The sequence below is a fragment of the Manacus vitellinus genome, unplaced genomic scaffold, assembly GCF_001715985.3.
Source record: "Manacus vitellinus isolate BGI_N305 unplaced genomic scaffold, ASM171598v3 scaffold_32_pilon, whole genome shotgun sequence".
NCBI lineage: Eukaryota > Metazoa > Chordata > Aves > Passeriformes > Pipridae > Manacus > Manacus vitellinus.
The window spans coordinates 6,735,913-6,806,494 of record NW_021940460.1 but is presented as its reverse complement, the minus strand read 5'-3'; the positions used below and the strand labels follow the sequence as shown (position 1 = coordinate 6,806,494).

The 70,582-nt window shown below is 42.3% G+C and overlaps 3 protein-coding genes and 1 long non-coding RNA gene across 4 annotated transcripts; 2 read left to right on the top strand and 2 right to left on the bottom strand.

Moving 5' to 3' along the window:
- Positions 1-34,085: 34,085 nt before the first annotated feature.
- On the bottom strand, positions 34,086-44,342 carry LOC103763766 (solute carrier family 13 member 2). The gene is made up of 12 exons (XM_025895553.2): positions 44,158-44,342; positions 43,001-43,129; positions 42,484-42,620; positions 41,287-41,442; positions 40,286-40,522; positions 39,939-40,061; positions 38,759-38,977; positions 38,579-38,661; positions 37,892-38,013; positions 36,213-36,374; positions 35,131-35,268; positions 34,086-34,392 (listed from the first exon to the last, which is right to left on the bottom strand). Exons 1-12 carry the CDS (start codon positions 44,257-44,259, stop codon positions 34,261-34,263), a joined length of 1,740 nt encoding a protein of 579 aa, XP_025751338.2. The 5' UTR covers positions 44,260-44,342; the 3' UTR covers positions 34,086-34,260.
- A 1,628-nt stretch (positions 44,343-45,970) lies between these two features.
- LOC108640418 lies at positions 45,971-62,438 on the top strand. The gene is made up of 4 exons (XR_003915943.1): positions 45,971-46,074; positions 47,492-47,604; positions 54,642-54,947; positions 60,964-62,438. It is a non-coding gene; the product is annotated as an uncharacterized LOC108640418 (long non-coding RNA).
- On the bottom strand, positions 48,387-56,635 carry LOC103763648 (solute carrier family 13 member 2). Its single transcript, XM_018076813.2, has 11 exons — positions 56,323-56,635; positions 55,848-55,984; positions 54,555-54,790; positions 53,576-53,756; positions 53,239-53,361; positions 52,185-52,406; positions 52,000-52,085; positions 51,313-51,434; positions 50,891-51,052; positions 49,817-49,954; positions 48,387-49,060 (listed from the first exon to the last, which is right to left on the bottom strand). Exons 1-11 carry the CDS (start codon positions 56,530-56,532, stop codon positions 48,929-48,931), a joined length of 1,749 nt encoding a protein of 582 aa, XP_017932302.1. The 5' UTR covers positions 56,533-56,635; the 3' UTR covers positions 48,387-48,928.
- A 71-nt stretch (positions 62,439-62,509) lies between the features above and the next one.
- On the top strand, positions 62,510-67,744 carry SLC46A1 (solute carrier family 46 member 1). The gene is made up of 5 exons (XM_029961277.1): positions 62,510-62,780; positions 63,133-64,071; positions 64,461-64,544; positions 65,558-65,714; positions 66,261-67,744. Exons 1-5 carry the CDS (start codon positions 62,510-62,512, stop codon positions 66,331-66,333), a joined length of 1,524 nt encoding a protein of 507 aa, XP_029817137.1. The 3' UTR covers positions 66,334-67,744.
- The last annotated feature ends 2,838 nt before the right edge of the window (positions 67,745-70,582 follow it).

Below are 70,582 nucleotides of genomic sequence, written 5' to 3'. Positions count from 1 at the left end.
GTTATCATGGAAGGTTTTGCTGGCTCATGGTTGGTGGCAGCTATTGTTGCACTGTTGATCTCTAATATCCTTGTCACTAAGGCTTGCCCTATTTTTGGGAGACATTTTCAGGAGCAAGATTTTAATCTGCACAGCCCAGCACTAAACTCTGGTTTAGCCACATGAATTTCTTACTGCTTCCTTGCTTCTCTTTACAGGATGTATTGGACCTTGATTACAGGATACTTGAGTAACTTTACAGATCTTCTAAGGATTGTAATTTCTTCTCTTCTAAATTTAAATCTGGTGGTGAGTTTGTTTAATTCAACTATGCTATTTTTGCTTTCTTATTCAAGGGATCTGAGCTCAATTCTCTCATGGTTAGCTAGTGGTAACTGCCCATATTTCACTACCTCTTGAAATAACTTTTGCATATTTAGTGGAAAATAAGGTTAATTCATCAGGGCCGTGATAATCTCAAGTATGAGTGAAGAAAATTTGCGACCATGAGACCCTTTCTGCATCCAGTTACATGGGATGTGTTTGCTACCTGCTTAATAGCAGCTGTCAGGGAAGAAAGAGGGTTTGGATTCAGCTGGATTACAGCTTTCCTGATGTTACAGCTCCATGTGAATCAATTTCTATGGAATAGTTATTCTGAGAGGGATATAAATAACCTGATTGTTACAACACTGAATGAGCTTATGTGTATGTAATTGGTTTTCAGAACTCCATAGAAGTGTAGATTTGACTCTAGATCTGGGAGGGGAATAATTCCATATGAGTTTGGGTTTGAGACTTCTTGTGTGATCTGGCACTTGACTAGAATGATGATGAGCTTAATTAAATACATTTAACCGGGATAAGTTGTCTAGTGGGGCACTTCAGGGTTTAGGATTAACTCTAATTTCCTATATTTTTCTCACCAGGGGTTTGAGAGAAAGTGAACTGGTTGATGGCATTCACACGTAGCAGTAAAAGATTGTGTGTTAAGACAGATATTGCAGAAGGGAATTGGGCATTATGAAATGGCAAAAGACATAATGGCAATTGGAAAAATGATGGAGAAGGAGCCTGGATCTAGCAATTCTCTGAGAAATTGTAGCATGATAGACAGTGTGGTGGCCTGCAGTATCATGGGCCATAAAGAAGTCTACCAAAATTTCAGGTCACCTACATTGAGGTACTGAATTCCTGTAAGAGGATGCCATTTTTAATGATATCACTCCTGAATTGTCAGGGTTTATTTCTATTCATTAAGGGCTACCTGCAAGCAAAGGCTGAATACCAGGTGATCACTGTGTACTCTATGGACTGAGGGTAATTGCCACCATGTCCAAGTGTCCTCTCCAACAGCAGTGGTTGGGAACTCTGGAACATCCAGGTGCCTCCCGAATGAGAAGGTGGAGAGAGTGTTTGCAGCAGGTGTTTAATCTGCTGTAGGAACACATTTATAAAATACCACAACTATCCGTATAAACAAACTGTTTCCAAAAATAAGAAAGGCATTTGTTCTAAGTCTGTTGTATGGAAAAAAACCACCACTTTTAGGAGCAGAATCAAGACATTTTCTGCATGGCTGAAGATAGTAAAATATAGAAGTGATATTCCTCTCACTGTGTTCTTTGGACCAGGCTCCCATCCTTACATTAATATTCTAACTTTTCTTCCTTACTTATATTTTATCCTGCATCTGTTACTTTTGACACCAACTGTGAGGATACAGGAGCACATTTGTCCCTGGAGAGGATTTTGTGATTTGTTAAATCTTTCTAGTATTTTCCTCTTTTCTGGCCTGATACTTAGTCATTTCTCATCCTGAAGCCATTCCAGACCTTTTGTTATACCTGAGCCCTTCCTTGAAGGATTTCTAGTTCTGCTAAAACCTTCCTTGGATAGGAAGACAAAACTAGATGTAGGTACACATGATGTTTGCACAGCAGATGCTCTCCAAGTACATGGCAATTCACTCAAAATAGAGGCAAGCAGATCATAGGTCAGCTGCATTCTAGGTCCTATTAATTGTGATTATGTATTTTAACTCTAAAGTATTAATTTTTGCAGAAATAGAAAATATGGCAAAAATGCATGCAGTGGGGCTGACATAACAATGCTATAAGAACTTCCATATTTCTTGTAGACTGCACAGACCCATCATTTGGGAAACCCTAGACAGAGAAAAGTCCCTCACAGGCATTGAACCTGTATAATTAGCTCAGCAAAAAGGGAACTCAGCACTGAACAGAAACCAAACATGGAAAAATTGAGCTGAGGTGAACGAGCTCATCACATGGACTTGGCTTTCCCCACACCTCTTCCTCATCATCCTAAACACTAATACATCTTTCCAACTCCACCAGTTAACCTAATAAAAAAGATGTTAGCTCTCCCTACCAGCTTTGCAACTCTGCCAGTGTTTTCAAACCCAATCCTTTGCATACTCTGTCCTGCTTTCTGGATGAATGGTTGTGCCGCTTCCTGAAGGAGGAGTATGAAATTTCATTGCTTTACAGCAGACATCTAAGCATGAAGTCAGACACGGTTCCAAGGGTTGGAGCAGTTAATATGATAGAGAAACTGTGTGATTCTGTCATGAATAACCAACTTGGCTGGCAGGTCAAACCAGCAGAGGAGATAACGGCGTAGCGCGTTCGCGGGCCGATCGCGGCAAGTGTGTAACTGAATTCTTCGTGCTGAATTCAGAGCAGAGTTTTACTCTGGGCCTGGGGAATGGCAATGAGTAGATGCAACAAGTGTAGCAGAGCTAGCGATACAATCATGTGACTTATCAAAAAAAAAAATCATAGGAAGAAGTAAAGATAAAACAGCTCTAGCCATTAAATTGAACGGTAGGTAAGGAGATTGCTCCTTTGGCTCAGAAATTCATTAGCTGCAGGTTGCTGAAAGCTAGGAGGATGTACTAGGGATCCCAGTATCACTTGTTCACTAGATTCTGGTATCACTAGAATCACTTTGTTCTTCTCCAGGTATCCTTCACAGTCCCTGCACCTGTGCTTCACTCTTACCTTTTTTTTCTAACCATGTTTCACATCAGTATTTGTTAACTTCAGTGTCCCTTTCTCCTATAATTATGTGTGCTGTCTCCTATGTATTTCTTTATCCATCCTCTTTCCTTTCCTCTCACTGCAATGACAGTTCACGTCACTTTACTTTCTTCTATCACACTATAAGCTCTTTTGATATATTCCAATGTATCTCTTTCCCTTATATGGCTATTCTGGTTCCTGGTTTCCAAAGCAGTCTACGGGCCATTCACAATATTTTCTACATCCATGATATTTTCTATAAGATATCTTTTTTTTTTTTTTTTTTTTTTTTAGAGTCCACCATGAAATTTGAATGGAAAGGCAAATATCAGTTGTTTTTAAAGACAGGTGCTAAAAGGTGGGATCGGTTAATGTTTCAAAAAATGTGAGAACCACTGAATGATATAATAAATAATGTGGGTCAGGGATGGTCAGCTACTCCATAGCCAAAATGTAACATATTGTGGCCCTGTTCCTTGCTGCTTGTGTTACTGTAATAATAGATGATTAATAATAAGCTGTTCCCATGAGTTACCTATTGATAGCTCTAGGGCTGTATGCATATGTGTACCCTATTAATGCTCTCTGGGGAACATCCTGTAGGGGGAACGTGGGGGACACACGGCGTAGGTCTTCTGGGAGCCTCGTAATTTGCTTTACGTTCCTTTTCTCTCTGGGTGAGTCATGCTCATCTCCCTGTGACTTGAGAGTTCATCTTGGGATCTCATGCCATCTTTCTGTCTTTATGAGAAGGTGTGGATGATGATCCACCCTAATGGTTTCTGTTGCTGGCTGTGGCAGCATGTTTTATGACGGGTGTGGTACATTCCCATTTTCTCTGTTGTGCATGTACAGCCCCACCCGTGGCCACTCCCACCCTCCCACTGGGAATCGCCCACAGTAAGCTCTGTAATTACCTTTATTTGATCTGAGGAATGGATTTGGGAATCTTATTTGCACAGTCGTAAGCTGAGTATGTTAAAAAAAAAAAACCAACAACAAACCAACCAAAAAAAAAAAACCCAAAAAACCCTTTGAGTGGCTGATTCACCGAGCAGGGATGTGTTAAATGCAGAAACAGCAGAGACACCAAAAACCAAGCTCAGGGGCTGTTTAACTGAAGGGTTTTTTTAGTTTTTCTTTGGAAATGTCAGGCTACAATTTGTGTAGACAGGGAGAATTTCACCTGTTGTCACCTGTTTTGAGTTCTTAATGTTAGCAGGCAGAGCTGCCCTAAGTTACAGTTTTCATTTGAACACATTCTGTTAGTTTTAAGTGGAATTAAACTGAATCAGTGCAAACTACATTTTGTTTTCCATATTTACTCTGGGCTATACAGTGTAGTTTGCACAGCCTCTCAATGAAGAAAAGACATTGTATGCAGTCAGTAGTGCAGCACTAGTTCAAGCATTTGTTTTCTGGGGAAACCTTTGAAAAGGAAGAAGAAAAAAGAAAAAACCAACATGAAAACCCCAAGACTAAAGTTCCTACTCTGACTTCATAAGATCAAAGGTCTTTCAGCATCCACCTAACAACTAGTAGCTAATCCAGCTGGCTCACAGAAGCACAGCTGATGTGGAGTGATGTATTCTGCTGACACCTATTCCTAGGCATGCATGAGAAATGGTGCATATAAAGTAGGAAAGATGGAGGAACAGGTCATGGAGAATGATATTTATTCCTCACCTTCCAGTCCTAGCAATAACCTTTCTGTCCACAAAACTACAGTGTTGTTTCTCTGCCTGCAGTGGTCAATGCTGGCTCATGTTTAAAGATATACTGGGGAAACTGGGCTGATAGTTTGCTTAGGTGACCAGGAAGAGCTTTTGACAAGATGCTTCAGCACAATGTTTTAAGGGAACTAAATATCCACTGAAATCCTGAATATACACAGAAGGAGTGTTTGCATGGATGAATATTTGGTTAAAAGAGCAAATGAAAGGTAAAAACGAGTGAGGAGGTCACCAGGGTGATCTTTAGGGGTCGATCTAAACAGTTATGATGAAGATTAGGTGGGAGGAAAGACAAAAGCAAAAAGACATGATGAGATTCAGTCGTGGGGCATTTAACCTTACAGGCAAACCTAAGGAGAAGCACAAAAACATCGTTTACCAAAAAAGGGCTGCAAGTGTGATCCAAGGTCTGGACCAGCTTCCATATGAGGAATGAGTAAGTGGGCTTTGGCCTGGAAAAAGGGTGATTGGTGATGGTGAAAGAATGGAGGAGATGCATTAAACCACAGGTGGCATGGAGAGGGTGAGCAGGCACTGAAGGCCGTCTCCTGACCCAACAGCTTCCTGGTAGGGAGGAGATTCCAAACCAACAAAATGAGGTGGTTCCTTACACAGGGTGTGGCTGAGCTGTGCAAGCCCCCACCACAGGGTGCTGTAGAGGTAAAAATTGCTATGGATTCAAGGGCAAGGTCATGGAAAGGAAAATCCATTGCAGGTTATTAACCAGATGGACACCAGCTCTGATATAAGAGGTCCGTGACTTGCAAACTGTGTTTGCTTTTCCTAAGCTTTTTCTTTGAGAATTTAGTCTTGCCCATAGCTGGAAATAGGATACTGGGCTAGATGGGCCTTTGCTTTCACCCAGGATGGATGTTTTTCAGTACCATGTCACTGCATTACACACTGATACATAAACCCAGAGAATATTTCATGTTTCAATGCCATGGATTCTCTGCAGTGTGAAAGGTGACATATTTCTAGAAGGATACAGTTATCTGCCTGCAGAAGCAAAATACTGGTTAGGGAAAATATAGAGACAGAAAAAAAATTGGAGGTGAAGAAATAAAAACGCAAATGCCCAATTATCCCAACACTCTTGTCTCCCTGCCCCCAAAATTACAAAGTCATTCCCACCCCAGCATCAAGTTGAGAACTTGGTTTTGTACTTTAAAGCATTGTCTTTGGAATTCCAGGAAAAACACGAGGCAGACAGACTGAAGAATAAATGAGGGACAGTTTGCAGACTAAAGAACCTTATGGGAAAATATGGCCTGACATTGTTTTGCAAAACGAGTAACATACAACTATGGTAATCCTTTAGGGAGGAATAACTGCTGGGAAGAAGATGAGATACAAGTGACTTGAAATTAGGAAGACTAAAAGAAGGGAGTGGGAGGAAGGAAAAGCAAATCTAATATGGTGAACAAAACTAGAGGTCATGCACGAAGGCATTAAACTCCTCAGGAAGGATTTTGTTCACTGTTTGTAGGGACTGGAAAACTTTATGTTTGCTGTTAATGTCAGTACAAAGGAAATTCCCAGGGTAGGGGACAAGATCTGAAAATGAGGTAAAATATGAAATAGGCACAGCTAAAACCATCTGTATTTACAGTTATGAGATGCAAGACCAGCATAAGGATCTCTAAAAACTGTGAGTATGGCCATATTGTTCCTTCACCCAGCTAACCCTCCCTCCCTTCACTGCCAAGCGTCCAAGGCTTGTTCTTCCCCTTTTCCCTACCCACTTCCCAAGAACTCATGCCTCTGCTACACCCACCTGGTTTCCCAGTGCCTAATTTATTCCTTGAGCCTATTTTTGTCTCATAAACACTGTGTCCTTAATGTTAGCAGCAAAGGTATTTGAGTTTTAATTTCGTTTCATTTAATTCTTCATCTACTTTAGCTCTTTTGGGAAAATTCTCTGAGCTTTGTGAAAACTGTTTCTTCTAAAAAAACAGCAAAACAAAGCTGAGTTTCTTACCCCAGTTCTCTTAATTGTTGGTTGTTTAAAAACACATTGTTCAAGCCAGTGTGATTTAAATATTTGATGCAAAATTTTCCCAGAACAGTGGGATTTGTATATCTAAGATAAATTTTTCAGCCAGATTCATCTGTCTTGTGAAACCTGAGGGGCTTTTATATTAATTTTAATTTTTACTCAGCAAAACCAGTGAAAAGAAAGTGCCCAAATTTGTGATGTGCAGACCCCCCCCCTTCAGGGGATATATGAACCTCTTCAGGGTTTCAGTCTCAGAAGGATTCTATCAACAGGGTAGCTAAGAAATGGAAACCATGATATAAGTATTTTCCATGCTTAAATATCTTGACTTTTTTAGGAATATCTGAAGGAATAGAAAACCTCCTCCAAGAGCTCTGTATGTATTCAAAATAACATATCTGCTTTCCACTGTTTCCTAACAAATTCCAAGTTTAATGTTTTTGTGTGTCTGAGTGGTAGCATGTCCACTATATTGATAATTGAAATAACAAATATGCTTTAAATTTTTTCTGTCCCAAATTACGGTTAATTAAAATATCTCATGGCAAAGTATGAAAAGAAATTTAAAACTAGATTAAATAAACCACAAAACCTAGAAAATACGAAGTTCCCACTTGATAAGGAGGAATTCAGTTCTGTTACACAGCGAGCAGCTCTCACTTACAGAAAGGCCCTGATGACTTTAGAAAACAGAGATTTCTTTCACCACAAAACATGGGGTAATAACACCCTTGAAATAAGGGACAGGAATTTCACAGAAAGAAGCAAACATCCCAAAACTGTGTGTGCAAAAACAGTTTTGCAATAAACAGCCAGAATAAACAGTCCCTGTTTCGTTGAGGAACCATCATTTAAGCAAGAGTACTGAATAATGTACAAGTCCTTGATGCTGTTACAAAATCCTTAATAGAGATGAAAATTAGAAGCAAGAAAAAGGCTAAAATTAATTAGGAATCATATAAGTCCTGCATTTACCCCCCTGTACTCCTGTTGCTTTTTGATACACATCATCGTGCAGTTTATGAAGCCTAAGAGATTCTTCCTGGGAGACTCATTCCCTCTCAAACAGGGATTTTGTCTGTTCCCTCCTTAGTGTGAAAAATTAATTCCTTTATTGAAATGGAATTTTAGATTTTTAGGAGCAGCTGGCTATAAAGAAGTTGAAACTATGCTTATTTCTTCTTTAAAATATTAAATTTCAGTGATACATAAAACATAATTAACTGATCTAAGGGGATTACCACATTAAAGGCCAAGATGTAAAACTAAACCTATTACAAAAGCCATTCTGTTTTCTTATACATAAAAAATAATGCAAATTAAATTTTTTATAGGTGTTTGTTTCCAACACATAAAGCACAGCTGATAAAGAATATTCATTAAGGGACTAGGAATACAGTTTTATATTATTGCTGACTAGGTCCTCTGACTAGTAATTTCAGGAGGAAAAAAAGAGAATTGATATTTTAATATATATTTAGATTTTGTAAACCCTCACAAATCTGTATCGAGGTTGATAATGGTAACAGCTCAACAATTTGCCTCCTTTTACAGACCTCTGTGGGTAATACAATTTTTCACTTGTTTTAGTGTTTTAGTTTTCTTAGATTGACTAAACAAGTATGGGACTAAATTTATAATATTATAGTATTCTGGGGAATCTAGAGTTTGATGCAAAACCAGAACACAGTATTGTGGATTTAGTAGGAGAAAAAACATGTTAACAAGGGAAAGTAGAATCCTGAACAAAGAGCATGTGACTTGAAGACTTTGTAGGTGTTTATTCATGAATTAATGTCTTCAAATTAAAGAACCTGGTTTTATTTTATACTTTTTGCATTCACATATTTATGCCCTCTGCTTTAATATTTTTCCTATTGAATCCAGAATTTTATATGTGTGTGTATATATATATGTTTTAATATGTATATATGGCAGCTGTCAGTTTTGAAGTGTGAAACACGTTTTATAGCCAAGGAGATTAGCTTGGGATGAGTTTTATCTGAGTCTATGTTAAAAGAACTCCTATATGAGAAGTTTTTGTCAGCTTTGGCTGTTCTTTGCTGGTGAAAAAGCATAAATTGCTCCTGGAAGCAAACTCCTACTTTGCCTTTTTTGGTCAACTCTTTTTTTTTTTTTTATGACAGAGGCTTCTCATGGGTTCTCTTATTTAGTTTTCTGTATAGTCTTTCTTTCTTTCTCTTTTTCCAAATTAAATATTCACTGTTATCACTTTTCTTATTGTGATCCTTGACATATCTTACTATTTTTTTTTTTTTTTTGAGAAACTCGGTGCTTCTGGAGTGGGGAGCATTGCAATTTTTGTTTTATCAAGGATGCATAGGTTTGCACTGGTAATCATGACTCTTTCAGGTTTCTTATAGAACCATGGGCAAGTGTCATAGATCCATCATATGCTTATTTTTCAGAATTCCGTGATGATAAAATTTGATTATCCATATTGTGAAATTCAAGGAGTGAATACTTACTGTCAGTTCCAGTATTTACAGTTCCCACATCTTTGTTCTCTATTGAAATTCACTTTGTTGTTCTTTCTCAATTTTTTTTTAGCTTAACAGTGTCTTTATATGCGGGAAAATATCCTCTTCCTCTGTACCTGATCTTTTATTACTTTTGTTGAATAACTTTTTAGAAAAGGATGTTTCTTTGAAGGCTTTCAACAAGGAGGAACATCATCAGTTTAAGCCAAATTTTGCAGCCCCTTTTGCAGTCCTGTTGAGCCTTTCTGCACATTGATGCATGGATCTGACTTCTTTCCCCATTGAAAACAGTTTCCTGTAGTATATTTATAGAGTCAGAGAGGAAAAAGGAGCAGGTGTGACTGAATTCTGCTGGTTTTTAGCTGTTGAGTTTATCTGCTGAACACTGCTGCTGGTCAATGCATGTCAGACTGAGCTGTAGGACACACACACCTGTGAGGATGGGCAGAAATATGGGAAGCCTTTACTAGATTTCTAGTGAGGCTTAACCATTAAATGAAAATTCTATGAGGCAGAGAGCTTTTCCATATGAGTACAAGTATTTTATGCTGTGTACTGAACTGATACATACTCAGAGACAGTGAATTTCCATAGATTTAAATAAGTGGTATTATTGCTCAACACCTCAGAAGACTGTGTGCAGACTATCCCAAAAAAATTTACTTTGCATTAATGGCTAATCTTGAAGATGTTGGTCCTAGTATGTAATTTTTCAGTGCTTTGAAAGGTTCTTATTGAAGTTGTTGGACAATAGTGTTTTTTATATGTTACCAAAACAGAATTCAGGGGTCACAAAGCTGACCCCAAATCCATACGGCAGGTCAGGTGCTCTCTAGACACTCTGCATTTCAAAGAAAAAAAGAGCCCATCCCACATCTATTCCTGGGTGGAAAAGTAGGGCAAACATTAATTACTGACCTTAAAGCACAATGGAAAACTAACGGGGCAATGCCAAGTCAGAGGATGAGAAATTCTGGAATATTAATGATGTTTGCCTCTGATCTCATACCTGGAAGAATACCTGTGTTCTCACCTTCCAGGAGGACGGGGCTGACGTCTCCAGGTTCAGTGGCCCCAATTAATTTCGTTCTAGTGAATTTAGAGAATCAGCTGAAATTACTGCAGAGCTGCAGGTCTTGGTCTGAGAATTTGCTGAGTCCAAGTGCATATACAAGGCTGAAAGGAGGTAAATAGAGTCCCTGTCTTGAAACTAGAAAGTATGAGGGAATTACAGGTGGCAGATTTAACTTTAACTCCTGGAAAAGCACAAAATTTAAAAACCCCACCAAACTAAGGGGGGAAAAAAAAAGCAAAAGTAGAAGCCATTACGAGTTTGTTAAAAAAGGAATTGTGCTGCCAGTGTAGTTTCCCTGGATACTGGCCTTGAAAGGAGAGAAGGTGTACAGGTAATACAGCTGGACATTAGTGAGGCTTCTATGCTTTTGCTCATGATGTTTTCTCATAAGGAAGCTAAGGAAATTTATTTGAGGTAAAACTCTATCAGAGAGGAGGTAAAGCTGGGTGGAACAGGGCATGAGGAGTAGTTAGTGACTGACTGCTGTCAGAATGAAAGGGTATTTAGAGTGGATTTCTCAAAGACCATGATACTACTTGGTATTTTCACTAATGACTTGGGTGACAGACTGGAGAGGAGCACTAATCAAATTTGGAGACAGCTGAAGGTGGGAGGCTTTAACTATGTATGTAGAGGACAGGATTAATATTCAAAAGGAGTCAGGAAAAACGATCTGAAGACAGTAAAATGCAGTTCAAGAATAACTGAGTTCAGCATCTAGGCAGCAATAACAAACCCTGCAGATAGAGAATGAGGAGAAGTGACGAGGTAAGAAATTCTGCATAGAAAGACCTTGAGGTTTTAATGGGCTGCAGGCTGAGCCTAAATCAGCCACATCACGGCATAATGAAACAGGCAGACAGGCTGGCAGGTATGAGGTGCTGACAGAAATACATTCTGTGAGACCTGTGAAGTTAAATCCTCTTGGTAAAGGTTTGTGATTTTGGCCACTGCATTTTGAATCACTGCACTCCAGTTTGGAGTCCATAGGAGAGGAGGGAGAATGGTCAGAGCCTAGAAATTCTGTCTTATGAGGAAAAATTTACAGAATTAAGGTTGTTTAGTCTGAAAGAGAATTTATACTGCAGGACATTCCAGCTTTTTTCCCCCCCTCTTGCTTGCTCTTCTTTGCTGCAGCTTGGGAGGACAATGCCTGGCTGTTTAATTATTCCAGCTGGGAAAATAGTAAATTATTTCCTTCTATGAATTACTTACATTCCTGGGAGAACAGGTTCCTGTCTAATATTTCTGGCATCCTACCATTTGCCCACAGAGGGGAATGTTGCAGGGACCTGTCCTGGCAGGTCTGTTGAACCAGCAGTTAAGAGTTTGCAGGGCAGGGATACCTACCCATTCCAGGAGTAAAGTAAGGGCTAGGTGTGGAAGTTGTAAGCTGACACTAGATGAGCTCCTTTGAGAGGCTCTAACAAACTGGTGAGGCAGCAGTACAGAGGGAAACAAATTGGGTTAAAATGACAGCATGTTTAGCTTCATTACATGACTCTGATGGAACCTCACCCTCTATGCTTCATTCATTTCTGAGCACTTCACCAACAGAAAGATAATAATGCTCTGGATTGCAGTAGCCCTGTCTCATCCAAATGTCTTAAAATGATTTTACATTTATTTACTAAGCCTCAAAAGGCACTGTTGAGATTTGTAAAAGCTGCACAGGAATCACTTTACTAACCACATGTTTAAGAGCTCCCTTCAGTACTCAGTAACATTTAACAGGGCATGAAGAATGCAGGTTTCATTTGAAAATGTAGGAAATTTAGATAAAAGACATATTATGATCTTATGTGTTACTATTTTGTTTATATATTGTAAAAGAAGTAGCTTTGTTGTTCTGTGGACAACTCTAAGTTCCTGCATCCTGAAGAAAATAGAGAGTAATATATTCTGTCACAGTTGTTAGGATGGGGCTTGAAGCAACCTGGTGTAGTGGAAGATGTCCCTGCCCATGGAAGGGGATTGGAATAAAATGGTCTTGAAGGTCCCTTTCACCCCAAATCATTCTGTAATTCCATGTAGGCTCTTTTAATTACTATTTGAAGAAAGAATAGTGACATATAAGCCACTGGAGGAGGAGGTGTTTGCAAGAGCCCAACAAGCACCGTGCTCTGGGTTCTAGTGAGGGGTCTCAGCTCTCTTGGCATGGTGGAAACAACCCCTGGCAGCATCTCATGTGTGACCAGGAGACTTGGTTGCACAGGAGAGGTTGTACAGGACTTTAACTGATTTAAAAGAAAAACAACAAAAATACAGGATGTTTGTCTATGGGGTGAGGAGACAGTTGGGGAAGTAGCAGAGAGGCTGGATGTGATTATGAGGGCATGACTTGGATTTATGTTTGCAACGTGGCGAAAGAGTTAATTATTGCCCTAATCTTATTAAAAGTGGCATAGTGTCTTCGATAAATAGAATTGGCCAAGACTTTGCTTTTAGTTTCTAATGTAAGCAGCATCCTGTTGTTAGCACCACATTAAGGCATTGATTCCACAGTGACTCAGAAGGGAGAGCAGTACCTCACAGCTCTGCTTTTGAACCATAAAACCATGGAATGGTTTGGGTTGGAAGGGATTTTAAAGATCACCTAGTTCCAAACCCCTAGTCCCAAAAATCTTCCACTAGAGCAGGTTGTTCATTCTGTAGTGATTTACTCAGGATATTGCAGCCTCCCAGAGCCTTGCAGAGCTCTGAGAACTCCCACCCTGCTTTCAAATACTAACAAAATGTGGAATCGCCTTTGGAATATGTGGCACTGGCCATACTCACTGATGTAGGAGAGGAGGATTTTGTTTGTACCTCTCTCTTAATCTGCATTGTCTCCATAATTAATCTCTTTGTCTTTTGAGCTAATGATTTTTGAGGTGCAGGAGAGCAGAGAGGTGTGTTTGACCCAAATTGTAAAGCTCAGGCTGTCTGAAGAACAATAGAGGGCACGGCCACCAGCTGGGAAGTCATCAACATTTCCTGTGCTATGGCTTATGGACACTGACCTACCAACTCCTGCTTCACCCGTGCCACATCCAAAACAACACTGTTCCTTACTGTCCAACAGGATTAGTCAGCAAGAGCCACTTCCAAAGCTCCTGCAGGAGCAAGGCTGGAATATTTTGCCTCTGTAGTCGCTTGTTTATAAGCAGGACAGAGTAGTACATGTAAAAATTCTTCATTATACATTTCAGTGCTTTAAGTTGCTATTTTTTACAGTTTTTTTTTTTTTAAACTTTTATTTTGTTTGGATTTATTTGCAACTTTATGCCTTTTAAAGTTTATTGCGTGCACTAATGCAGAACTTCTACCTTCAAACCAAGCTGTGGTCACTTTGGGCTGTAACCAAAGGATCATTTTGGTTCTGACATTAATCCATTACCGACACTTTTTGCAGGGCTTGGAAATCTCTGTTTCAGATTTTTTGGAGGCCAGATCACTGTCTCCCTGTCCTTGGTCATATAACAGCTTATGAAACTAGGATATAGGAGTAATTTCATGATTGAAAGTAGTTCTGTATGACAGCACTTCTTGCGTTAAGTTTCTGGAGTTTTGCGGCCAAAAATATTAGAATATTGTTGTTGTGGTTAATGTTTAGTTTTCAGAAACCCTAAACTATTACATTTTCTTTTATTTTCTGTTTTTACAACATAGATGCTAAAAAAGGTGCACTTTCTGATTTTTTTTTTTTAATGTGTCTTTCTCATTATCCTCTTAAGAAACTGTATATGAACTACAAACAATTCTTCCAAAAAAAAAATGCCTGTTACAAGAGATGGATCAGAAGAACTTTGCTCCATGTAGAAGGAGCTTCCCTCTCCCTACACTTTCCTCTTTCAGGTCAGTGTTTTGCAGTAATAACAAGTGTCTTCATGTGTTCCTGGCAGGTTCTTATGTTACACCTACCACAGTGGTTTATGGATATTTCCATTTACTCCCCTAAGTACTCGACTGATTCCTGTCTCAGTAACTGGCACGTGGCTCCAGTAATATCCAGGAACACAGTGATTTTATACCAGTATCTGTGTTCATATATGAGCCACTACTTTCTCACACTATAACATTTGAGGCAATTTTAGGTGCTCAGATTACCAGGATATAGTCCCTTATTTAATTTACATTAATCCTACTTCTACCCATGTCCATCTCCCTTCACCATGATGTAGGATAAACAGTCTATTTTAGTTGTATATTTTCTGGCTGCATATATGACCTGGCTGACAGCAAACTACACAATCCTTTACTCCTTCAAAAATATATTCTCTAGATTTTTAAAAATTTTTGTTGTTCTAGGCTCATAATCAGTTATTAGCAAAATATATATATTTTCAGCCTAAAACTCATCCAGTTCAACGTAGCTCATATAGCATTCAAATCAGAAACATGTGATTCTGATAAACCAAACTGAAACATTTATAGAATAAAATCCAATTCCCCAGGATTTAATCTGCTGTCCAGAGAGGCAGGAGGGTCAAGAGTTGAATGACAGACTGTTGATATTTATGGGTTTGGTAATTATTGTGTTTGTAACACAAACAGTCCCTTTCTTGCTGGAAATCTAGCAGTGAAACTAAGAAGTGAAAAGAAAGTGATGTATTTCCCACGCANGAGCCTTGCAGAGCTCTGAGAACTCCCACCCTGCTTTCAAATACTAACAAAATGTGGAATCGCCTTTGGAATATGTGGCACTGGCCATACTCACTGATGTAGGAGAGGGGGATTTTGTTTGTACCTCTCTCTTAATCTGCATTGTCTCCATAATTAATCTCTTTGTCTTTTGAGCTAATGATTTTTGAGGTGCAGGAGAGCAGAGAGGTGTGTTTGACCCAAATTGTAAAGCTCAGGCTGTCTGAAGAACAATAGAGGGCACGGCCACCAGCTGGGAAGTCATCAACATTTCCTGTGCTATGGCTTATGGACACTGACCTACCAACTCCTGCTTCACCCGTGCCACATCCAAAACAACACTGTTCCTTACTGTCCAACAGGATTAGTCAGCAAGAGCCACTTCCAAAGCTCCTGCAGGAGCAAGGCTGGAATATTTTGCCTCTGTAGTCGCTTGTTTATAAGCAGGACAGAGTAGTACATGTAAAAATTCTTCATTATACATTTCAGTGCTTTAAGTTGCTATTTTTTACAGTTTTTTTTTTTTTAAACTTTTATTTTGTTTGGATTTATTTGCAACTTTATGCCTTTTAAAGTTTATTGCGTGCACTAATGCAGAACTTCTACCTTCAAACCAAGCTGTGGTCACTTTGGGCTGTAACCAAAGGATCATTTTGGTTCTGACATTAATCCATTACCGACACTTTTTGCAGGGCTTGGAAATCTCTGTTTCAGATTTTTTGGAGGCCAGATCACTGTCTCCCTGTCCTTGGTCATATAACAGCTTATGAAACTAGGATATAGGAGTAATTTCATGATTGAAAGTAGTTCTGTATGACAGCACTTCTTGCGTTAAGTTTCTGGAGTTTTGCGGCCAAAAATATTAGAATATTGTTGTTGTGGTTAATGTTTAGTTTTCAGAAACCCTAAACTATTACATTTTCTTTTATTTTCTGTTTTTACAACATAGATGCTAAAAAAGGTGCACTTTCTGATTTTTTTTTTTTAATGTGTCTTTCTCATTATCCTCTTAAGAAACTGTATATGAACTACAAACAATTCTTCCAAAAAAAAAATGCCTGTTACAAGAGATGGATCAGAAGAACTTTGCTCCATGTAGAAGGAGCTTCCCTCTCCCTACACTTTCCTCTTTCAGGTCAGTGTTTTGCAGTAATAACAAGTGTCTTCATGTGTTCCTGGCAGGTTCTTATGTTACACCTACCACAGTGGTTTATGGATATTTCCATTTACTCCCCTAAGTACTCGACTGATTCCTGTCTCAGTAACTGGCACGTGGCTCCAGTAATATCCAGGAACACAGTGATTTTATACCAGTATCTGTGTTCATATATGAGCCACTACTTTCTCACACTATAACATTTGAGGCAATTTTAGGTGCTCAGATTACCAGGATATAGTCCCTTATTTAATTTACATTAATCCTACTTCTACCCATGTCCATCTCCCTTCACCATGATGTAGGATAAACAGTCTATTTTAGTTGTATATTTTCTGGCTGCATATATGACCTGGCTGACAGCAAACTACACAATCCTTTACTCCTTCAAAAATATATTCTCTAGATTTTTAAAAATTTTTGTTGTTCTAGGCTCATAATCAGTTATTAGCAAAATATATATATTTTCAGCCTAAAACTCATCCAGTTCAACGTAGCTCATATAGCATTCAAATCAGAAACATGTGATTCTGATAAACCAAACTGAAACATTTATAGAATAAAATCCAATTCCCCAGGATTTAATCTGCTGTCCAGAGAGGCAGGAGGGTCAAGAGTTGAATGACAGACTGTTGATATTTATGGGTTTGGTAATTATTGTGTTTGTAACACAAACAGTCCCTTTCTTGCTGGAAATCTAGCAGTGAAACTAAGAAGTGAAAAGAAAGTGATGTATTTCCCACGCACATAAAAAAATAAGAAGAAAGTTTCTGTTTGTAGTGCTCAAATTCAGTAATTTCTGCAGTTAACACATCCTGGCTTCTCCCTGGATATCACTACAGTCAACTTTCTTTATAGGAATAAGTCTGAACAAAGTTTTCACCTACTACTACAAAACACACGAGGCAAAAGTACTGGATTTAAAACAGAGCCCATAGTGAAAGCAAGCTTGGTTTCAAAATATAGAAATTCCCAAGGTTTTGATTTAACACTGGAAAAGTACAAAATAAATCTGTTAAGGATCAGTCAGTGAGACATGAGCCTTCCCTTTTTTTTTTTTTTTTTTTTTTAGAAATACTTTTCTTAGTTTGTCTTTCTGTTGTTTAATTCCCCTGTGGTTTTTTTTCGCTTGTTTGTTTGTTTTCCAGGTGATGGTAAACACTTCCAGCTTTCTTTATAACCATGGAACAGAAAGTAGCTCAGATTAAGCTGGTCTACACCCGAGACAAGAAAAGATTTTTTTTTTTTCCTTTGGGAAATCACCCACAATCTCCATTTCTCCCCATACCAATGGATCTATTAACTTACCTCGTGTTTCCTTGGCTCCTTCTCTCACTACTCCGCGCTCGTGGCTGATAAATGCCTATAGGAGTTGCCGAGGAATGGGATGGAGGTGCTGACCTTCCCCTTCCCTCAGCCTGAAGTTCTTCAAAGTCAGCCTCAGGGACTTCACATTAAATAGATGAGCCAAGGCAAGAGAGTTCTGCTCCCCCTTCCGTTTGGCTTTCACGGCTGAGTTCTAAAAAGCTGTATGAAGTTGTCAGAGGTTTCCTCTTACCTTCCTACTGAAGCAAAACGGCGTGCTGCTGCTCCAGGACAGGATTAGGTCATTCAAACAGCCCTGCAGAGAGAGTGGAGGCTCAGCGGTGCAGAGTCTCCAAAGGCTGGAAAGATCTGATCTTACATCAGGTGAGAGAAGGCAGCTGGCTGGGCAAGCCAATAATTATGATATCAGCTCTTGTTCGCCTCAGGCAGTCCTGCATTTAATAAGAATATAAATATGACTAAGCTGCATTTTTTTTTTCCTTGTTCTCTTGGTAATTCTTCAGAGAAGTTGGGCAGGTATTGAGCTCTAACTGTCTGGAAAGAGAGTGCTCCCTCTCCACCTCTCTGTTTTCCTTTTGATTTAAAATACCCATCTGTTACCGTGTTTTGCAAACCTATTATCCACCTGTGGTTATTAAAAACACTCTTTCCTGGCATGGAGTTTGCCAGAGTATCAGAAAGCGTTCACCCACCAGAAATAGGCATCTTTCTTGCATTTGTTCAGCCTGAGCTCTCAGCATGGAAAGGAACCGTGGCTCCACACTGGAATGTCAAAACATCTTGTGCTGTTTAGCTGTCAGAGGAACACTACTGGACCAGTGTGCTCAGGATACTATTCCTTCCTAAAACCAGAGTGCCTTAGCACAGTCATAGAGGACTAGTTTGGAGGAATGGGTTTGTGTGGGCATGTATGTATTACATATATTTATGTGGAGAGGTTTTTTTGTGTGCAGATCTGTAGAGAGGAATATGAGTTTAAACGTGCACTTGCAGGAATACGTATGTCTGCTGCCCTTACCTGGCTTTGTGCACAATCTACAGTCCCCTACACAAACCTGATCACACCTACTGTAATAATACTCACCTACCTCATAGGGTGTTGTGAGGATTAATTAATGTTTGTAAAGTGCTTTGAAGATGAAAAGCCTTGAATGGGTGCTAAATATAATTATCGTCATTCCACAAAACAGTAGAAACATCTTTGTGGCCCCCAGGTCATTGTATAGGTACACCCATGTTTATCTCCCACGATTATGGTAAGATACTGAAGAAGGTATTGAAACTTTGATAAAAACACTCTCTCTGCTTTGGAGGACCTATTTATATTCATGTTAAGTTCATGCTATTCATGAAGTGTTTTTGTGATACCTGTTGCAGAATATTTTACGCTGATTTGTGATAGAGAAGATCTACCATGGCATCCACATGCCATAATAATAGGGCTGGTGGAGGACAATCGGTGTTTTCACCTGTGATGAATTATTTCCTATCAAGAGTTTGCCAGTGTGATTTTATTAGATCTATCAAGCACTTCTGATACTAGAAATGAAGACTTTCTGAATTTATCTGCTGGATCTTGTAGAGATGTGGACATGGAGTGTTGGTGGCTATGCTCTTCCTGTCTGGAAGATCTCAAAGATAGTGCTGGATAATTGCTTGTCCTTTCCAATGACTTTCACATTTGATGTTCCTCAGAGATGAGTGTCTAAAGCTGGCAGGGAAGGTTCTGAGACGGTTTGGGCTACACTCGACATCTTTACTTAATTATTCCCAAGTTCTGCACTACCCTGAAATTACAATTCTTACTGTGATGGCTGAGACAGACAAATCTGAGATGGTTTAAGTCAGTAACTCTGTACTAACTGCAATAGCCCAGAACCAAAGTCTGTTAATGGCCTGACTGTCACCTCAGGCTCCTGAGATCCAGCCTGCTGCAGCCAGGGAGTTACTGGGCCCTAAGCTGGCTGTTTTAACACTAACTTGTTGGGTGTGTTTACTTGAGCTGGCGTCACAGGTCGATTGCAGTGCAGAGATAAGAGCCTGAATGAAAGTGAACCACTGACTGGCAAGCATTATCTCTTCTCTCCTGGGATAACTATCAGGAGGAAATACCTAGAGGAAAATGGGGTGTCAGAATTTGCTGCAGATTTTCCTGTTTCTTGCTGATGTGTGTCACAGTCTTCTATCAACATCCACTTTTGTGGATACAAGGAGCACAGCCCACCTAACAGCACTGCTTTGTGGGGTTTCTCCTTTTGAGTGGCAAAATACTTTTGTAGAATTAAAGGTCAGTATTTCTTCTTCCTCACAGAGTTTTGTTAAATTAAAACAGTTTGTTCTTGAGGAGATGAAGCCATATGCCACAAGCAAAGAACAGGAGAGATCAAGAGGCTTCCATCAGAACAACCTTGGTTTTGTCAGATCCAGACTAGACTATTGTAATGTGATAACTTTATATCTCTCCTTGGTCTGGGCTTTTAGTGAAAGACTGAGATGCTGATTTGGTGTACTGGCAGCTATGCTAAACTGTTAAATTCTGTTCCCTAATCTGATATTTAATTTTTTTTTGAAAAAAAAAATTGAAATTGCAGCCATCAAAGTTGCAAAGTAAATATTCAAAATGGAAGTGAGTGGAACCATTTCAGTGATGTCTGACTGTGTCTATAGTCTGAAATAACAATGTCAGCAGATAGAAGTGGTTCCTCTCTACTTCCACAAGGGCTCAGCTGCCCAGTGAAGGTGACCAAAGTGGCAGTGCTGTTTGGTACTTCCATACAGCACTGGAGAGGGAAGAGAAATGACAGTCTGCCTAACTGACATGGCATGAGGTCTCTGTGGTATGTCCAGAATGAGTAACTCAACAGCCTGTTTCCCTCATTTAGGGGGAGTCATCCTGCATGATCTGCTTCCTGTAGCGCTGCATTTTGGCATCTTGGGTAAATGAAGTTATTTTGTAATAGAAGTTGGAAAAATATGATTATCTTCATGTTCCATAGTTTGATCTTTGTCTCAAAAGTTTTTCCTGGACTAAGGCTGTCCAAAGCAGAGCACTACAACTAGATAAGCTGAGCTCAAGGTTGTACATGACATTTCATGTCCGATTCAGAATGTTTGATCAACTTTAACATTAAATGTTCCTCGATTCCCTAGCATGGAAAACAACTGCTGACCTCATTATAAACCCCTCCTGCTATTTAGATTTGGCAAGAACGGTCTTGTTGATCTGGAAATTTGTCAGCGAGGAGTTCTCTCTATGAACTTACTTCGGTTTTTTTGCCCAGCCGAAGCATAAATTCAGTCCTTTGATAAAATATTCTTATTTAATTTAGTAGCGGGATAATTGCTTATTTTTAATACATTGTTTATATTTTATTATGCAGTGATGGCAGCAGTATTTGTTATCATAAATAGCTTTGTAGGCTCACAATTTTTGTATCCTAACATTTGGATGATAAGCTTACAAAATGACTTAAGACGTAATCTAACCAGCTATTCTGCCACCATTAAATAGGAAAAGTGGCCTAGCATCTCTCCCTTGGGATCACCTGAGGGAAGACACACCTGGGTGTAACTTTAACCGTCTGCTGTGCTGCCTTTAAATAGTAGTCAGGGCTTGCTTTTTATCTTCTGAGATATCCCTAGGGAATACACACCTTGGTTTAACCTACATACACTTCAGTCCATTTTTGTCCCTCAGAAGTAATCACAAGTGCATTTATCTGGTAGTTTAATGTGTCTAGAAAAACACATTGGTAAACTGAAGTTAGCAGTGTCAGCATTCCAAATATTTCATAAAATCACAGGGTGGTTTGGGTTGGAAGGGACCTTGAAGACCGTCTCGTTCTAACCCCCTGCTGTGGGCAGGGACACCTTCCACTAGACCAGGTTGCTCAGAGCCCTATCCAACCTGGCCTTGAACACTTCCAGGGATTTAATAGAGTATAATTCTCCTTCCCTTCTGAGCCTCTTCTTTTGGCAAAATATATCTGTCTTTTGCCCTGTTATTGTTACAGCTTAGAGGAGCTGTGAGTTGCAGTGTTGGAAGACTGAAGGATAAAATTCACCAGGGAGATCTGAATTACAGCCTCCAAATCTGGCACACCCATAAGATGCTCTTTTGTTGGCATTTGCAAAACTTTCAGTTTGCTAATTGTTTAATCTTAAATTAAAATACAAAGAACCATCATTATATATGAAATATCATTTCCTGACCAGTGATTTAGTGTTCCCTATAAAGCACAGCATCGACAGCAATGTGGCAGCCACCATAAGCTATTATTTTGTTATTTTAGAAATGAGGATGAGCTCAAGACTTGGTGTTAGACTTGACTCTGTGCCTTTCTGCTCTAGGTGAAATTCAGGTAGGTGATCTAGACACGTGTTATAGTCATTGTGTCATCTAGCAATATGTTTTGCTTTGCCTTTTTGACAAGACTGCTATGACTATGCAACTTTCAATGCATGAGGGAGATAATTAATTTAATAGAGAGATACTGGGCTAATAATTGGAAGTAATAATCTCTGATTCATCTCACAGGTTTATTTTATCTTGTGCTTAGTTATTTGTTCCTTATAACTATTTGGTATCATACACCACATTCAGGACCCTCCATCATTCCAGGGTAGCTGGAACTGGATCCTTCTCCTGTCCCCAGGGAGGAATTCTCATTCCTCCTTGGAGCTGATCACTGCATATATGCAAAGTTTCAGACCTTGGAAACAAGTTGGAATGCCCTGTAACATGTCATAAACTTTCTTCTCTTCTCACAGAACATAATTAGTGAAGAGTTGGCAGCATTCTGTCAACTCTCCCTTTTTTGTTGACATTGCACTTCAGAAAATGTCTTCTGTGATTTTCTTCCTTTTTTTTTTTTTTTTTTTTTTTTTTTTTTTTTTTTTGTTACAAGATTAACAGAAAGGGAGCAAGCTTTCCTAGCCTGCAGCTGCTGGATAAGTGGTAGGTTGGCAGGCTGTCTTTGTTTGTTTGGTCTTATGGCTTCTGCATTTTTGGCTGCCAGGCTGTTTCCAACATCACAGAGTTGTGCAGAGTGAGGCTGTTGGGGGAGTTTTGGTGACATGACAATAAAAGGAGAAATTCTGCCTTACATCAGCTTCCAGAGCATAGGAATTTGATGAATGCCAAAGTCAAGGATGTAGAAGAGTGTGGCCAATGCCAGAAGACAAATGACTGGATCCCAGCAGTGGTACTGATGCTGGAGAGAGAGGAACAGTTGGCTGATCCTCTATCTAGTCACCTCCAGCTCCTCTATCTGAACAGGGCTTTCTAAAGGTCAGACCACGAGAGATACAAAGGGGAATGCTGTTGCATTCTGGTTTTAAGGCCTTGAGGGACTGTGGGAGTTTCAAGAACATGTGGATCTACTAGTGAGACACTGAACCACGTGAGTCTTCCCAACCCAATCCTGTCACACTCCTGACTCTGAATATGTTATGCAGGTTTAGCCACTTAGTGCTGAGGCATGAGTGGGGAAATGATCACTCATACATCATGTCATACTCTTGCTTCTAAGGCTGCTGCCTTTTCTTCTTATTTTCTGTTTATTTTAAGCTGTGTGAGGATTTCAAAGGTGCTGAATAACCCACACCTGCCCCAAGTGATGTTCATCTTTTAGTTCTCAGGATGTTTTTGGTCCATTCCTCCTTGCTGTTGATGTTCTATCATGAACATGCAGCATCATTCCTGGAGCTGTGGCAGAGCTCAGAAAGAGCATTAGTTTGTGAATGACATGGGATGTTGCTTTGTGATACAGATGAAGCACATTTGCAATTCCCTGCACTTACTCCACAACCCAAGATGAAACACGTTGTGCTCTTGCGCCATTCCTTTACAGCAGCTGAAGAGAATCATGTTTGAATTGTTGGAGTGTCTGTCCAGATTCTCATCTTGCAGAAGCTCCTAGGTCCCTTTCAAAAAAATTACAAATTTCCTAACAACTGGAATATTCCTTTGGAATTTGCCTTGCTCAACATATTTTCTGTGGAAGTCGAGGAATACTGCAGTTAGAGATAAAACACCTTCTTGGTACCACAACCTTTAACCAAGTTTCTGGCCAGTTAGTGACATGATTGGTTCTAAACAGGATGATTAATATTTAGCTAACTAGAAGACAGCTAACAGTGTTCTACTCCTGCCAGAGGCTTAGGCTAGCACATGATTATCTTCTTATAACTGGCTTGGCAGAAACGTGTGTGTGTTGGTTTGGGTTGTTTTTTTTTTTTTTTTAGCCCCTTAACTATGTCTAATAACCAGTACAACTGGTCTGTCTTCTTTCTTTCTTGGAGTGTGCTTGGATCTTCCTAACTGCAGTGCTCTGTAAGCAGCCAGTGCCAATACATGCACACCCTTTTAGCATTCCTCCACTTCCATAGACTTTTTTCTTTCTTGGAGTGTGCTTGATCTTCCTAACTGCAGTGCTCTGTAAGCAGCCAGTGCCAATACATGCACACCCTTTCAGCATTTCCCTGCTTCCATAGACTTTTGGGCAGCATTTGTCCCAAGGTTGCCAAAATTCACTGACAATATTAGTGTGAGAAATACAGATGCATCGTCAGGATTAATAGAGTTGTATTGTGGAAAAACTGGTTTAGGGATGCAACTCAAGTTTAGTTGAATCATTGAATCCCAGGGTGGTTTTTGTTGGAAAGGACCTTAAAGATCATCTTGTTCCAAACCCCTTCCACTAGACCAGGTTGAAATGTGAGCTTCTTATGAATTCAGTAAGAGAACATAGTTCTATCTCCAGTATTTATAGTTAAAGCTGAAAGTTGTGTAATATCACCCTTCAAGGTGTAGTCTCAAATTCTGCCAGCTATCATTGTATTGGTTTTGAAACAGAAAGGAAAACTGGGAAGAGCTGACCTGGAACATTGAAAAGAACTGGCATACTTGGGTTTTCCCAACCAACTATAATCCAAATGCAGTCTGGGATGAATTATTTGATGCAGTTTAGGGCATTGCTTGGATTTGGGGAAATATTCCTGCATGTTCAGCAGGAAGTTCATGACTGTAGTCGGATTCTGAGCTGACCTCACAGCTTCTGTGTGAAAGACTTTAGAGCCATCAGGTCAATAATCAGAAGTATGCGAGAGAAGTTCCCCCCACCCTGTCCAAACCATTTTCCCATCTTACTTAGACAATCCTCAGTTCATCTTCACACACAATAGTGGAAAACATAAAACCTGGTGCTTCCGCAAACAGCTGCTGAAATCATCCCAGAGGTATTATCTTAGAAACGAGAAAATGATTCAATGAAAGAAGGAATGAATCATGTAAATACTCAAAGTGTTGTACCTCAGCAATGTCCCTCCCTTCTTAGTACAAAGCAAAGAACAAAAGCAGGCTGCTGCCTGGCATGGGCCCCTCCTAGATGACTTACTGGGACTGTGAAATCATCAGAAGCCTCAGAAAGAAGTGCTTATGCAGCGTTTATGACTTGATTTTCTCCTCTTCAGTCCTCTGTAAGCAAGGACCCGGTCGCTGTGTTCTCTCGAGTGCCTGCATCTAGTTTAGAAGATGGATGAGGAAGGCAAATATTTTATGTTCACAGGTTTCTGGGTGGCTTTTACATTTTATAAACTGAAAATAGATTTTTAGAGGTAAAACATACTGCACGCAAGAGGGTGCATAAACATATAAGGTCATTAAAATATGAAACCACATTTTTATTGCTGAGGATGATTTTAAACACGGTCTTAGAAAACAAGCAAAGTAAAATGCTGTGGTCTGTTCAAATGGAGGGTTATAAAGGCAGATAAAAGTCCTGAACAGGCCATTAACTCCTATCTGGCAGACAAACCAAGATTGCTTTAGCACTTAGAGGAGCTTCAGTGAGAATGAAATATTGATCTCAGATTGTCAGATGTAAAATTAAATGCGAGATACAGGAGTCTGACTAACCCACTATAAAAGGTATTCAGTACAAAGTATGTTATGAAAGATCCTAATTATTTTATGAAAGATCATTGTACAAAAGATGAAAAGAATTAAGGAGGATAAAAAAGAAGTAATTGCAACCCTGAGGTTTTCATTCTAAATTCAGTTAAAAATGTTTCATCTTAAGCAAGTGTTATGAGTTCATGTGACTCTCCAAAGGCTCCGGTCTGTAAAGTTCCATAGGAAGCAACAGGATCAGTTCTCCCTCATTGTCAACTCTTTGTAAGTCCTTCGTTTTAATGGTTTGTTCAGTAAAATGGGAATAATCTGCAGCTAGTCTACGTTGCTCAAATGTCTTTGTCAGTGTTTTTTTTGTCTTTCTTATTCTCCTCCTCTCTTGTTTTTCTGCGCAGTGCGCTTTTCACTCCGGCTCTTGTGACATCAGTGGCAAATGTCTGTGAGGAATTGCCTGGGGCCAGAGTGACTTTCAAAGGATAAGACAATTTGTTCCCTTGCCAATGAACAGTTTATTACATTTCTAATTATTGTTATTAGTCTGGCAGGTGGTGCCATGCATGATATTTTTACAACTGCCGAAGATGCAGGTAACTTCTTTCATGACAAAAAATAGCCTGAGTAAGATTTAAAGAAAAATCAGGTGTTCTGCTGTACTATGTGTTGGATAATTCTTTGTGCTAAGATGGTATATACAACACCTGGCTATTTTTAAATCTTAAGCTGGAACATCCTCACTCCAGAAAGGTTTTGTTGTGAGACCAATTGTAATTAGAGTGTTGTTGGCAGCCTGGGTTAGATACGGAGGTTTCTCTCCCTCCCTCTCAAGTTCTTTCCTCTAATCTTTATTAGTCTACTTGTTGCGTAAATTAAAGACTCATCATATTTATAAACTCTAACTCAGAGTTCATGTTAATCACTGCCTAAGAATACTAAATACCCCTTTCCTGATGAAGATCTGAGTTCCTAAACACAGAGACTTTACTTTCTCTGGTCCATAGGGTTGCATGCAGTCAGATTAAAGAAATAAAAATGATATAAAAACTATGTGGTAATGCAATACCCTCCTGAGCAACCCAGTCCAGTTCCACCCATTGCTACCTGCACAGAGCAGTTGATAAACCTTTGAGCAACCTGAACTAGTGGAAGGTGTCTCTGTCCATGGCAGGGGGGTGGAATGAGATGGTCTTTAAGGTCCCTTCCAACTCGAATCATTCCATGATTCCATGATAAATCATGTAATGCCTTTTGTACTGTCCTATGTTGTGTGGCAAAACATACTTTTTAAAAATAGTTTCACATTTATTATTCTGCTCCGATAAATACTGGATAATTTCATGTCATACTATTATTAAAGAGAAGTGAATTTAAGAGGAATAGAGCTTGGAAATAGCTTGTTTTTCTTGTGACTAGGAGTGGGGAATTCAGTAGCCTAAAAGAAGAAAATTAGAAGGGCCAAAGTCCAGATACAACTTAATCTGACTGCTGCTGTAAACGACAGTAAAAGTGTTCCTATAAATACATCAGCAACAAAAGAACAGCTAAGGAGAACCTCCATCCTTTCTTGGATGTGGAGGGAAGCATAGTGACAACTGATGAGGAAGAAGCTGATGTACTTGATGCCTTCTTTGCATCAGTTCTTCTTGTGGTACCCAAACCTCTGAGCTGAAGACAAGGATGGGGAGCAGAATAAAGCCTCTGTAATCCAAGAGACATGGTCAGTGAACTGTTACAGCACTTGGACATGCAAAAGGCCATGGGACCAGATGGGATCCACCCAAGGATACTGGGGGATCTGGTGGAAGGGCTCACCGAGCCACTTTCCATCATTTACCAGCAGCCCTGGCTCACTGGAGAGGTCTCAGCTGGCTGTGCGTTTGTGAATGTGATTCCCATCTACAAGAAGGGTCAGAAGGGGGATCCAGGGAATGCAAGCCTGTCAGCATGATCCCAGTGCCAGGATAGGTTATGGAACAGATCCTCTGGAGTGCCAACACGTGGCATGTACAGAACAGCCAGGTGATTATGCACAGTTGGCACAGGTTCATGAAAGGCAGGTCCTGCCTGACCAACCTGATCTCCTTCTATGACAGGGTGACCCGCTTAGTGGATGAGGGAAAGGCTGTGATGTGTCTACCTGGACTTTAGGAAAGGCTTTGACACCATTTCCCACAGGATTCTCCTGGAGAAACTGGCTGCTCATGGTTTGGACGGGTGCACTGTTGGCTGGGTAAGAAACTGGCTGGAGCCCAGGGAATGGTGGTGAATGGAGTTACACCCAGTTGGTCACCAGTGGTGTTTCTCAGGGCTCAGTACTGGGGCCAGTCCTGCTTAATGTCTTTATCAATGGTCTGGATGGGGGGATTGAGTGCAGCCTCAGTAAGATTGGATCTCAGGAAAAATGTCTTCACTGAAAGGGTCATCAAACCCCAGCACGGAGCACCCAGGGCAGTGGTGGAGTCACCATCCCTGGAGGGATTTAAAAGCCGTGTAGATGTGGCACTTGGGGACTTGGGTTAGTGGTGGGCTTGGCAGTGCTGGGGTAACAGTTAGCCTTGATGATCTTAGAAGTCTTTACCAACCTAAACAATTGTATCATTCTATGTTTGGTGTAGTGGAATCAGCATTGCCATAGCACCTACCTTGTTCTTAGTCATGTGGCTGCTGTCTTAAACAGAAAGCATCTTATTCTCATGATACAAAATTATTTATCCTTAAAAAAAATTCTTTTTATATAATATATAATACAAGAATTTACATAATATGTAATAATATATTCTTTTAAATTTAATATTTATAACCCTCTTTTCTTCTTTTCCATTTGCACAGGAATATCAAGCAATCATATTCATGAGAACCAGACACACACACTTGTGGTTAATGCAAAAGGATTTTACTGTGTTGTACTTTAGTTTGAGGAACTAAGGAGATGGGACACTACTCAACTCTGTCCCTTACCTTGATACTTTATGATACAGCTGCCTTGTGATAGGACAAATTTCCTTAATGCCACATTTATGTCCCATAAAAATGGCACATAAACTGGCAGCAACAGGAAATTGAGTGCTGTGTCTGGTGAGGAAAATGAATTCATAGGACCGTTTTGTACAAGATTTAGTGTTTTTATCTTTCTGTGACTTGGAGGAACTGCAGCTGTGCTAGGATGGGCTCAGGGTTTGGCTGACTTATGTATGCACCCGCCAGGGCTCCAGGTAAGAACGGATCTTGCTGGAGCAGAGAGCATGGGCATGTTTTGGAGTCATTCCCTGCAGGGGCTGTTCAGCAGGTACAGTAGGCCAACAGTGGCACTGAGTCAAAATAGTGGTTGGAGAGATATTACAAACCTGACTGCACCTGGTGCAGAGGAAAATAGAGATGTCAGTCCCCTCCCCTTTCCCCATCCCTTGTCTCATATTTCTGAGATACAGGTGTGTGGTTACTGTGTAAACAGACCAAAGATTTTTCTTCTAGGCTAATAGGCTGCATGTTTGGTGTTATTTTTATTTTTTTTTTAAACTTTATAGTATCTCTGCCAAAATATAGAAATCCACAGTATGAACTCCTGCACTTCCACAGTGTTTGTGCTCAGTGGGGAGAAGAACTTTATTTTCTGGAGCCAGAACGCAGTCAGAACCTGCCCCTCTTGCAGCTCTACTTCAGTCTTTTCTAAATATATTTCAGAAATTTATTTTTCTTCTGTCCATACGCCATGTATATTCTATCAACTGCCAGAGCATCTTAAATTAGGGACGATGCATGAGGAATAAAATATTCTTTCTTCATTCTTAAGTCTCTAAAAGTCATCAGAACTAATTCTGACGATGTTGCTGTCTTCTAGGGAACCTGGATGATACAGCTGTAACACTAAAGGAATGACAAAGCTTATTTTGGATTGGTTAAGTAGTATTATTTCTTCAGTGCCAGTTGTAGCTCTCAATACCACAACACCACTTGCTTAGGTCTAAGGAGGAAAGCAAAAGCACAGGTGTGAGGAAGCTCACATTGTACAACTGTGTTATCTGCAATGCAGACAAGTGATTTATGATTGCATGTTTCACGTAGCAGGAATGATATTGCCAGAGGTAAGAACAAGGAGGAAAATTCAGACTCCCTTCAGGGTGACAGACATCTCAAAAATAAAGAGGATCCTTTTTCAGTTTTCTGGCAAGTCTCATCAGGAGAGTCCTAGAGCAAAGAGGGAAAAGTGACGTTCCCTTTGCAGGCACTACAACTGCCTCAGAATAACCAGTACTCACTCTCTAAGATCCCCTCGATGGGCAACTGGGAAAACTGGTGCTGTAACAGTTAACTGTAACAACACTGTATTCCCCTTCTCCACACACCTTGCTCACCTCACGTTGTGCAATTCCATATTAATATAGACATTAGTTTCATGGACAGCTCTGACCACTTCTCCTTTTGCTTTATAGAAAGAAATTACAAGCTCTGTAATCAGTAAAATTACTGAAATTGGGCATCCTAGAGCTTTTAACTCCCTTCCAAAGAATGGAAAGCCCTAGGTCCTAGTGACAGGTATTGGGAAAACCTGAAGTTGTTCTGCTTCTCATGGACTGGACAGGGATCAAGGGGAGTGAGGAGATTCCTGTAGTGCTGCTAGGTTGGCAGGAGCGCCTTAATACTAACCTGAAGTTGGCTGAATGACGTAAACTTGGAGCAGAGTAAATTTTTGATGTTTTAGATGACCATAATTATTATTTCAAGTGCAACGCCAGCTAAAAGCAGTCATGATTAATGCTGTATCACAGATACCTTGCACAGGCATACAAGCTCTGAGCCTTGAAGCAGTTGCATCTGGTCTGATCTAAATCATTCATAACAATATATAAAAGTTGAAACCTTGAATAAGGATTGAATAAGGATTGAACCCTTGAACCAACCATTCCATTCCTTCTCTATTTTCAAACTAGTTCGTACTTTGGGTTTGGTTTTTTTTTCCCCCCCCTTTTTGGCAGTTTAAATCAATTTTATTTAGTTTTCAACTCTGCTGTCCTGTGCTGCCTTTGAAAAGTGTTCACTTGTTCCATTCCTTCCCCCTTAGATATTTAAGGGAGTTGTGCAAGGAAAATCAACACCAGACCAGGTGCTTGGCCTGGATTTGGGGACCCTGGGCATGCCCTGGTGCAGTGTCTGCAGCCACTAAATGACATGTGGTGAGGGAACCTGCACCTCCTGGATGGCACCTGGATGGTTTCGGTCTGTTATTATGATTAAAGGATAAAATAATATTAAATGTTTCCTTAATAGGAGAAAATGCACAGCATTGACAGTAGTGATTAAGTTCTATTAAACAGTTGTTAGTTTGGACACCGGGTGATTAGTACATTCAAACCACTTCATTTCCAGACTTTGGCACCTTGGTCACTACTAACTCAAACCATAAAGTTCAATGAATCAAGTTGTAAATAGTTTTATTGGTCCCATGTCGGGGAAAAAAAATTGAGGGTTGCGAAGTTCCTGGGTGATTTCAAGTTACGCATTTCTCAAGTCCTTGTCCTTCTGTTTTCTGTTCTTTAGTTATCCATCACTGCAAAAAGTTTAAACTCTGTTTCTGCCTTTGCGAACACTTAATGTGTTAATTGAGAGCAAAGAGTTCTATTCCTAGAATAAAATAAGCCAAATGGAGAGAGCTGGAGTTTTGCACTAAGATTCACACTGCTGCCAACATGCCATAGTTATCCAAGGGAGGAATTTCCTCCAAGGACATGACTGGAACTGCTCTTACAGCCCCTGGAGAAAGGTCCATAGCTACACACATGCTGCTGACTGTTGGATAAAACACAGAACCTTATGTTTCTGTTGGTTTGTATTTGGTTTTCTGAAAATAATTATCAACTTTTTGAGAATTAATTATTTTGTGTTCATTTTACGAGAAGTTGTCCTTCAAAGTAGATTTTATTTATTTATTTTTATTATTAATGAAAGTTTAGGAATTAAATGGTAATATCTGGACATATTTCATATGTCAGTGCTATACAACAAAACTTCCTTAAAGTTCCTTTTAATACCTTTTAAGTGACTGGGAGCAAATTTTTAGTTTCTCCAAACGAATTTGAGGATTAGAAAGATGTACTGGCTTTATCCTGGTTTGGCTTTCAAATTGCCATGTGTCCTGTTAAGTCTGTTTATGATTCCAGTGCCCCTTGCATCACTTATGTGCCACTTTACAAATTGCTGCCGAGGTGTTTATGATGAAGTGCCTTTCCCAAGTGGAAGCGGATTTTCATTAGCCTGCTTAAAACTCATCTGGTTTTACGGTGTGGTCATAGAAATGTGTATGTTTACTGGGGTAAGTCCTTCATATTCTCTTTTGGTGTACATGTGTGTGCCTGTAGAAGTTGTGTGTGTGCTCGTGTGCCTGGGCAAGGCAAGGCAAGACAGCACCATAACTCCAGGGAGAATGGAGGAGGTGACTGCGAGTCACCCACTTACTCACTGGCATATACTGTGGGAAACCTGTATTTTGTGGTTTTGTAGAGCACTTGCTTCTTAGACCAGGCAGGCAAAAAGGCAGACATCCCCTTCTCATTACCAAATTTATCACTCACAACTCCTATGTAAAACAAACTTAGTGTCAACTCCGAAATGAAGAGCTGCATTGGAAATCACACCTAAGTACAGCAGGTGCTGAGCTGGCAGTTTCACAGCAGATTGTGAAATTTGATCACACAATGGGAAATGGAGCCACTCCTTGAGGGCAATATCTGGAAACGTAATGGGGAACCACCCTTCAAAGGTGATCTGGGTAATAATGGGGCTTAGAAACACTTTCTACCTGCTTTGCTTAGAAAATTATGAAAATGTTTAATAGTGTTACTGAGTTTTGCACAAGTACACTATATTTAGCTGTACCTCAACTGGTCCTGAGCTCAGACACACCCAAGGCAATAAACTGCCCAGTACCACATCACTTCAAGGTGGAAACTAGTAGTGAAATTTTCAGTTCTCTTTATGGTATTCTGATCCTCTTCTCTTCCTCTTCTCTTCCTCTTCTCTTCCTCTTCTCTTCCTCTTCTCTTCCTCTTCTCTTCCTCTTCTCTTCCTCTTCTCTTCCTCTTCTCTTCCTCTTCTCTTCCTCTTCCTCTTCCTCTTCCTCTTCCTCTTCCACCAGCTTTTCACCCATATTTTTTCTGGAAGTTGGACATTTGTACACCCCTTCAGTAACTTCCATTGCAGATATTCTCTGGTAAGTCTCTAACCTTTAAGCACTCATCCCTGCTAATGAACATGGAACACCCAGCATTAATGGGTTGGCCCCATGACACTCTGTGCTACTTGATGTCTCTCTTCTTTCTTCTTGAGATTGGCATAAAGATTGCACCTGTGCTCCTTGCAGGTACTTACACACACCACAGCCTCTGAATAATGTAGACTAATAGAAAAGACTTCAAAGAATCATAACACAGTTTTAAAGGGCTGGAAGGAGAGGCTGATGGGAAATGTTATAAGAATTCCACCTTTCCTGCTTAGCTAAGCAGTAATTTAGAAGGACATGTAAACGCTGTGCGAGTGTTTCAAAGAAAACAAAAAGCAAACAAAAGCTGTGCACGCTGCCCTGGTACTGCAGACAAAGAGAGAAGAAGGGAGAGGCTCCCAGAAAATCATCTGCTTGGGTTTGTCATTTTTAGGCCCTCAGACACAGGGTGAGCAGGCCAATGAAAATATTTAGGGAGATTTGGATGTTATTTGATAGAGGTAAATGCCAAGGGAAAGGAGAGTGGTTTAGCAGTGACCTGAACAAGTCATTATGTGTTTGAAATCAATTATACCCAGGAGCTCATTAGCAACAGAGAATAAATGCCTGTCCTGTGTGTGCTGTGGATATTCTCTTGGATGCCTATCACACATCAAAATACTCTTTGTCAGAGCCACTGAAGGGTTAATAAGAGACTGTTCTTTCCAGGGCAGTGATTTCCTGGAGCAAGTGGCCAGTGAAACCATCAGTGCAAGAGGGATCAGTGACCAGCAGGCACCAGAATTGTCTGGAGAGTTGGAACTGGAAAGAAACTACTGCAGGTCAGTGAATTCTGCCATTTTGTAAGTGAAATGTACACTGCACAATGTCCTTGTCTCCTAATGTTTAGGACTGAGAAAGAAAGAAGAAAAGTTTTGAAGAGCATGCACTCATTTAGGGTGAAATTCCCTCTTATTCACTCTGATGGTACCAGTATGGGGATGCCACCAGAGTGGGACTTCTGAAAAGCAACAACATTGTTTGTGCAAAATTTAGGCAGGCAACAACAGAGCAAAGATTTCAGTGCAAACCTCAGGAGCACATGTTGAATAACTGCTCTGTCTGAACTGAACCTCAGTTATGGTGCATTTTACACTCATAACAAGGGGACAGCAAATATATGTATTTCAAAAATAGAAGGGGCTGACAGTATGTGATTTGTCTGTAATGCTGTCAATGCCCATAACAGCATATAATAGTCATATACAGTTTGAACATATACCCATATACAGGTGTTTCTTGTGACAATACATGCATGAAATCAGGAACACGGAGTCTCTCTCCTTCTTTATGCATATCAATATATATATACATCTCTCTTCTTTCTTGCTGCAGATTTCAAACTTTACAGGTGGGGTGGAAAAGCACTTGGGGAAAATATCCCTGCAGAGACACAAAATCTAAAGGTTCCTGGGACAGCTGAAAAGCCAAAAGGTTACCTTGTCTTACTGCTGGGGTGACAAAATTGACAGATAAACAGCACTGTTAAAAAATTTTATTGCTGTTATCAACAGAACAGTTTTGCTTGAGGGTGGATTGCCCTTTTCCACAGAACAGACCTGTCTCTATACCACTGCCTTGGCAAAGCTGGCGTGGAGGGCAGTCCTGCTCTCACTGCAGCTCTAACAGGAACAGTCACTGCTCCCTTCTCCTGTTCACGTTATGGGCACGAACCTGTCTTGTTTGCCCAAGTTGGGAAAATTTGCAGCTGGAGGAAAGTTGAAGTCCAGGTATTGATGGAAAGAGTTATTGTCAGAACTCCCAGAATGTTGAGTACAAATCCAGCTTTGGCCTAGAATTATAAAAAAAGAAGCACTGTTAGTTGAACTGAGCACTTTCCTTTCTTGCTGGTTGGGATTGTTTGTATTGACAGATTCTCTTTGGCCTTTTTTCACAAGTCCATCAAATTATTTTAAGCTGGTTTTCTTCACAAATATAATTTGTCCTGGGGGGAAACAAGTTTCCATCAGATAAAACTCCTTAACTAGAAGTCCTGAAATCCTTTGAACTCACTCATGTAGAACTTTCTCTTCTGACCTGGTATTTATCCCTAATGTTATTTTGGAATTCCTCTTGAATCACTTGTAAGTTAGAAAAGTTATCAAGAGACATGGCATCTGTGTCCATCTGTCTTTAACACGATGATTTCTCAGGGCATCAGAGCAGCCCAGTGAGATGTGCCAGACTGTCCCCCACCCCTGCAGAAGGACTGCCCAGATGACAGGGCTCTTTGACACCTCTATGCCCTACATGTGGGCTTCTCAAGCACTTAGACATTGTTGTTTCTCATTGGCAGCTCTTCTTGGAACATCTTCAAGAGGCCTTGGCTGTTCTTTAAAAGCTCAATAGCACCTTTCTGAGGCTCTGAGTGAGTGTGACCCTTTATTAATGCACTCGTGTGTCTTCCTTCCATTTTCCATCAGCCCAGCAAAGGGAGATTTCTAACACTCTCCCAAGAAGAACCAATATTAGAAAAAGGAAAGACCAAATCTAGAGGTGAAAATTCTGACAAGAACATGATTTTGCTCACCATATCCATAACCTTGAGCTGTCCATAGGAGAAGACAATGGCATTGGGAGGAGTGGCCACAGGGAGCATGAACGCCAGCGATGCAGAAAGTGTGCAGGGCAGCATGACATAGAGTGGGTTGAGGCAAATGGCTTCAGCCTGTGCAGGAAGAGAGAGCAAAGAAGCTGGTTTGGATACCCCAAACTGCAGAGAAATCTTTTGTCAGAAACCTGATTGTATTTGTCCCTGTCAGAAACCTCGTTCTTCATCAAACACTGCAGCCACTCAGGTTTTGGTGCTGCTTGAGACACTTCTAGTCCATGTCTTTATGCAACAAATGCAAGAATTGATTTTGTGGTCAGGGCTTTGTGTTCCTGAGGCTGCTGTATAAATGGCTAATAATGCTTGCATTCACCTCTAAACCCTGGGAAAAAATTGTAGAGTGGCTTGAGACTGGTTAAGAACAAAATGAAATTATCAGAGGAGACAGGGCAGCCCAAGCTCTGCAGGTGATCAGTTTAAGGGTTTGCTGGAGTGTGTGGCCTATGCCAAAAGATTTTGGGGGAGCTTATTGCATTTTTTGTCTGGAACCAGCTTTTCACAGTGCAGAACTCTGTCTACCCCAGCAACAGGAATCTGCAGTGGAAATGCAAAAAGTCTGAATTAGGTCATGCTATCACCCTCAGAGACTTCTGGAAGGCCAGTGGTCGGAGTGAAATACAGTACTGGAATGTTGCAGGGAAGCAAATGCTGCTGCTGTTGCTGTGTCCATGCAGAACAAATTGGAAAAAACAAGTACAGCTGGCAGTGACCTCATGGGGTTGTTTAGGCCAGAAGGCAAAGTCTAATATGCCAATGGATTTAATCCCTTTACTCTTCCCCAGCAATGATTTTAGAAGGGTTGAACTAAGCACAGTGTATTTATACAGAGATATATTCACACACATACACATATGTATGTTTTAAGTCTTGTATCCCTGTTTGGACACACAAACCAGTGCTTGGCTATGGCAGCCAGTTAATTTTGTCAATTGAGCAGATGTATGCTTGGAGAGGAGTTGAAAACTGTTCTTATAAGAACATTTTGAAATGCTGGAACCTACCATTGAAGCCACAATAGGGAGGAAGAGGGTGGTGGTGGCCACGTTGCTGGTGCACTCAGTGAAAGTGGCAACGAGGAGACACACTAGGAAGGCAATTGCTGAGCGAGGGACGTGCTGCAGAGGGGTCAGTTTGGTACCTAACCATGCAGACAGACCAGATTTCTGTAACAAAAAAAAAAGAGGGCTCTCAGGATAGTAGACTGGAGAGGAAATAACCACATTGCAGTCCAGTTACAGTTCTCATGTCAATTCGACCTTCCCTTGTCATAGCAGTTCTCATACAAACTGCTCTCTGCAGAAAAACATGTAGGAGCCAGTGTTCATAGAGAGGAAATGAACATGCTTTCCCTTCCAAAGAATTTGAAAGAAGAAGATACTACATTTGTAGTGCATTATTGATAGCTCAGATCAGTTGTACATGATCAATATTTCGGGCACTTTTTAATGTAAACAAAGGTCTTTGAAATAATTTTCTAAAATGCTTTTATGTATCTTAGCAGATGTTTTAGTGATTTAATGTGATTTCATCACATTATCTGAGATAATTATCTGAAGCTTTTCACACCCTCCATTCTTCTCAGTCACTGGAAAGTCCCAACATCATCCCTGTCATTCTGGGCCTTCTACTGCAGCTTTTTTGTATTTGATGACTTATTCTAGAATAAATCATTCTAATTTCTTAAATCTTTCCTTTAAAAAGCATGTTTCCCATTCTTACTACCTTCCTCTTTCTTCATACAGCCATATATCGTTGAAGACTGATAGCCAAAACTGAATAAATTAATGTACCTGAGGACTTAGTCCTGAGAGAAGGATTATACTTTACATGTTTTATGTATGATCAGCTTGCCTATAGTTTCCAGCTGTTTGCTTTTTTCTCAGTAGTAATATTAAAACACTGACAAGAATAAGGTGTATGAGCAGCTTTAAAACTCAACCTGTTGTTTCCACATCTTACATTTTTGATACTTGATTATTTCCTCCTGTTTCCCAAACTGAGCTGCATCCTTGTTCTCTAGAAACACTTTTGCAGTTAATTTTGATCTTTGAATTCTGAACTAGTATTCCAGGCACTTGAAGCCTTTTCCAGTTTTTTTATTGTCTTTATACTTCATAATTGTATTTATCATCATTTACCATCACTCAAATCGTTACTGAAAAACAACGTGTAGCACTGGACTCCTGGCAGGTTCCTGCAGAAGTACAGCACCACATCCTTTCAGTCTGATGATTTTATCTGCTCCTGAAGTTTCTCTAGCAAGCTCTGAATTTGTCTTCTAGCAGTTTAATTTAAATCCTATTTCCATAAGTTGTTTGTTTGAGATAATGTACCCAGGATGGGTCTCTAAACTATCTCCTCACACTTGCCACATCAATTAATTTTTATTTAAAGAACCTTTAACGTGTTGAGGTAGTTTCTTAATCATCCACTTCTTCAGAAACACAGTTAATCATGTTGTCCTGATTGGTAGTACCATCCCATTGCACAGCTAACAATAAGGATTTGGTCTAATCACAGGACTCCTCCCAAAGATGGTGAGGTCTGTCCCACTGCCAGTAGCTGAGGAAAGGAACATTCGATGCTCCCAGTGTGCCCTCTTGTGTCCTGGGACAGCATGAAGAGCAAGGTGGGAAACACGCAGGAAGACACAGATCCCAGGTAAGCCAAGGAATGTTACCTCACTGCCTTTGGCTAAGGCAAAACCACCTCCCAGCAGAAACACAATACTCCACGGCATTTTCTGGTGAACTGTTTTCCAGTCCAGGAGAGGTGGAGGTGCTTGGAACTTTGACTTGCCATCTGAAATCCAAAAAGATTTTGTAAGCCATATTACATTCTCCAAAGAAAGGAGAACTTCTTGGTGGGACCTGACTTTAGTCTGAACATCAGGAAAACCTTCTGTCAGCAAGACCTGGAATTACCTCCCGAAGCAAATGCTAAAAGCTTCACCAACAAAGGTTTTAAAACTTGACTTGCAAAAACACTAATGAATGATCTGCAGCTGCTTCCAAAAGCACAGTACAATGCAGGGAAGGGTGAGCAAAAAGTGTGGCAAGATATCTGCAGAACTGTGTGTGTTTCTGTTGTTTTGTCTCCTGAAGATTCCAGCCTCAGAAGCTTTTACACGTGTATAGCAGAGGCAGGAACACTGCTGGGATAAGAGTTTCCTACTTGGTTAAATAATGAGAAGCAGAGAACTTTTATGGGATATGTGCCTTGCCTAACCTAAACAAAAGCTGTAGCTATGCAGGAAGAGCAGTTTGAAATCTTATTTAATATTTGAAATTTCCTTTGTAAACCTCAAACGTGAAACTTCTCATGTACCTATTCTGGCAGTTGATTTTTGATGCTTCAGTAAACTCACCTGTTTGTGCATTGGAAAAGCCAGAAGGGATGATGAACAACAAAATTGCAATGAACATGGCAACTGTACCATCAGTGACAAACCTGCAACAGATCAATCAGATATTTAGTCAGCTATGTTTTCATTTCTATAAAATCCAGCATATTTAATTTTATTCAAAATGAGGAGTAATGGTAGTACTTTTTTTTTTTGTTGAAAAGATTTGTTGCCCAGCCTGTAGTAAAACCAGGATCTCTTGTAAACCAGAGCACTACCAGGAGTATGAAGAGGGACAAAACTGCTATTTCTGCAAATTTCATTCTGCCCAACTTCCTGCTCTCTTCCTGGATGACAGCATAGGCCTCTTTCTCCTTAGTCTTTTCTGCGGCATTTGCAGTACAACCAAAATTCTCCTTAAAACTAGAAGAAAATGGACAAGAAATATCAGAGACACTTGCCAGATAGCCTCAGTTAAGAATTCAAATTTTAGACTCAGTCATAATGTCTTTTAGATATATGAATATTGACATTAAATATATTATAATCATAGCATTGGCAGTCGTGGTGGGTACTAACTGCATAGCACCATGGCTTGCCAAGGTGATCAGAAGGAAGCTTCCTGCCCCTAAAAGCTCATGATTTAAATACAAAAAGAATTATGGTATCTGAGCACATGGGGAAAATACTGTAGAATCACAGAACTGTTTGGATTGGAAGGGGCCTTGAAGACCATCTCATTGCAACCCCCTGCCAAGGGCAGGGATCCCTTCCACTAGACCAGGACAAGGTCAGTGTGACTGACAAGGCTATATGACCACAAGGAAGTAAAGAGTTGCCAAGCTCTTTAAAATGACAGAAAATGAGAATTTTAAAGGAGGAATTTGAAGATGAAAATACCATTTCAGGTATTACAGCACTCTTGCTATGTAAAACAAGGGAGGCTGGGAATAATACAAACTTGATAGGCTAAGTATTAAACAGGTAGGTAATGTAAGCTGGGTATTGGGGGTGATTAGCATTGGAAATAATAGCACAAGACTAATCCTCTAGGTCTGAAGCAACTCTTGTCACAAAGGCATTTCCTGCTTTGAAGCACAGCAATCTCTTGGGACATGACAACAATGCCACAGAACAGGTCATATGCTGTTAGAACTTCCTATTTGCATCTACAGAGTGTGTTTCTCTGGGATTTGATCAGATTCCTCAGAGAAAAAGGTGCAGTATTTTAACAGACACTGAGTGTGCTGTTCTGCTTGTCTCTGTTCTGTGTGAGGAATTTGTCACTTGCTGTGTGACTTTCCCCATCAATAAAAGGATCACTTGTGCAATGAGTCCTTGATCAGGCCCATCAGCTGGAAGGCAGAGGGTGAAGGGTACTCACTTAAAGCCCAAGTACAGTATCTGTAGCCAAATCCATGCCAAAACCAGTAACAAAATCATGGTGGGGAAGGCAAAGGAGAACCAGGAGACAAAGGTGATGACACCACCATTATTAGGATAGAGCCTGTAAAATGCAGGAAGCTGTTAGCATCCAAAATTCCACATTCTCTTCTGTATTTACTTAATGAATTAGAACAGGGGAGGTACTGTGAGGCCCCTTAAGGAAGAGAAGCTCACTTCCCAGCAAAGTTACCCAACTGATATTTTTTTCTCTGTGCTACCTGGAAGTCAGTTGTACAGAATGATGCAGTTTCATGGGTATTAAATCCCACATTCAACCAGACTTACTCTTCAACTTGTCCTTGCAGTACCAGATTTGGTCCTGTCCCAGTCAGAGTTGCAATTCCTCCAATACTGGCTGCGTAACAAATAGAGAGAGACATTCCCTTGCAGAGTTTCAAGTGTTTCTGCTCTAGGGGATCTTCGTTTCCCTCGATTGTCACGACATGAGTATTACCTGGATCCCAAGGAACAAAAGAGATGCAGAAGCTTGGTTGGACAGGAAAAGATATTGTGCCTGCAAAGCTCAGTATTTCAAGGCTAGGACATAAACCTGAAGGAAGCAAATTTCCCCTTTTTAAGACTTTAATTTTTTGATCTTCTCCCATTTTGCTGACACTTCTTGGTGAACTAGGGTGATGTCTGAACTGCATGTGGAGGGGAGAGAGGTAAGAATTCCAGGAGTTACAACAGAGCCAGAGGAGCTGGGCTGAAGGGAACTTGTTCTGTACCAGCATCTGACTGCTGGCACTGGGACTTACAGAAACACTGGAGTCATCTCAAACATGAGGAGAGGGCAAGACAGGTGGTAAAGAGATAGTGTTGCTTGATTGTGTAGCTTTGGATTAGAAAGATCATTTTAATCCCTACCCTTCTGGCTTGAAATAGGCCAGAAATTTTCCTGTGAGAATTCCATATTATCTGATCTGTTCCACAGTAGGCAAGAATTGAACTAAGACAAAGATACAGAAAAATATCAAGCCTCATGGAAAGGCTTCAGCCAATGGAGAATGTATTCCTGTTGTTTGTTTATTGATTAGTTATCATCTCTTTGCATCTTTTGATCTCTTTCAAACTTCAGTCAAGTCAGCAGATCTTATGGTGGTTTTGTGTGGCTCACAGAAGAGCCTCATCAATGCTGTGTGATGCAGTCAGGATGCTTGAGGTGTGTTCTTCTTTTAGAATTTACTGTCAAGTCTTATGACAGTGAAGAAGGCATCAGGTCATCCTCCATCAACCCGAAGAGAAAGCTGCCCAGAATTCACTCACCTTTCCCCTCTGGAGTTGACCCTTCCTGCACTTCACCAGCACCACTGGACTCCAGCTCTGACTTGTGCAGCTGTTCCAGCACTGCCTGTGCTATGGGGACCATCATGGCAGTGGTGGCCGTGTTGCTGATCCACATTGACAGGAAGGCAGTCACGACCATGAATCCCATGAGAAGTCTGGAATGAGAAGGTTTGGAAAAGCTGGATCAGAACTCAGCACTGCAATGCTCTATTTTTGCTGCAAAGATTCGACCACAAGTGCTGGGTTTGGAAGATGCTCAGCAATTCCCACCCAACACTTCCTCTTACCCTGGTCTACTTTGTGAGTGACATGGTGAGATTTTTACATTCATTTTTCTTTTTTTTTCCAATTTCAACCAATTTTTTACATTCTTATGACCAGGAAAGTGGAACCTGGTAGCTTGGAGCAAACAATTTACCTAGTCAGGTCCTGCTTATTCTGCATGCTTCCAAGGAAGACATGCCATCTCAATAGCACATGTTAATGCAGTATAATGTATTGTAAAGAGGAATTCCAAGCTGAATTTTTATCCCAAGTGGCAATCAGTTTAAGCCATAAGGATGAGGATCTCTGTTTTTCTGTAATTTTATCCCATCTCTATTATTTAAGATTCTCTTCTTACTCATCTAAAATTCTAATCCTCCTTTCAGTATTACTCTGTGATTTGCCTCAAAATTATTCTTTAGATGAGATGTAGATTATACATGAGATGGAAAGGGGTTTATCTTGTATGCATTTTTATTCTATTGCTTTGTAATTTCCTTCAGTATTCCCTCTCGTTAGGAGCTAAAACAGATTAAATAGGGTGCTGTAGCCTTTGCATAGCTTAGAGTTCTAGTCTGGAAAATACTTGTTGTTTTGCAAACAAGCATCCTCATGTTTTCTCTTCTCTTGGCAATCAGTGTAGCAGGCAGAGAGTCCATGTTTGCTGTGTTTCATCTGTGGTCTTTCCTGAGTGTCTGAAGCTGTGTCTTACCACCATTGACTCTCTTGTTGTTATTTCTCCACCTAAAACCATTTGGAATTCAGAAAAGGCACGCCAGGTCTGTAACACTTCACGGGATCCCCATTTGCAAGGTTAGCTCAGGCCCTAACTCACTTGGACTGCAGGAAAGCATTTGTAGGCTGTGATTTGCAGATTCACATATGTCACATAAGTTCCTTTATCCCATGGTGTTTTTATGACTGTTACTCACAGGGCTGGTCTGACACCAGTGATAAGCAAGACCCGCAGAGCCATACGCCTGTGTAGGTGCCAGTTCTCAATGGCAATGGCCACCAGCAGTCCCCCAACAAAAAGCATATTGGTGTTCTTTAAATATTCCCGACAGACCTGTAATGTGGAACAAGGGAGAGAAAACAGTCAGAAGAAGCCAAGAGAGAAGGCATTTTCTGAGGGAGGTTGTTCCAAAACCATTAGCACAGAGTAACTGTGGGTTGTTTTTGAAGAGTGAATTTGCTTTGATTTCAGATTAGCAGCTCCACCCAGAGCTCACTGTGGGCTCGTGCAAGTTGTATTCCATGAAGAAGACAACCAGTTCCCTCTGTAAGAGCAATGGAATAGTAAAAGTAGTTATTAGTAATACTACTAATGCTAATTATTGTTATTAGTATTGTTATTGTTAATGTTAATATTATTATTTTCTGAGAAATAATCCCAGAATAAGAGAAGCTGACCAATTAATATATAACGTATGCTGTAAAATCTCTTACTGTGTTTGCATCCATGATATTCATTAGTGGGAACAGCAGGACGGGCAGGAGAGCTGTGACAGCCAATGGCAGGGCTTCTGTGCACCAGAAAACTGCCATCACTATGATAACATAACCACATCTGGCCTCCTGGGGGGCAAGAGGAGGGAGAGGAGACATGATCAGAACACTCCACCTTCCAGAAGGCAATGGCACATAATTGCATTCACTGGGATTAGAGGAAAGCAGACAGGTTGGAGAAGGAAATCTGAAAAGATTCATGAAGAGATGAAAATATTCCTTTTTGAGCCTTATTTTTGAGTGAGAGCAGTAAGAACCTTAATAATCCATCCCGTCAAGCACTGAAAGAAATTTTTCATCTTGATGACCCTTTTTATCTATTTTTGTTCTTAAAAGACATCAATGAGTGCCTTTTGAGAGACCCTAGCAGGGCTTTGGCACGTATGTCATAGGCACATATTGGCTTCCATCCTGCTGTGAACAAGCTCTTGGTAAAAGTGGGAAAAAGGTTTTTCACAATGTCAGTTTTTCTGTAAGGACATTTGTCTGTCTTTAAGCTAAAACTTTAGCATTGTTTGCTCTCAGTTTTAGTAGTTGTCTGCTAAACCGTGTCCATCCCAAATTGAGTTGGGGTTTATTAATGTGAATAGGTTTGTGGGGGTTTTTTTTGGTTGGTTTTTTTTTTTGGTTGGTTTTTTTTTAATTTTTTTTTCTACCACTTCAATAGAAAGCAGCTCGTAAAGAATTAGCTTTAGCCTGAGGCAGTTCTGTGCTGTCTGTGTGTGCTTCCTGGCGTTTTTGCCGAACTTGCTAAAAGTTTCCTAACCTTGGATAAGAAATAGAACTTTTGTAAGTAAGGCGGATTGGGATAAGAACAGGAGAAAAAAAAAAAAGAAAAGAAAAAAGGGAAAAAAGTTAAAGAATATGGGCATTGGATACTGTTAGAAAATCAGAAGGGATTAAAACTGGACCTTAGACTGTAATTTAGGTTCACAGCTATAGTCTCCAGCATAGAAAGTCCTTTGCTAAACCAGTCAGATGCAAAGCAAAAGTCACAAATCGCATGTCACTGAGTGTTCTTCAAGAAGACTGATGGTCTGTTCACTGTGTCACTTACAAGGAGCAGCTCCGAGATGTGGAATTCAAAAAGTCCTTACCTTGGTAGGCACCGCCAGAGGCAGAGCGAGGGGCAAAACGATTACCGTGACGACGATGAGGTATTTCCTGAAGGCTAGGATCACCTCCAAGATGCCAGCCATGGCTCCGGAGCTATCCCAGTGCTGAAAGGCCCGGGATCTGCCGCTGGAGGCAACGGGCACGGCCGTTCACCCGCCGCCAACCGCCCCCCGCGATCCCCCCGAGCCGCTGCCGTTCGGGGCCACCCACTGCTGAAGGGGACTCTTAAACATTGTCTGCTAAACCGCGCCCGTTCCAAATTGAGTTGGGGTTTATTAATATGAATTTGTGTTTTTTTCTTTTTCTTTTTTTTTTTCTTTAATTTTTTTCTAGCGCTTGAATAGAAAACAGTACATAAAAGAATTAGTGTGGAACTGTTTCACTCTAAAGCTATGCGTGTGCTTCTAACGTACCATGAGCCTTGCATTTTTGCTTAACTCGATGAGAATTGCCTAACCTTAGATAAGGGATATAACTTTTGTAAGTAAGGGGGATTGAGGAAAGAACTTTTGCAAGTCGGTAGGACGGATCTCTTCCAACTGACACCTGACTAATTAGCATTCAGCATTCAAGGAAGAATGAAAAAAAAATGAAAAAAAAAGAGTCATCCAAGAGGAAAAGAAGTCATCCAACACTACTAAGAATTAATATACGGTTGGAACAAAGACTGTGTAACACTGGACTCTAATTGTAATAAAAGGACGATAGATGGCAGCAAAGACCGTGAAATAATTACAGCAACCCTACATAGTGGGAGGCGCGGAAAAGGCGGGATTTAACACGAATGTGTAATGACTTTCGCGAATATAAGGTTTTTGCTTTTGTCATTCCGTTCGACGCACTCATGGAGGGTTATCCCCAGTGCTGTCAATGAAAACGAACGCGATTCACATTGGTCAGACTTTGATGCTGAGTAAATATCTTTGTTTCAGTACCTGTGGGACCGGCTGGGCGCCGAGCGCGGCTACCACGGCCACAACAGCAGCGGCTCCGCCGGCTGCGGGAACAGCAGCGCTGCCGCCGACCCGCTGCGGCAGGTGAGGGGGCACCGGGGGAGAGGGGACAAGGGAATCCTCAGGGAGCCCTGGGGGACCAGGGCGGAACAGGGAAAGGGAGCGGGGGAAAGGGGAGCTCCAGGGGGTAGATGGGGAGTCGGCGGGAGAGGGGACACCCAGGGGGAGCGGGGTGCTCCGGGGAAGCCCCGGGGAAAAGGGGAGTCCGGGAGAGCTCCGGGGAAAGAGGGGACTCTGGGCAAGTGGATAAACCAGGAGCCCAAAAGGAGCAGGGGGTCCGAGGGGAGCCCTGGGGGTGCAGAGAGCCCATGGGAGTGGGGAGGAGCAGGGGAAGAGGGGAGCTCAGGAGGAGTGGGGTGTCCGGGGAGACAGTGGAGCCCCAAGGGGATCAGAGAGCCCGGAGGGGAAGGGCAGCTTGGGGAGAGCGGGAGAGTGGAGAGCCCAGGGTGGCACTGGGTGCTGTTGAGAGTCCTGAGCCGCCTGTTTCTCTTGCAGGAGGTGGAAGCCCTGGTCTCCCACTGGAACCTCTACATCAACTTGGGGGGCTTCTTTGTCTGTCTCTTCTCCGTGACTCTCTTTGGACCATGGAGCGACAGCGTGGGCCGCCGTCCGGCGCTCATCCTGTCGACAGCGGGCATAGCCCTGCAAACGTCCATCTACCTGCTGGTCATATACCTGGAGCTGCACGTCGCCTACTTGCTCCTGGGACGCCTTCTGAGTGGCCTGTCAGGAGACTACAACCTGGTCCTGGCCAGCTGCTTTGCCTACGTGGCCGAGACCAGTGACAGGCGTGCGCGGACGTTCCGGGTGGCCATCCTCGAGGCGTGCCTGGGCATCGCGGGCATGCTGGCCAGCATCGGTGGTGGCCAGTGGCACAAGGCCCAGGTGGAAGTTCTCTTTAATCCCTGGCTTTTTTCCTTCTTGTCACAGTGCATTTTGGAGCCAAGGACCTCTTGTTTTTTTTGTGAGCTTGGCTTCCCTCTCTGCTGGGCTTTCTGACCTCGTTGGGTACGGCCTCCTAAATCCCTTTCAGAAGAAAATTACAAATTTCCTAACAATGGGAGTATTCCTTTGGAATTTGCCTTGCTTATCATATTTTCTGTGGAAGTCGAGGAATACTGCAGCTAGAGATAAAACACCTTCTTGGTACCACAACCTTTAACCAAGTTTCTGGCCAGTTAGTGACATGATTGGTTCTAAACAGGATGATTAATATTTAGCTAACTAGAAGACAGCTAACAGTGTTCTACTCCTGCCAGAGGCTTAGGCTAGCACATGATTATCTTCTTATAACTGGCTTGGCAGAAATGTGCATGTGTTGGTTTGGGTTGTTTTTTTGGGTTTTTTTTAGCCCCTTAACTCTGTCTAATAACCAGTACAACTGGTCTGTCTTCTTTCTTTCTTGGAGTGTGCTTGGATCTTCCTAACTGCAGTGCTCTGTAAGCAGCCAGTGCCACTACATGCACACCCTTTTAGCATTCCTCCACTTCCATAGACTTTTGGGCAGCATTTGTCCCAAGGTTGCCAAAATTCACTGACAATAGTAATGGGAGAAATACAAATGCATCATCAGGATTAATAGAGCTGTGTTGTGGAAAAACTGGTTTAGGAATACAACTAAGGTTTAGTTCTTGAATCATGGAATCTCAGGATATTTTTGGTTGGAAGGGACCTTGTTCCAAACCTCTGCCATGGGCAGGGGCACCTTCCACTAGACCAGGATGAAATGTGAGTTTCTTATGAGCTCATCACAGCCTCTGAATAATGTAGACTAACAAAAAAGACTTCAAAGAGTCATAACACAGTTTTAAAGGGCTGGAAGGAGAGGCTGATGGGAAATGTTATAAGAATTCCACCTTTCCTGCTTAGCTAAGCAGTAATTTAGAAGGACATGTAAACGCTGTGCGAGTGTTTTAAAGAAAACAAAAAGCAAACAAAAGCTGTGCACGCTGCCCTGGTGCTGCAGACAAAGAGAGAAGAAGGGAGAGGCTCCCAGAAAATCATCTGCTTGAGTTTGTCATTTTTAGGCCCTCAGACACAGGGTGAACAGGCCAATGAAAATATTTAGGGAGATTTGGATGTTATTTGATAGAGTTAAATGCCAAGGGAAAGGAGAGTGGTTTAGCAGTGACCTGAACAAGTCATTATGTGTTTGAAATCAATTATACCCAGGAGCTCATTAGCAACAGAGAATAAATGCCTGTCCTGCTTGTGCTGTGGATATTCTCTTGGATCCCTATCACACATCAAAACACTCTTTGTCAGAGCCACTGAAGGGTTAATAAGAGACTGTTCTTTCCAGGGCAGTGATTTCCTGGAGCAAGTGGCCAGTGAAACCATCAGTGCAAGAGGGATCAGTGACCAGCAGGCACCAGAATTGTCTGGAGAGTTGGAACTGGAAAGAAACTACTGCAGGTCAGTGAATTCTGCCATTTTGTAAGTGAAATGTATACTGCACAATGTCCTTGTCTCCTAATGTTTAGGACTGAGAAAGAAAGAAGAAAGGTTTTGAAGAGCACGCACTCAGGGTGAAATTCCCTCTTATTCACTCTGATGGGACCAGTATGGGGATGCCACCAGAGTGGGACTTCTGAAAAGCAACATTCTTTGTGCAAAATTTAGGCAGGCAGCAGCAGAGCAAAGATTTCAGTGCAAACCTCAGGGGCACATGTTGAATAACTGCTCTGCCTGAACCCAACCTCAGTTATGATACTAAGAGGTAGTTTTGGCAAAGTGTCTTTGCATATTCCCGTGGCTTTGTCAGTTTGATCATTAGGAGTTTATGTGCTACTGAAAGTCAGTTGCAGCAGAATAGGGATTAAATATTTAAAAGGAAAATCTTGGGTTTGACATTCCAAGAAAATTCGACTGTCAATAATAATAAAGTATTTACTACTTTTAAGATAAGAGAAAATCAATTATGCTGATTTCTCTGATTATTTAAAGATATTTTAAATAAGCAAACAGACAAATAGTTGATACATGGAAGACAGAAGCAGTGATATATAATTAAAAAATTATGCAGAACACAGAGGTACATTAAAAAAATCTTTAATTCAATTGTTTATTCTAGGACACAGGGGTTCTTTCCTTCTCAGGGGAACACTGCTGGTCCTATCATGATCTTGCAGGGTGTAATCTGACATAAATAACAATGGGGAAAAAATAGTCTTTTACATTCATAACAAGAGGCCTGCAAATAAATATATTTCAAAAATAGAAGGGGCTGACAGTATGTGATTTGTCTGTAATGCTGTCAGTGCCCATAACAGTATATAACAATCATGTACGGTTTGAACATATACACATATACATGTGAATAGTCATGTTAATTGTGACAAGACAGAGGTCTATGCATGAAATCAGGAACACAGAGTCTTTCTTTTATATATATATACACACTTCTCTTTTTTCTCACAGCAGATTTCAGACTTTACAGGTGGGGTGGAAAAGCACTTGGGGAAAATGCCCCTCCAGAGACAAAAATTCTAAAGGTTCCTGGGACAGCAGAAAAGCCAAAAGGTTACCTCATCTTACTGACAAAACTGCCAGCTAACAGCACTGTTGTGCAATTTTATTGCTGTTATCAAGAGAACAGTTTTGCTTGCAGGTGGCTTGTCCTTTTCCAGAAGACAGGGCTGTTTCTATACCACTGCCTTGGCAAAGCTGGCATGGAGGGCAGTCCAGCTCTCACTGCAGCTCTAACAGGAACAGTCACTGCTCCCTTTGCCTCTCCACCTTATGGGCACATGCCTGTCTTATTTGCCCAAGATGGGAGAGTTTGCAGCTGGAACAAAGATGAAGACCAGGTATTGATGGCAAGAGTTATTGTCAGAACTCCCAGAATGTTGAGTACAAATCCAGCTTTGGCCTAGAATTATAAAAAAAGAAGCACTGTTAGTTGAACTGAGCACTTTTTTTCCTTCCTTGCTGGTCGGGATTGTTTGTATGGATAGATTCTGTCTTTGATCTTTCTTTACAACTCAACCAGAACTCCATCAAATTACATTTAAGCTGTTTTTCTTCACAAATATAATTTGCCCTGGGGGGAAACGAGTTTCCATCAGATAAAACTCCTTAACTAGAAGTCCTGAAATCCTTTGAACTCACTCATGTAGAACTTTCTCTTCTGACCTGGCATTTATCCCTAATGTTACTTTGGAATTCTTCTTGGATCACTTGTAAGTTAGAAAAGTTATCAAGAGACATGGCATCTGTGTCCATCTGTCTTTAACATGATGATTTCTCAGGGCATCAGAGCAGCCCAGTGAGATGTGCCAGACTGTCCCCCACCCCTGCAGAAGGACTGCCCAGATGACAGGGCTCTTTGACACCTCTATGCCCTACATGTGGGCTTTTCAAGCACTTAGACATTGCTGTTTCTCATTGGCAGCTCTTCTTGGAACATCTTCAAGAGGCCTTGGCTGTTCTTTAAAAGCTCAATAGCACCTTTCTGAGGCTCTGAGTGAGTGTGACCCTTTATTAATGCACTCGTGTGTCTTCCTTCCATTTTCCATCAGCCCAGCACAGGGAGATTTCTAACACTCTCCCAAGAAGAACCAATATTAGAAAAAGGAAAGACCAAATCTAGAGGTGAAAATTCTGACAAAAACATGATTTTGCTCACCATATCCATAACCTTGAGCTGTCCATAGGAGAAGACAATGGCATTGGGAGGAGTGGCCACAGGGAGCATGAACGCCAGCGATGCAGAAAGTGTGCAGGGCAGCATGACATAGAGTGGGTTGAGGCAAATGGCTTCAGCCTGTGCAGGAGGAGAAAGCAAAGAAGCTGGTTTGGATACCCCAAACTGCAGAGAAATCTTTTGTCAGAAACCTGATTGTATTTGTCCCTGTCAGAAACCTCCTTCATCAGACACTGCAGCCACTCAGGTTTTGGTGCTGCTTGAGACACTTCTAGTCCATGTCTTTATGCAACAAATGCAGGAATTGATTTTGTGGTCAGGGCTTTGTGTTCCTGAGGCTGCTGTATAAATGGCTAATAATGCTTGCATTCACCTCTAAACCCTGGGAAAAAATTGTAGAGTGGCTTCAAACTGGTTAAGAACAAAACGAAATTATCAGAGGAGACAGGGCAGCCCAAGCTCTGCAGGTGATCAGTTTAAGGGTTTGCTGGAGTGTGTGGCCTATGCCAAAAGATTTTGGAGGAGCTTATTGCAGTTTCTCTCTGGAACCAGCTTTTCACAGTGCAGAACTCTGTCTACCCCAGCAACAGGAATCTGCAGTGGAAATGCAAAAAGTCTGAATTAGGTCATGCTATCACCCTCAGAGACTTCTGGAAGGCCAGTGGTCGGAGTGAAATACAGTACTGGAATGTTGCAGGGAAGCAAATGCTGCTGCTGTTGCTGTGTCCATGCAGAACAAATTGGAAAAAACAAGTACAGCTGGCAGTGACCTCATGGGGTTGTTTAGGCCAGAAGGCAAAGTCTAATATGCCAATGGATTTAATCCCTTTACTCTTCCCCAACAATGATTTTAGAAGGGTTGAACTAAGCACAGTGTATTTATACAGAGATATATTCACACAGATAAACATTTGTGTAAGTCTTGTATCCCTGTTTGGACACACAAACCAGTGCTTGGCTATGGCAGCCAGTTAATTTTGTCAATTGAGCAGGTGTATGCTTGGAGAGGAGTTGAAAACTGTTCTTATAAGAACATTTTGAAATGCTGGAACCTACCATTGAAGCCACAATAGGGAGGAAGAGGGTGGTGGTGGCCACGTTGCTGGTGCACTCAGTGAAAGTGGCAACGAGGAGACTCAACAGGAAAGCAATTGCTGCGTGAGGGATGTTTTCAAGAGGAGTCAGTTGGTTACCTAACCATGTAGACAGACCAGATTCCTGTAACAGAGGAAAAAGGGCTATCAGGACAGTAGGTTGGTGAGGAAATAACCACATTGCAGTCCAGTTACAGTTCTCATGTCAATTCGACCTTCCCTTGTCATAGCAGTTCTCATACAAACTGCTTTCTGCAGAAAAACATGTAGGAGCCAGTGTTCATAGAGAGGAAATGAACATGCTTTCCCTTCCAAAGAATTTGAAAGAAGAAGATACTACATTTATATGAAGACACAGATCCCAGGTAAGCCAAGGAATGTTACCTCACTGCCTTTGGCTAAGGCAAAACCACCTCCCAGCAGAAGCACAATGTGCCATGGCATTTTTTCGTGAACTATTTTCCAGTTCAGGAGAGGTGGAGGTGCTTGGAACTTCGACCTGCCACCTGAAATCCAAAAAGATTTTGTAAGCCATATTACATTCTCCAAAGAAAGGAGAACTTCTTGGTGGGACCTGACTTTAGTCTGAACATCAGGAAACCCTTCTGTCAGCAAGACCTGGAATTACCTCCCAAAGCAAATGCTAAAAGCCTCACCAACAAAGGTTTTAAAACTTGACCTGCAAAAACACTAATGAATGATCTGCAGCTGCTTCCAAAAGCACAGTACAATGCAGGGAAGGGTGAGCAAAAAGTGTGGCAAGATATCTGCAGAACTGTGTGTGTTTCTGTTGTTTTCTCTCCTGAAGATTTCAGCCTCAGAAGCTTTTACACGTGTATAGTAGAGGCAGGAACACTGCTGGGATAAGAGTTTCCTACTTGGTTAAATAATGAGAAGCAGAGAACTTTTATGGGATATGTGCCTTGCCTAACCTAAACAGAAGCTGTAGCTCTGCAGGAAGAGCAGTTTGAAATCTTATTTAATATTTGAAATTTCCTTTGTAAACCTCAAATGTGAAACTTCTCATGTACCTATTCTGGCAGTTGATTTTTGATGCTTCAGTAAACTCACCTGTTTGTCCACTGTTGGAAAAGCCAGAAGGAATGATGAACAACAAAAGTGAAATAAAGATGGCAACTGTAGCATCAGTGACGTAGCTGCAACAGACCAGTCAGATATTTAGTCAACTATGTTTTCATTTTTATAAAATCCAGCATGCTTATTTTACTCAAATTGAGGAAGAAAAGTCGTAGTACCTTATATCATCTTTGTTGAAAAGAACAGTTGCCCAGCCTGGTATGAACCCAGGTTCTCTTGTAAACCAGAGCAGTACCAGGAGTATGAACAGGATCAAAACTACTATTTCTGCAAATTTCATTCTACCCAACTTCTTGCTCTCTTCCTTGATGACAGCATAGGCCTCTTTCTCCTTAGCCTTGGCAGAGGGACTTGAACCACAACCAAAATTTTTCTTAAAACTAGAAGAAAATGGACAAGAAATATCAGAGACACTTGCCAGATAGCCTCAGTTAAGAATTCAAATTTTAGACTCAGTCATAATGTCTTTTAGACATATGAATATTGACATTAAATATATTATAATCATAGCACTGGCAGTCGTGGTGGGTACTAACTGCATTGCACCATGGCTTGCCAAGGTGATCAGAAGGAAGCTTCTGCCAAGGGCAGGGATCCCTTCCACTAGACCAGGACAAGGTCAGTGTGACTGACAAGGCTATATGATCACTAGGAAGTAAAGAGTTGCCAAGCTCTTTAAAATGACAGAAAATGAGAATTTTAAAGGAGGAATTTGAAGATGAAAATACCATTTCAGGTATTACAGCACTCTTGCTATGTAAAACAAGGGAGGCTGGGGATAATACAAACTTGATAGGCTAAGTATTAAACAGGTAGGTAATGTAAGCTGGGTATTGGGGGTGATTAGCATTGGAAATAATAGCACAAGACTAATCCTCTAGGTCTGAAGCAACTCTTGTCACAAAGGCATTTCCTGCTTTGAAGCACAGCAATCTCTTGGGACATGACAGCAATGCCACAGAACAGGTCATATGCTGTTCGAACTTCCTATTTGCATCTACAGAGTGTGTTTATCTGGGATTTGATCAGATTCCTCAGAGAAAAAGGTGCAGTATTTTAACAGACACTGAGTGTGCTGTTCTGCTTGTCTCTGTTCTGTGTGAGGAATTTGTCACTTGCTGTGTGACTTTCCCCATCAATAAAAGGATCACTTGTGCAATGAGTCCTTGATCAGGCCCATCAGCTGGAAGGCAGAGGGTGAAGGGTACTCACTTAAAGCCCATGTACAGTATCTGTAGCCAAATCCATGCCAAAACCAGTAACAAAATCATGGTGGGGAAGGCAAAGGAGAACCAGGAGGCAAAGTTGATGACACCACCATTGTCAGGAAAGAGCCTGTGAAATGCAGGAAGCTGTTAGCATCCAAAATTCCACATTCTCTTCTGTATTTACTTAATGAATTAGAACAGGGGAGGTACATTAAGGAAGAGAAGCTCACTTCCCAGCAAAGTTACCCAACTGATATTTTTTTCTCTGTGCTGCCTGGAAGTTGGTTGTACAGGATGATGCAATTTAGCGGGTTTGTAATCCCACATTCAACCAGACTTACTCATTAACTTGTCCTTGCAGTACCAGATTTGGTGTTGTCCCAGTCAGAGTTGCAATTCCTCCAATACTGGCTGAGTAACAAATAGAGAGAGACATTCCCTTGCAGAGTTTCAAGTGTTTCTGCTCTACCAGATCTTCATTTCTCTTTCTGTCTTCCTCGATTGTCAGGACATGAGCATTACCTGGATCCCAAAGAACAAAAGATATTGTGCCTGCACGACTCAGTATTTCAAGGCTAGGACACAATGGACTCAAAGCTGAAGGAACCAAATTTCCTCTTTTTAAGACTAGCATTGTTAATTTTTTGATCTTCTCCCATTTTGCTGACACTTCTTGGTGAACTAGGGTGATGTCTGAACTGCACATGGAGGGGAGAAAGGTAAGAATTCCAGGAGTTACAACAGAGCCAGAGGAGCTGGGCTGAAGGGAACTTGTTCTGTACCAGCATCTGACTGCTGGCACTGGGACTTACAGAAACACTGGAGTCATCTCAAACATGAGGAGAGGGCAAGACAGCTGGTAAAGAGATAGTGTTGCTTGATTGTGTAGCTTTGGATTAGAAAGATCATTTTAATCCCTACCCTTCTGGCTTGAAATAGGCCAGAAATTTTCCTGTGGGAATTCCATATTATCTGATCTGTTCCACAGTAGGCAAGAATTGAACTAAGACAAAGATACAGAAAAATATCAAGCCTCATGGAAAGGCTTCAGCCAATGGAGAATGTATTCCTGTTGTTTGTTTATTGATTAGTTATCATCTCTTTGTATCTTTTGATCTGTTTCGAACTTCAGTCTAGTCAGCAGATCTTATGGTGGTTTTGTGTGGCTCACAGAAGAGCCTCATCAATGCTGTGTGATGCAGTCAGGATGCTTGAGGTGTGTTCTTCTTTTAGAATTTACTGTCAAGTCTTATGACAGTGAAGAAGGCATCAGGTCATCCTCCATCACCCTCAAGAGAAAGCTGCCCAGAATTCACTCACCTGTTTCCTCTTTATCCTCTTTTTCATTGGAGTTAACAGGTGGAGTTGACCCTTCCTGCAGCTCAAAGGCTTTGTTGTCGTTTTCAGATGCTTGGCCAGCACCACTGGACTCCAGCTCTGACTTGTGCAGCTGTTCCAGCACTGCCTGTGCTATGGGGACCATCATGGCAGTGGTGGCCGTGTTGCTGATCCACATTGACAGGAAGGCAGTCACAGCCATGAAACCCATGAGAAGTCTGGAATGAGAAGGTTTGGAAAAGCTGGATCAGAACTCAGCACTGCAATGCTCTATTTTTGCTGCAAAGATTCGACCACAAGTGCTGGGTTTGGAACACGCTCAGCAATTCCCACCCAGCACTTCCTCTTACCCTGGTCTGCTTTGGGAGCGACATGGTGAGATTTTACATTCATTTTTCTTTTTTTTTTTCCAATTTCAACCAATTTTTTACATTCTTATGACCAGGAAAGTGGAACCTGGTAGCTTGGAGCAAACAATTTACCTAGTCAGGTCCTGCTTATTCTGCATGCTTCCAAGGAAGACATGCCATCTCAATAACACATGTTAATGCAGTATAATGTATTGTAAAGAGGAATTCCAAATTGAATTTTTATCCCAAGTGGCAATCAGTTTAAGCCATAAGGATGAGGATCTCTGTTTTTCTGTAATTTTATCCCATCTCTATTATTTAAGATTCTCTTCTTACTCATCTAAAATTCTAATCCCTCTTTCAGTATTACTCTGTGATTTGCCTCAAAATTATTCTTTAGATGAGATGTAGATTATAGATGAGATGGAAAGGGGTTTATCTTGTATGCATTTTTATTCTATTGCTTTGTAATTTCCTTCAGTGTTCCCTCTCGTTAGGAGCTAAGTCAGATTAAATAGGGTGCTGTAACCTGTGCATAGTTTAGAGTTCTAGTCTGGAAAACACTTGTTGTTTTGCAAACAAGCATCCTCATGTTTTCTCTTCTCTTGGCAATCAGTGTAGCAGGCAGAGAGTCCATGTTTGCTGTGTTTCATCTGTGGTCTTTCCTGAGTGTCTGAAGCTGTGTCTTACCACCATTGACTCTCTTGTTGTTATTTCTCCACCTAAAGCCATTTGGAATTCAAAAAGGGCATGCCAGGTCTGTAACACTTCACGGGATCCCCCTTTGCAAGGTTAGCTCAGGCCCTAACTCACTTGGACTGCAGGAAAGCATTTGTAGGCTGTGATTTGCAGATTCACATAAGAGATGGGGACTAATGCCACATAAGTTCTTTTATCCCATGGTGTTTACATGACTGTTACTCACAGGGCTGGTCTGACACCAGTAAGAAGCAAGACCCTCAGGGCCACACGCTTGTGTAGCTGCCAGTTCTCAATGGCAATGGCCATCAGCAGTCCCCCAATGAAAAGCATATTGGAGTCCTTTAAATATTCCTGACAGACCTGTAATGTGGAACAAGGGAGAGAAAACAGTCAGAAGAAGCCAAGAGAGAAGGCATTTTCTGAGGGAGGTTGTTCCAAAGCCATTAGCACAGAGTAACTGTGGGTTGCATCTGAACAGTGGATTTGATTTCAGATTAGCAGCTCCACCCAGAGCTCACTGTGGGCTCATGCAAGTTCTATTCCATGAAGAAGACAGCCAGTTCCCTGTGTAACAGCAGTGGAATAATAGTAATAGTAATAATAATAATAATAATAATGGGAAATAATCCCTGAATAAAAGAAGCTTATTAATGACTGATTAACACATAGGCCAATGTCTATGGAGTAGGATCTCTTACTGTTGTTGAATCCATGATATTCATTAGTGGGAACAGCAGGACGGGCAGGAGAGCTGTGACAGCCAATGGCAGGGCTTCTGTGCACCAGTAAAGTGCCATCACTATGATAACATAACCACATTCGGCCTCCTGGGGGGCAAGAGGGGAAGAGGAGACATGATCAGAACACATTGTATATGGCACTTGGGCTTCCAGAAGGCAACAGCCCATAATTACATTTATTGCCTGATAAAGGGATTAGAGAAAAGGTTATTTCCTGTCCTTGTCTTCCATATATCCTCCGACCTATGCAGACTTTAATCAAATGACAAACTGTTCAATAACCTTGTCAGAACTCTGAGGAAAAGATGAATCCTCCAGGGGGCGAAAAAATATTAACTTAGGAAAAGAAACAAATGGATGACTTTGAACCTTTCATGATAAGGGATTGGGAGTCACTGCACAGGATTCGTGATTGTGCTGATAGTGTTATATTCTGTATTTATGTCCTTGAGTTGCAGAAATAATTATGATCCAGTCAAGGCTTCTTCACCTTTTGCTTCATGTGTTCCAAGATATGACCAAACCCCAGCTAATCTCAATAGCCTGGATTCCTTGTACTGTAAATACTTCTAAAATTTTTCATTGGATTTTCAGCTCAGTAGAAGCTTTGAAAGGCTCATTTGACAGACTGGTCACAGGTCCTTTCAGCTTTCACTGACTTGTTTGTTTGACAAAAGTATGATCCCCTATTTCATATTACTCGCCTTCTGAGAAAACATTGATTTAGTTCTGCTTTGAACAACCCCTCCAAATTCTATATAAAAATGTTTAAAACAGTCAGATTCAGAATTACTTGTCACAACAGATTTTCATATGGTTGGGCTGGGGATGAAAGTTAGAAGAAGTTATATTGCAGGTTGTGGTGTCTTCCTCGTTTTGGAACTCGTGCAATAATGGGTGACAGCAAATCCAAAGGAAGCAAAACGTGGTTGTTTGGCCTCGGATAAAGAATGTCCACTAAAATATACTGGATAGTATGAATGAGATCGTAGGGATGCTTATTGAAGCTGGATTACAGAGGATTAAAACAAGGAGCTGGGATAACGGCTGGCAGGATTGAATTTGTGGTGCTTTAGAACAGGCTCAGGACTTCTGAATGTGTCATGGAGGGTATGGAGCTGGTGACTGGGATGAAGGGGGGAGCAGCAAGAACCTTAATTATCCATCCCATCAAGCACTGAAAGAAATTGTTCATTTTGATGATCCTTTCTATCCATTTTTGTTCTTAAAAGAGACCAATAGGTGCCTTTTGAGAGACCCTAGCAGGGCTTTGGGATGTATGTCATAGGCACAATGTTTTTGGCTTCCATCCTGCTGTGAACAGGCTCTTGGTAAAAGTGGGGAAAAAGGCTTTTCACAATGTCAGTTTTTCTGTAAGGACACTTGTCTGTCCTTAAGTGAAATTTTTAGCATTTTTTGCTCTCAATTATAATAGTTTGGTGTCCAGTGCTATGTCATTATAGGGCAGGTAAATAGCTCAACAGAATAGAAAAATGTGAAATTCCATCCTGTGAGCTGCCTGCTCACATCACTGCTGCACATGGAGGCAACAGCTTTTCCTGCTCAGCATTGCCACAGTGCACAATTCTAAGCCAAAAAAATCTTCTTACAGGTTGCAAAGGGAAAAGTCCAGGACATTTTAAATTTCTATGTTGTTGCTGACTACATAGAAACCAGAGAGAGTCATTTTCACAGAGGAACTGAGGCAAGACTGCCAAATCATTCCACAGGTAACACCATGGACTTAGTGTATGTAACAATGCCTCCAGCAAGTGAGCTTGAACTTGTGGCCTCAAGACAAAAAAAAATAATCTCTCTCTGGCTTCTTAGAACTCTTCTGATTCAGATCTCTTTTCTCTTCAGTACCTCTTTTGACTATGAAAAGTTGACTAGCAAAAAAAGGTACTTTTTCTGTTTTTCCTGCTAGTAAGCTTTTAAGTAACAATTTAAACTATTTTATTTGCATAGTGAGAGAGTAAGGTGCCACGCCTGAACAGTTACCACATTGCACCTCCAGCCAGTGCCACTCTATCATTCACGCTCACAATCCTCAGGTCAGAGCTCCAAAGTCTCCGATAACACTGAGAGCTGTGAGGAAGAAAGAGCTTTGGGACAGGCAGGGAAGAGTTAGTGAAGTGCAGAAGGAAGCTTGGAGAGGGAGACTCTAAACTGGGAGTCAGCAGGGATCAGGAGACAGGCACAGGCAGAGAGCAGAGGAAAGAGTTGTGACTGGACGTCCAAAGAGCAGTGACAGGAGAGGTAGATCGGGATGAGTTATTTTAAGCTTCTGGGGCTGTAATAAGAGACCTGAAGGCCAGAGATGAGATATTTCTGCATGAAGAGATTGAGAGTGTGAGAAATGCCAGAATGAAGAAGCAGCAGAAGGCTGGCAGGCTGCTGGCTCACAGAGCTCTGTTTAAATGGTCAGTGGTCAGTGTCCCAGATCAGGGATCAAAATGATCAATGCCCCACTACTACAGCTGCTTGTAGTTAACTTTTTCTGTAGTTAACTTAGGTACCCTAAGCAAGGTATCTTCAAAACTTCATTTTAAATTGAAAATCCTTGTTTGGGAAGATTCTTACAGAAATATGCTAAACCAAGAGTGAAATACATAGTATTTTTCCTTATATGTCAGAATGCCTTGTCCCTCTGACCAAGGAAAATGCCTCTTCTACATGGCAGTGACAACAAGGAAAAAGAAGATGTGGACTGGATACTGTTAGAAAATCAAAAGAGTGTTTAAATTGAACCTTAGATTGGAACTTAGGTTACACTTACGTGTGAATCTTCAGCATAGAAAGTCCTTTGCTAAATCAGTCAGATACAAAGCAAAAGTCATAAATCACATGTCACTGAGTGTTCTTTTAGAAGATGCAATTACAGATGTATCTGTTTATCCATCATTGCTTTTATACTGCCCCAATATCTGTAGGTGTCTGATCAGAAAACAAACAAAAGAGATCTTCAAGCAATAAATGAAGGTTCTCTGAGAAAGAATCTGTGTGGTCTGTTCACTCTGTCACTTACAAGGAGCAACTCTGAGATGCAGAGATTTGGCTTTTAAATTGAACTTAAAAAATCCTTACCTTGGTACGCACCACCAGAGGAAGAGGAAGAGCGAGAAGGGGTACTAAAATTATGATGAGGTATTTCTTGAAGGCCAGGAGCACCTCCAAGATGCCAGCCATGGTGCTGGAGCTAGCCCAGTGCTGAAGGCCTGGGATCTGCTGCTGGAGACTTTATAAACACTGGGGAATATTAACCATTGACCTCAGGAGATTGGGTGTTGATTTTGGAACTGTAATCGGAGAAAGAAGGAAGGGAACAAAGAAGGGAGGAGACAGCAAAAGAGTGTCAGACCAGGAACTTTCTTAAGAAATCTTCCTGAAAGGTGGACAGTTCAGGACAGTATTAACTCCTTGTAGACCAAGTAAATTTATTAAAAGCAAACTGAAAGTACCTAATTTTTAAAAAATATTAATGGTTTTGTCTTTAATAATATAATCTTTGAATAGGTACTGTCATTCCTCCTATAAAAAAAGGGAAACTGCTCCCTCCAAAATGGGTTGAAAATTGCTTTAAAAATATGTAGAGCACTGAAAACCACATCTGCATCTCTAATAATCAAATACAGGCATTAGAAACAACGATGCAAAATGTTATATAAACATCATTGTGTTCACTAAGAAATTCAATCTGGGTAGCATAATCCACTGGGCAGAGCTCCTGTCACCAGGTGCCACATCAAGTTCCTGGCACGCAGGGACTGACAGTCCTTACCCTGGATCTTAGTGGACTGGGAAAGACTTGGCCACAGGGCATCACTTTGCAGACACTGGGCTTTTTTGTTTCACGTTTCAGCTCTTGCAGGTTTATAGGCACAACTTTGGGAACCTGGAGGATGTACTGGGGGCAAAAAAAGTAAAGAAAAAAAAAGGCACTACAGGGAAATTACCAGCAAATCTTGTCCCGGTTGCAGGAAACCTCCAAAATACAAGCTGTGAATTACTAGAATCTGTAAATACACAGGAATGGAACCAAACTTTTTGATGTGCCTCGTTAATGTCACTTTGATGGCTTTATTTGGTAGATCATACAAGCGCATGCCTCATATAAAGATTGTAACATTTCCATTTTATTGGTATAAATTGTCTTGGCGCTGTTTATAGCTTACTCAAGCAGAGACACAAAAAGGGAAGCACAGACATTAGGTCATCTGATGTCGGCTCCACAAAAAGCTTCTGCTGTTTCTCTCTCCCTTTTCTGCCAGGGCTTGTTTTCTTTCAGCAATGTGCTTATGATGGAAAACCAGTGGGGTTTCAGTGGCCAGAGCTGCAAGCTCGACTTGGACATACTGCTCACAACAAACAGAGCTTTAGCATTTCACCCTCAGTACAAAAAGAATGAGAAAGAACTTTCAAATGAATTATATTCCCCCACATTTTTGCATCCATTTAATGTTTAATTAGTGTCTGAAAAGGTGTAGTGGCAAAATCAGCCAACAGGAAGGTATTTTTTTCTACGTTTTGCTCTAATGCCCTAAGGTTGCAATGAAAATCTAAAAGAACACATCGTTTTTGCATCTCTGTAACATGAAGGTCGGCCTCCAACTGCAGCCTCATCTGTGGAGTGTAAATAACAACCTGGAAGGGTCTCAGCTGATGAATTGTGCCTATTCTTCACAAGCAACACGTCCTCAGCGATCATTTCCTCTGTCATGTGAGTCAAAATACCTGCAAAGATGCTAGAAATGAGCTCTCTAAGTGTATTATGGTTTGTCTTGTTTGAGCTTTGCCTGTGGCCCATTAACAGTCCCTTGGAGTTGTCAAAGGAGCAATGCCAATTTACGTTAGTTTGGAACAGTTTATATAAACAGGTTAATCTAACACTCTGAATCGCGTGCTTTGAATTCTAACAGCAACTTGGTCTTTGCTCACTGATCTGCTCTTTGAGACAGACCTCATAGGAAACCAAACAGCACAGCCAAAGCCTCTTTTATTAACTGAGCTTATACATTATTTTGTCATTTATAAAAAGAAGTGTTTTCTAATGTGCTGTGAATTAATATAAGTGATCACATATTGCTAATGACAACATTTCACAGATCCGACTGCATTTAAAATGTTGACTTTTGCTTTGTTTGGAGAGAAGAAAAAACAGGGTTTACGTTTAAATTTCTACAGCCATCAGGCTGGGGAGCAGCCCAGGAGAAAAGGACCTGGGGGTGCTGGCTGACAGCTGAACTTGAGCCCGCGTGTGCCCAGGTGGCCAAGGGCAACCTGGCTTGTAGCAGCAATAGTGTGGCCAGCAAGACTAGGGCAGTGCTGGCCACTGCTGAGGCCAGACCTTGAGTCCTGGGTTCAGTTTTGGGCCCCTCACAACAAGAGAGGCATTGAGGCGCTGGAGCCTGTCCAGAGAAGGGAACGGAGCTGGGGAAGGGTCTGGAGCACAAGTCTGATGAGGAGCAGCTGAGGGAGCTGGGGGGGCTCAGCCTGGAGAAAAGGAGGCTCAGGGGGGACTTTATCAGGGTTAGAGGGGAAGATGAACAAGGGATGGCTGAGGTCACTCGTTTTGTTCAGCCTGGAGGAGATCAAGGGGAACCCTCATCGCGGTCTGCAGGTTCCTCATGAGGGGCAGAGGAGGGGCAGGGACTGTTCTCTCTCCTCTGGTGACCAGCGACAGGACTTGAGGGAGTGGCATGAAGCCATGCCATGGGGATTTAGATTGGATATGAGGGAAAATTCCTCCACGGAAAGGGTTGTCAAGCCCTGGCAGAGGCTGCCCAGGGCAGCAGCGGAGTTACCATCCCTAGAGGGATTTAAGAGTGTGGATATGGCACTAGGGGACATGGTTTAGCGGTAGCCTTGGCCATGATGGGTTAACGTCGGTCTCGATGATCTCAGAGGGCTTTTCCCACCTCAACAATTCTATGAAACAACACGCGGCGAGGGGGGGAAGGTGTGGGGGGGAGCTGAGCGCCGCTTCTTTATCACCGGACTCGCTGCAGCGGCAACTCCGAGGGATCCCGGGGACTCGCTGAATTCCTCCCGGTTCCCGCGGGCGGCGGGGCGGAGCGGAGCGGGCCCGGCCCGGGCGGAGCGGAGCCTGTGCCGGCCCGGCCGGCCCGCGCCGCTCCGCCCCGCCATGGCCGCCATAGGCCGAGCCGCCGCCGCCGCCGCCCGGCGACCCCCCCGGCGCCCCCCGCCCGCCGCCGCTTTCGCCCGGGGCTGCTGCCCGCGGCCCCGAGCCGGTGCTGTTCCTGGCCCACCGTGGTCCGTGGGTGCTGCAGGGGCCCGCTCACCACCCAGTTACCTGTGGACGCGCTGGGCGTCCGAGCGCGGGCTACCACGGCCCCACAAAGCAGCGGCTCCGCCGCTGCGAACAGCAGCGCTGCCGCCGACCCGCTGCCGGCAGCGTGAGGGGGCACCGGGGGAGAGGGGACAAGGGAATCCTCAGGGAGCCCTGGGGGACCAGGGAGGAACAGGGAAGGGGAGCTCTAGGGGATAAATGGGGAGTCGGCGGGAGAGGGGACACCCAGGGGGAGCGGGGTGCCCGGGGGAAGCCCCGGGGAAGCTCCGGGGAAAAGGGGAGTCCGGGCGAGTGGATAAACCAGGAGCCCAAAAGGAGTAGGAGGTCCGAGGGGAGCCCTGGGGGTGCAGAGAGCCCATGGGAGTGGGGAGGAGCAGGGGAAGAGGGGAGCTCAGGAGGAGTGGGGTGTCCGGGGAGACAGTGGAGCCCCAAGGGGATCAGAGAGCCCGGAGGGGAAGGGCAGCTTGGGGAGAGCGGGGGAGTGGAGAGCCCAGGGTGGCACTGGGTGCTGTTGAGAGTCCTGAGCCGCCTGTTTCTCTTGCAGGAGGTGGAAGCCCTGGTCTCCCACTGGAACCTCTACATCAACTTGGGGGGCTTCTTTGTCTGTCTCTTCTCCGTGACTCTCTTTGGACCATGGAGCGACAGCGTGGGCCGCCGTCCGGCGCTCATCCTGTCGACAGCAGGCATAGCCCTGCAAACGTCCATCTACCTGCTGGTCATATACCTGGAGCTGCACGTCGCCTACTTGCTCCTGGGACGCCTTCTGAGTGGCCTGTCAGGAGACTACAACCTGGTCCTGGCCAGCTGCTTTGCCTACGTGGCCGAGACCAGCGACAGGCGTGCGCGGACGTTCCGGGTGGCCATCCTCGAGGCGTGCCTGGGCATCGCGGGCATGCTGGCCAGCATCGGTGGTGGCCAGTGGCGCAAGGCCCAGGGCTACATCAACCCCTTCTGGCTGGCCTTTGCTGCCTCTCTTGCTGCCACTCTCTATGCTGCTTTCTTCCTTCGGGAGTCAGTGAAGCAGAGGAGACCGGCCAGGCTGTTCACGCTCAGCCATTACAAGGCTGTGTACAGGCTGTACATGGCCCCAGAGCACCCGAGCTCCAGGTGGAAGCTCGCTCTTTACTCTCTGGCTTTTTTCCTTCTTGTCACAGTGCATTTTGGAGCCAAGGACCTCTTTGTTTTGTATGAGCTTGGCTTTCCTCTCTGCTGGGCTTCTGACCTCATCGGGTACGGCTCCGCTGCCAACTACCTGGCTTACCTGAGCAGCCTGGGAGGGCTGCGGCTGCTGCAGCTCTGCCTTGAAGACAGCTGGGTGGCAGAGATGGCATTGATCTCAAACATTGCCGGACTGGTTGTGATTTCTCTCGCTACCACGACAGCACTGATGTTTACAGGTGATGCTAAATTCTTAAATCCTTATATTTCCGGCTTAGCGCAGAGATGCCAGTAGATGCAGGAGGGCACTGTGCTGCTGAGAGGTCAAGCACACGGAGGAAGTTCTGCCTCCATTTCACCCTGCGCACCAACAAAGCTGTGTCTTGCTGATGGCAATGTTGGCCAAACACTAAAGTTGAATGTGCATCCATATTTCCTAGAATATTAGGTTTCCCAGAGCTGTATTACAGTGCATACACAGGCTAAAGTGGATTATAGGATCTAGGAGGATGAATTGAGTCTAAATACAGCAGGGAGAAACTGCCTGCAGCTACAGATTTCTGGGACTGACTTTGGAGACTTTATTTTTCAGCTGAGCTTTCCCTAATGTGCTGTATCTTGCTCACAGGTTATGGGATTCTGTTCCTTTCCATGGCAGCCACTCCAGTCATCAGATCCAAGCTCTCCAAGCTGGTCAGCGAGACGGAACAGGGTAAGGAGTTACCTGGTGTGCTTAAGCCAGGTCCTGAAACACTGTCTTCTTGGAACACTGAAACCAAAATGTTTGAGGAAGTTAGGACTTCTGTGGTTCCTCTGGACTCCTGTGACCTTGCACTCACCTTCAGACCCAGGATAGCATTTTATTTTTTTTCAGAGTAATTGTCATTCATTGATTTACACTTGCTGCATTTTCAAGATGAGGACAAGGAAAAGCAAGATGAAAAGAATTTGCAGGAATGGTTCATTAATCTGTTCATCTCCAAAAGGTTTACAAGGAGCAAGAGTTAAAATGGGTTATGTAACAAGGAGAAAAGAGCGATTCTCCTGACCATAACTTTTCTCTGTAGATCAGTAACAGGGGGAAGACCCAGATGAGGTTGGAGGGTTATATCATTGACTGTGGTAAAAGATCATGGATAACCTGTAGGAGGAGCATATTTGCCTTTTGTCCAGTAATATATTTGGAGATTGTGCACTTGCTGTGAAACATGGCATAGGAATGTGTCTGAGGCAGAGGGAGGAGGGAGTTGAGGTAGGAACAATCAATAGGGGATTTTGCAGAATTCACGTTTCTTATTTTAGAATGAAGATGGTGCGTACTCCACACCAGATTATGATGCTAAATCTATAAATTGCTGTCTTCTGCTGTACTTAATATTTAACAAGTGATAAGATATGCTGTTCAGTAAACAGATCTATATAGCCCTAGTCTGAAGCATTTACAATCCAGCTGATAGATAATATCCCTGGTCAGCCCAGGCGATACCAATTCCACAGGTCGGTGAGATGGTCCTGGCTACAGAGAAGCAAGTGGGACAGGTTTAACCTGCCAGGCCAACTCTGTGCCCCAGCTTACCACACTTGATACTCACACACCAGTTTTCTGATGGGAAGTGCAAACCCTTAGGAAGATTCACAGAATCCCACTGAAGGTGACGTGTTAAAGCCATTTGCAGGCATTAACCACCTGTCTGTCTCACCATTAATCTCTTTTCTCTTTTCCAGGTGCTCTCTTTGCTTCTGTTGCCTGCGTGCAAGGGCTGTGTTCCCTCGTGGCTACAGGAGTGTTCAACTCTCTCTACCCTGTGACCTTGCACTTCATGAGAGGATTCCCATTTCTCTTTGGGGCTATAATCCTTCTTATTCCGGCAGCTATCATTGGGTAATTTAGTTCAAATTTCTAAACTTTGCCACAGGACCTGTGAAATGTCATGTGGAAAATATTATTTACTCTTCTTAGGAGAGACAGTTTTTAAGGCATATTTTCAATTGAGCTTATGAGAGGGTGTTTGGTACCCCAGTAAACAGAGATGCAGGTCATTTCTTCTGGAATCTGAATCCTAGGGATAAACCTGCAGCCTGAGTAATGTAGCTGCAAATATTCAGAATGCTTCAAAGTTTCACTCCACCCTCAATGGAATCCGAAACCTTTCCAAAACGAATTTGAAAGTCCTCCTTTATGGGAGAGATGGAGCTCTCAGCAGTCTCTCTCCCTGTCATTTTTCTAATAATTAAAGCAAAAGTTGTATTGTGATAGAAAACATCCCGTGGTAGGTTCTGGGAGAAGGAATGTGTTGGGATTTGCAGTAGAAGTGCAACAGCTCTTGGCAGGGTCATTTCGTTCTGTTCCTTTGAAACTTTAAAACTCACTTAATTCAGTGACATCCCAGTGTGCCTTCAAAGGTTCTAACTGTTTGTTCTTTCCTAGGTGGATTCAAATCTGGGACTCAAAACATGACTACAATCACTTCCAAGATCCCCCATCCCCTGCAAAAGACTGAGCAGCAACTTAGCAACAAGGAATTGGCCAGCACAGCAGTGTCCACCTGAAGACTGCTCTTTACTCTTCCCTCAATGGACAGATTAGTGTGGGAGGGACACCCTCCTTGCCCCTACTAACTTTTAAATGCCAGGTAGTTGGAAATCATGGCTCTGACTACAGGAGGAACCTGATTTGCAGATGTGAATGCCTCCTCGACATTTGTTGGCTCATCTGTGAGAGAAAACCCGAGAGACCCAAAAGCCAACCAAGCTGTTGTGGGCCATTTGCAAGGCTGGTTAGTGGTTTGGGGTTTGGAGAAGGCACCGTGACATGCTTTTAAGGGAGAGAGAGGACTGAGTTCTGGTTTAATTGCCAAACACATTCCCCTCTGAGTACTGCAGTGTGTAGCAGGTGAGCTTTTGGTGTGGGTGAGGCATGGACTGAAGCCTGCAGAGCCAGACTGAAGCAGAGGTACCCAATAGTGTACTGCTGAGGAGGAAGATCCATGATCTGGATCAGCATGTTGCCTGTAAAAATCCTACAAGTGTCACATGCCAGACCAAGCTCCCACAGAAATCCTTGTGGAGAGTGCTAGTTTAGCACAAGAGTGCTATTGCTGTCCTTATTGACTGAACCAGCTTCACTTTTGCAAGTTAAAGGTGTCCTAGGAAGAGGATCTAACTCGTGAAGCGTTTGTAGGAGTGCCAGTTGCATGTCCTGCCTGTTTGCAGCTCAGCCCAGGATCTCAAAGGTGCTTTTAAAAAGTAACAGATCGTCTGAGAATACTACAGCGCAAACAGAATATATCCCGAGTTGGAAGGAGCCCACAAGGATCATCAAAGCAACTCCTACTGGTGCCTTAATTGACAGTTGCCAAAATTGATGGATTTGAGGCTAAAATTGCCAAACTGGGCCCTCCTAAGTGAAGCCCCTTATGCTGTAGGTGTGCCCTAGTGTCTGCTGTGCTTATGGCAGAGTCCTTCCTCACCAATACACTGTGCTGTAGTGATGAGCTGGTGTGGGACTCGTGTCTTTAAGGTTAATTTTTTGTTGTTGTATAGGGCACAACTTTATGTTGGTGACCTCAGTTCTGCTGCCTCTCTCAGGACCTGTTGATGCCAGGAAGCAAATCTCATGTTCATGGTGCTTACAATTGTTCCTTTCAAAGCATTGCCTGTATTGCCACAATCCTGTTTTCTTCCAAGTGCCATAAACCAGCAGTTCTGTGTACACTGCACTGCGCACACTGTTCAAGTACCGGCAATAACGTCATTACTATTCCTTTCAAAATGAATAAAACCTCCATTCTCTTTTATGGCTCATAAAATGACAGATTTCTTGTGCAGCTGTTGATATCGTTTGTCCTTGCCCTGTCGGGGACTTCTCTCCATTATTTTTATGCTGTGTCCTTTATTGAAGTAAAGAGGAAGCAGTGGGAATTTATCTGCCTTGTGGAGAATGAGTGTGTGAGAGTCACAAGTGAGGAAAAATGCGGGTTTGGGACTTGCAAGGAGCCAAAACTTGCTTTTCCTGACCACCTGAGTAAAGGTTACAGGAGTGCTTTGTCTGAAACCTGTCCTTAAGTATGAAGTAAATATGAAATGCTTATACACAGCTTTGTTCCCATCCATTAGGAGTTTGTGACAAAAGCAGGGGAATGGGGGAGAGGAAAAACAAGATAATTGGGGAGTAGAGAAGCAGGAGGTGGAGAAGCAGAGAGGCTTAAAGAACTTGGTGTTACGCCACTTGCTCTGTGTAGGAATGCCAGAGGACATAAGAGTTACGGGTCTGATTGCTGGGCTAAGCCCAGAATGAACCTGCCTGAGGAACAGAGCATGCTGTGAGTGCTGTGGTAGATGTTTGTGGCTGAACTGATTGTGAAGTAAAGTTCTTCTCTACCACGGGCTCCATGGACGCCAATCCAAGCCGCTGCTCAGTGTGCAGTGAGGTGAAACTTGTGTACTGGCTCTGCCCCCCTGCTTGTGCCAGTGTGCTTGCAGGGGAGAAATTCAATAGGAACTATTATGCCTTATTAAAAAAATTAAAACAAAGTTTTTCTAGGCTGTCCTCCAAGAACTACAACAGAGAAGCCATGCGTGGTGACTGTGGGCAGCAGGCGGAGTCCCTGGGGCTGCAGGGAGCTACATCAGTCCATGCAAAGGTGAGTGTGAAATGGGGGTCCTACAGGAAATGGTGCCTGGGGAATGTCAATTCTGCTGCATGATGGCAAGGGAGAGCAGGTGTGAGAAGGCTGCAGGGAGAGAAGCCCATGATACAGAGATGAGGTGGGGATTTAAGAGTGTAAACCAGATTTATTAATAATTCCTGATGGAACAATTCCAGACACTTTTGACATCACATAGCAAAGGAATGAAGGGAGGATGAGGACAGAATTCCTTTCCTTGAGAGTGCTCCAGCTGGAAGGGGCTGGGTACGAGATATTTTGCCAGGAGCAGGGTGAGTTCATTAAGGTGAAGATGATGGAGAAACAGGAGGAGTCACAGTCTGGGCAGCTGGAGCATGAGGTGGGATCCTGTTCCAGGTGAGTCACCTGAGCTGTAGAGAACAAGTAAATCTCCACATTGAATAGTGAGTGAGGAGGTTAATTGCTACAGAGCTCCTGGGAAACAAGATGCAATAATCTTAGTGGGTATTATTGTAGGGAGAAAAATCCTTAGAACTGTTTGTGTGGAACTCCTTCAGTGGCCATGGAGGCCTTGACATTCAATCAGTTATTCAAGACTTTTCCCTGAAGCAGCTCACAGGTGGCTTTTTTGCTTTAGCATATTCACCTTTGGGCTCATCTGCTGGCTTCTTCATATTTAATCTGGAGATAAGATAGATTATTTCTAGGGGATTCTGGGCAGATATGGCTATTAACCTTTCACAGGAGAGCAAAGATGCCATTAACTGTGAGCTGATAAGAGCTATCCATAAAGCTGTGATTAAGCACCATAATTAACTTCTTTTTTTTTCCCCCTGAAATGTTCATGAGTCTAAGCCAGAAGAAAAAGTGTTTTGTGTTTCTGCCAGTTAAGGCAAGCAGCAAGGCTTCAGGGAGAGCCAGGAGGAGGACAAGGTGGCTGAGGCTCCTCTTTGTATCCTGCAAGAGTTATCTTGAGCAGGGATGGGAAGAGGAGCTTGCTGCTTCTGCAGGGTGATGCAGCAGCCTGGTCTTCAGAGCATCAGGGCAGCCTGGTGTTTTTCCATGCTCTTCCTCCTGCCCGTGCTCTGAACAAGGATGTCTTTTTGCGTTACTCACTTTGCATCAAAAAATACAAACTTAGGTAGGAGATGCAATTTCTGCTCCTAATTGCACAATGGCTGCTCGCCCTCCAAGCAGGTGGGAGAAGCAGGACAAGGCTGGGAGCATGGAATTCAGGGATTTGTGTCAGGATGCCCGTGGTTCCTCACCAGCAGTGTAAGCAGCAGGCAGTGCCAGTCCTGGTCCCAGCAGCTCACTCCTAGCATCCTTTGCCAGCCCTTTGCGTCAGCTTTACTCTTCCTTGATATTTTAAGGTGAGTAGCTGCAAAAAGCCCCAGTGGGTGTTGAGAAGAGCTCGGTAGAAAGAAACAAATGCTACTTGGTATTGCATCCATCAGAGAGTAGGGACAACCCTGAGGAGCTCAGCCAGGGCTGTTGGGGTGTGTGATGGTCAGCAGGGAGATACACCAGCTCCTGCTGAAAGAGCAGACCATGGGAGATCTGCTGTGAAGGAGTGACAGAATAAAATACAGCCAGTGGATAATAACCCCATGAGTACAGCACAGCAATTAGCATCTTGCCTATCTGCATGGAGATATGTTTTCCAGAGTCACCATCCAGCCTCCCACACCCTAGAAGTACAGAGCAGGGTGATAGAGTGGTGAAGCTGAGACATCAGATGAAGGGAAGGAGGGTGTTTTAAAAGCACTTTTGGAGAGATCCTGCAGAAACTTCACATGGTCTAACCCCAAACTTCCATTGCCAGAGTTAAGAGCACACAGTGGTTTTGCAGCACTGGGAGGTGGAAGGCTCTCGAGGAGGGACTGAGCTCTTGTGATAAAGGGACATTACTGGAAAAGAGAAAGCAGTTCAGAAGGCCTCTGTGTGTTATCTTTCCCAAACACAGGGATTTCGTTAGGGCTTAGCTTTTGTTTGCCCTTTCCTGCTCTCAGTTGCTGACCACAAGGATATTGCCATGGCACAAGCAGAGCCACACGGTGCTTATAGACCATTTCCTGTCAGTTGTTCTTCTCTCCCATTTGTCCTTTCACAATGGACCCTC

Bases quoted from the DNA above. Each gene is read 5' to 3' on its own strand.
- LOC103763766 (XM_025895553.2), bottom strand. From the start codon at position 44,259: ATGGCTGGCATCTTGGAGGTGATCCTAGCCTTCAGGAAATACCTCATC. The intron at 42,621-43,000 runs GTAAGAGATTTT...TCCACATTACAG, and splicing joins ATATCATGGATGCAAACACA to GTCTGTCGGGAATATTTAAA. The intron at 36,375-37,891 runs GTAACATTCCTT...TTTTTGTTACAG, and splicing joins CCTTAGCCAAAGGCAGTGAG to AAATCTGGTCTGTCTGCATG.
- LOC103763648 (XM_018076813.2), bottom strand. From the start codon at position 56,532: ATGGGCTGTTGCCTTCTGGAAGCCCAAGTGCCATATACAATGTGTTCT. The intron at 53,757-54,554 runs GTGAGTGAATTC...TTTGGGATCCAG, and splicing joins AGAGGATAAAGAGGAAACAG to GTAATGCTCATGTCCTGACA. The intron at 53,362-53,575 runs GTAAGTCTGGTT...TGCATTTCACAG, and splicing joins CTGCAAGGACAAGTTAATGA to GCTCTTTCCTGACAATGGTG.
- SLC46A1 (XM_029961277.1), top strand. From the start codon at position 62,510: ATGGCCGCCATAGGCCGAGCCGCCGCCGCCGCCGCCCGGCGACCCCCC. The intron at 64,072-64,460 runs GTGATGCTAAAT...TCTTGCTCACAG, and splicing joins GACAGCACTGATGTTTACAG to GTTATGGGATTCTGTTCCTT. The intron at 65,715-66,260 runs GTAATTTAGTTC...GTTCTTTCCTAG, and splicing joins ATTCCGGCAGCTATCATTGG to GTGGATTCAAATCTGGGACT.